This window comes from Vombatus ursinus, unplaced genomic scaffold, assembly GCF_900497805.2.
Source record: "Vombatus ursinus unplaced genomic scaffold, bare-nosed wombat genome assembly UNPS02014171.1, whole genome shotgun sequence".
Lineage (NCBI taxonomy): Eukaryota > Metazoa > Chordata > Mammalia > Diprotodontia > Vombatidae > Vombatus > Vombatus ursinus.
Window position 1 is genome coordinate 68117 of NW_020953949.1, and position 72089 is coordinate 140205.

At 38.0% G+C, this 72089-nt stretch overlaps 1 long non-coding RNA gene across 1 annotated transcript; it reads left to right on the forward strand.

Annotated features, from left to right (window-relative positions):
* Positions 1-3772: 3772 nt before the first annotated feature.
* LOC114041307 lies at positions 3773-29827 on the forward strand. The gene is made up of 3 exons (XR_003568904.1): positions 3773-3920; positions 14759-14874; positions 26674-29827. It is a non-coding gene; the product is annotated as an uncharacterized LOC114041307 (long non-coding RNA).
* The last annotated feature ends 42262 nt before the right edge of the window (positions 29828-72089 follow it).

Sequence of the window (72089 nt, forward strand, 5' to 3'; positions counted from 1 at the left end):
TTTCTTTCTTTCTTTCTTTCTTTGTCTTTCTTTCTTTTCTTTCTTTCCTTTTCTCTTCTTTCCTTCCTTCCTTCCATTCTTTCTTCCTTCCTTTCTAATTTCTTTTCTTTTCTTTCTTTCTTTCTTTCTTTCTTTCTTTCTTTCTTTCTTTCTTTCTTTCTTTCTTTTTCATTCCCTCTCTCTTAGTCTCTCCCTTTCTTAATTCAGAATAGAATGTAAGCGAATATAGTGACACAGGTCAATTTTTACATTAGATTCCTTTGCCTTGGGGAAGAAACATTAAGGTGTTGTTCTGTGCTTTATCTATTTCTCTAGTTGTTTCTGTACCAGCAGAGTATTTTCCCCAGTTTTTTTCAAGGATGAATACTCAGGCACCAGCACAAAGCAGCTTAGAGCCCTCGCTGACCCACCAACATTCTCTAACTGAGTTCTGGCCCTAGTTAGTTCAATATAGATTCCACTGTATATCTCTACCACAGTTCACCAATGCCCAGACATTGGAATACAATGATAAAATGGAAAAAGTCCCTGCCCTCAAGGAGCTTACATTCTATCAGGAGAAACAACATGTACACGTGTGTGTGTGTGTGTGTGTGTGTGTGTGTACAAACACACACACATCACATACAAAGTAAATGCAAAGGGATTAGGGGTGAGATACTGGCGGCTGAAGGTGGGAGAGGATGAGGAAGAGCTTTATGTAGGGGGTGGCATTTGGCCTGAGCTTTAAAGGAAAACAGTCAGTCCAAGGTAAGGAGGGAGTACGTTCCAGGCAAGAGGAACAGCCTGTGCAAATGCGTGAAGATGGCAGTAGGAATGTTGCCTCTTAGGAACTCCAGACAGTTAGTTTCAATGGGCTATAGAGGAAATGAAGAGAAACATGTGTAATAATTGTTAAATTATTACAGGAGGGGGGTGAGGAAACTCCCTTTAGCAATTTGTGCTTTCTCTACATTAATAGTCTTAGAGATTAGCTCTACCTAGGACAGAGATGAAGTGACTTGTCCAGAGTCACACAGTCAGTATGTGTCAGAGAAGGGATTTGAATCCAGGTTTTCCTGGATCCAAAGCCACCTCTCTATCAACTATGCCATGCTGACTCTGTAAATTATCATAAGTAACCCAACACAGACACTGTTATAAACCTGAATACTACAGAGATGTCTGGACCTGGGCAAAACCAGGTACTAGGTGGAGCTTGCCTTCAGTGCCCCAGAGGACTGTTGCCTTCTTCACAGGATGCCCTTAGACTGCTCAGGTCTCCATACTTCAGACCTTTTCATATCACCACCACCTACAGGCAATGACTGTGTAGTTCAGTGAAAAAGTGCAATGGATTTAATATCAGGGGATCTGATTTTGAATCCCCAATTTCCTACTTACTGCCTTGTGAACATGAGCAAGTCATTTAAACTTTCTGGGCCTCAGTTTCTTTATCTGTAAGATGAATGAGATGGCCTTTAATGTCACTTCTAATTTTAAATCTATGATCATGGAATACTATGAAAACTAGTAGATGCTATTTTTTCATCTGTTCAGGGCCTTCATCTTTGCCATTCAAGGCAACAAATAACAGAGGTTCCCAAACCTATTTGGTCTACTATCCTCTTTTCAAAAAAATTACTCAGTGCCCCTCTACGGGTTAGGTTAAGTTAACTCTTTATTTTTATTCAATGCCTCCCAATTGCACCTGAGGCTACTACCACCCTCCCCCCCTTTCATTCCAGTGCCGTCCAGTTGGTGGTATCACCCACTTTGGGAACCTAGGATAGAATCTAGTAAACTAATCCTTGCAAATGGATTGTTAATGGGAGGTTCATAGATCCCCGTACTGTCTTTCTTGAACCTTCCTATAGTCAGCCTCATGGGTTGTGGTCTGGGGGCCTAGAGAGAAGCAGCATGGGGTGGGGGGGGTTGGAGACAGAAGCAAAGATGTACATGCATAGCACCATAGGTCAAAATAGTCTGTCACACTCATAGGATCATAGACTTAAGGCTGGGAGAGACCTCAGTGCTCATCTGGTCCAGCTCCTTCATTTTATAGACAGGAAATTCATCTGCCGGTTTGCTCTCTGAAGGAGAAGAGATGCTTGTCCATTAGGTGTAATTTGTCCAGTGAATTGAACCAAAGGTGTCAAAATCAAATAGAAATGGGGCCACCAAACCACACCTGAGAATAGCAGTGGGCATCATATTGTTAGAAAATCACAAATTAACGTTATCAACGTTTTCTTGCTTTTGTTTATTTTGTTAAACATTTCCCAATCACATTTTAATCTCCTTCTGACTACATCGCGCTCAGCAGTGTTGTGGATCATGTATGACCTGTGGACCAAGTGCTTGATAGCTCTGAGCTAGACGATGATGAAGCAAATAATGCTCAGGAAAAGGTGAGGATAAATCAAGATCTTCAAGGAGAAGATGTATAGATCGGAGGATCACAAACAGGGATTACCCCCAAAATTTCAGGCAAGATGTGGGACTCAGTTGGGTAATTCCAGCTGGCGCCTCTGAGCTGTGGATGCAGAACTAATCACAGCTCTCCGTTCTTCTGGATTAGCCTCAGTTGAACTGTTGTAAGCAATGCCACATGTGGTGAACTTGTGGGAATACCTGGATAAGGATTGCACAGAATGGGCGGGCATGGATAGGTTATATCCTGCCACTTAGCACATAACCATAGTAAATGCTTGACAAATACTTGTTTGATTAATTGGTTATATCCATATTGATGAGATATGGATGGATGGATGGAGAGTTGGATATCCATTGGAATATCCATATTGATAAGATCACAGATCCACTGGAGTGTGTTGTAATCATTATGTATATTATTCTGTTTTCTTTGGTCTGAATCAGTTCATACAAGTCTTCCCTTGTTTCTTCAAATTCTTCATATTAATTGTTCCTTATAGTACAACACTCCATTATCGTAATCTGTTCAGTTATTTGCCAATCATTTGGCACATGATTTTTCTTTAGCATTTTGATATTATAAATTGTGCTTCTATGGTTATTTTAGTATTTCTGTAGTGAGATTGCTATATTAAAGAGTATGAACAGTTCACTAACTTTTCTTGCATAATTACATTTATTTTCCAGACTAGTCAGATCGGTTTGCAGTTGATCAATTATAACTTAGAACTTTGTCTTCCCATGACCCATCCAACAGTGACTTTTTCCAACCTTTCCATTTTGATAAATAGGAAATGATACTGAAGTTAAAGTTCATTCTTGGTCACAGCAACTTCTGAGTACAACAGTTAAGAAGGTGAGCTTTGTGAGCATCAAGACAGCATCGACAGTGATGAAACCATAGATCCTAGAATTACTGGTAAGAAGTGGAGGCTTGTGAATGTTATGTACTAGGAGATGATTATAATAATAATTTATGTAACAACTTGTAAAGCACTTACAGTAACTCTAAGAGGTTGGTAGTATAAGTAGAACTATACCCATTTCACAGATGAGGACATGATATTTCATGACATACCCACAGTCAAATGGCTGGCAAACAGAGTTAGGACTCCAACTTGGATCTTCAGATTCCAAGTCTAATGATCTCTCTGTTGCACCATTCTGGCAATGATGATAAGCATAGGGTGTCAGGGCAAGGCATTTAGACAAGGAAAAACCAGTATCAGAACTAGTCACTGTCTAGAATCCTGATCCTCTTACAATGAGGGGAAAGGCTTCAAAGAATGTATTAGCAATTGGTCAGGCTTCTTGCAGTCTGCATTCAAATATGGGTGGGGTCAAGCTACAAAAGATAGACCAGCTGGAAATCCTGGAAGCTGAGTCAGGGAACTGTGCCTAGAGACTGGGAACAGACAAACACAAAACAAGTCAGCCCATCCAGCAGTCCCTGTGGCACAGCCAGGATAGTGAATTGGAATAGGATGCAATCTCTGATGCCAAAAGTAAGTCCAGTGGGGTTATGAGGGGGTAGCGGGGCCATGGGAACACAAGCACAGTGCAAGGAAATGGTATAGGGTAATAGCATAGATTTAAGTTTGAGAACAGAAAATTGTAGGGCTTGTACCTCAAAATATTAAGTCCTCATCTTTCTAAATACCATGAACTGTCTATAGCCAGCATATAAATCCTGCCTTGTGTATATCTTGTAGAGAAGTTCTGGCAGAAACATTAATAAAGTTCTGGGTCAGGAATGCAGGAGCAGTTTGTGAACATTTAACACTGCCTGTAGAAGGACCAGTGAGCTTGTCCTTTCTAAAGGCCTGGAAAAAGAAATCATGTGCTAGGAAATAGAGCCATGATATCAGGTCATTAGAACACATGCTTTTAGATTTGGAAGTATCTCACTGAAAGTAGATTTCTGGGTTTGCAACCATAAAAACATCTATAAGGCTGGTTATGTGGAAATCACTAATTGATAGGCATGGTTCCCATCATGCTATCTCTTGCCTGCATACACACACACACACACACACACACACACACACATACACACACACTCACGTGCACACATATACCCTTATCTAGGACATCTCTGCTGGGAAAGCCTTTTGTTACCAGCTCTGTGGCATTTGCTCATTCATGGCTATGTGCTCTGTTTGTCCTCTGCTTTGCCCACTCCTCTTCCCCCAAGGTCTCCAACCCCTCACTCTCTGTTTGGAAGCTGTCTGTGTGAATTCCAAATTACTGAGAGGTTGCATCTACCTGGATGGGGTATAAACCCCAAAGTGTGTCCATATTCAATCAGGCTGTCATTTCTTAAATGTCTCATTCTATATGTGGAGAATGCTGAAATGAAGTCATTTAAGAAGTGTTCACTCTGCTGTAGATGAAGCCAAAAAGTACTTTACTTTTATAGGGTTAATGCCACAATGTGAAAAGAATCAGGCATTCTTAGTTGAAGGAAATAGTTTTCACAAGCAAGTCCTTGCCCAGGGGACTTTTCAAACTGAAAGCCTGTGAACAGTCTAAAATACGGTTTTTGACAAAGACAAAAAAAATATTTAGAGGATATGAAAATAGCCTATAACTTTATTGCTAGTTTCCTGTAACTTAAAACACTCGCACACACACACACAACAAAAAACAAAAAACAAACCTTGCCTGTATTGTTTGTAATAATGGAGTATGAAAGAATTCAGTTTTACATGCTTACAGAGTCTTTAGTATTCTTAACTCATAATGTAGATAGATGTGTGGGAAATAATTAGTACAAAGAAATATTTCTTTGTGTTATGCCTTTTGTTTGCCAGATCTTACTGTTTCTGCCTTCACAGCAGCTCTCACATTTGAACACTTGTTTCTACTCATTCAATTACCACCTCATTTCGGGCCCTGGTCATCTCTCCCCTAGATTATTGAAATAACTTTTTTTTCCATTTTAACAAAAATCTACTTTATCGCTGTCCCAACTACTTCCCTCCCAACCACTGAAGAATTAAGAAAAACAATACTCTTTGCAGAGACGAACAAAACAAATTCCCGTATTGTTCATGTCAAAAATACTATGTCTCAATCTTCACCCTGAATCCATCACTATCTGTCAGGAGAGAGGTAGCATGTTTCATCCAAAGGCTTCTGGAATCATTGTATGTCATTGTGTTAATAAAGAAGAAGGTGGTGAGAGAGGAGTGTGCTCAGCATCTGTGCTCTAGGTTTGATGCAGTCTGCTACTACCCCTCTGTCGCCTCTTCTCTTTCCCTAGCCCAGAGCTCAATCTCAGGGTCTTATCTTTTCTTTTTTTTTTCCTTTCAAATTCCTCTTGAGTTATAACCTCTGTGGTTAGAGCTTGTTTTGCTTAGGACTAAGCTGTTCTTTAATCTACCCTCCCTCTTATGACCCTCCCTTCCTTCTACTCTTTCCTTCCTGTTTCTCTGTTGAGTGAAATGTATTGCTGTACTCCATGGTGTGTGTGTGTGTGTGTGTGTGTGTGTGTGTGTGTGTGTGTGTGTGTGTATTCTCCCCTTTGACAAATTCAGGTGAAAGCGAGGTTCAAGTGTTGCCTGCTCTCCTCCATCACATTATCTCTCTTTTTTTTTTTTTGGTAGAGTCTTCTGCTTGTACATCCAAATTATGTGTGAGGACTTCCACCACCTTCCTTTCCCTTCCATATCCCCAATGCAGTGTACTCCTTTTTCCCCTTTCTTTCCCTTTCTTTCTCTTTCTTTCTCTTTCTTTCTTCTTTTTCTTTTTTTCTCTCTCTTTCATTCTCCCTTTCCTTCTTTCTTTCTTATTTTTAAGATAATCAAACCACTAAAGACAAAGAAAAAACATACAACACAACATTCTCAGGCCCTTTGTCTTATAAGACTCCCCTATGGTCCCTGATCATACATACACCATACACCAATTCTGATAAAATCTATTCTGGGCAAGAACAAGTATAAGGGAAAATTCTTGAAACCAGCAATAAGTATGGATTTATAAACAATTGATACAAAGGAAATTATGATCAACAGAAACAAAGAACAGCTTATAGTCTCCTGGATCAACACCTTTTGCCAGATAGCTCAACAAAACTTGTCCAGAAAAAGTTTGAAATTGTTTTTGCTCCAGGCCAGGAGATTAATATACAAAAGTAATTTTTAAGGATATCCTGCTCTAAGGACTGGAAGGGAGCCAGCATGCACACACAATGGGCTAGGAATGAGGCTATTATTAGTTTTCATGTGTGCATCAGAGACAGAAACACATAGCATTCTATTGATATTATCTGTTTTTACATCACCTACATTTCCCAATGTGTCCTTGCACTCAGAGAACAACATCCTTTAAGAAAGAGTGAAAGGAGGAAAAAACAATTCAGCAAACTGACGTATTGAAAAGTCTGACATTATGTGCAATGTTTCACACACACAGACACATACACACACACACACACACACATACATAGACACACACATACACACACACACACACACCACACTTCTTTGAGGAAAAGGAGGGAGATGCTTTTTCATGCCTCTTCTTTGGGGTCAAGTTTGGTGATTATAATTTTACATCATTCAGTTCTGAGGGAATGGTTTTAGGGAGGCTGTTGTAATACTGCAAGAACATTGCTCTGGGATTGACCTGAACTCACTGAAGCCAGTACTCTTGGAGTTTAGGGCCCATAATGCAGTAAAATGAGACACTGGTAGATCATTAAACAATTCATAAAATCAGATTTACGTGGCCAAAGGAGGAAAAGGATAGTCCTCAAGGACACTGAGATCGGACTCAACTGAGCAAAAATTTCCACCTGAACTGGCCATTGTGTTCTGTCAGCCAAACCTAAGAGGGAATCTGGAGCTCCTCCTGGTTGTTTGCACTCTGGTGACGAGGAAGTATATCAAAGGCCTGAGCCTATAGTCTCTTGAGTCAATTAGTTCTTGAGAATCTCAATATATTTTATATCAACAGCATTTATTAAGGGATAACTATGTGCCAGGCACTATATCAAGCACTGGAATGTGGACTATATTTATTGTAATTTCCTATGTATGTGTTCTCATATCTTAGGATTTTCAATACTGATTCCAAAGGGAATTCAAGACCTACATTTTTGTTAAGAGATTTGAGGATCCTTCACCCCAGAAAGACTCCACCCAGTCCAACAAGTTTTGGTAACATGGGAAAATAAATTAGAAACAAGCTTGTACTATTAGCAGGAATAATAGCAAACATAGCTAGCTTGTAATTATGGAAAAATAAATTAATTTTAAACTCTTTTCTGTTACTGGACAGTTTTATAAGTTACTTAGAAGCTCTGGGAAGGGGTTGATTCAATTCTTTTAATAGGTTCAATGAGTCATCTTTAGAACTTTAGTCTATGCTAACAAGGAAAGTTGGAGAGTGGCAATGTGGCTTAATGGAAAGAGGATTGTACTAAGGATTAATAGACCTGAGCTATTGAACAGCCCTGCCAATGCCTCCTTGTGTGACCTTGGACAAAACAACTTGAGTTGGAACTAGATGATCTCAGAGATCTCTTCCAGCCATAATAATCTATGATTCTTAGTGTGTTTAGATAGCATAGAGCACTGGCCTTGGAATCAGGAAGTCTTGGGTTCAAATTCAACCTCAGACACTTAGTTGTGTGACTTTGGGCAAATCACTTAACCTCAATTTCTTCATCTGTAAAATGAATGTGTTGGACAGTAGCCTCTAAGCTGATTTTCAATTCTAAATCTATCATCTTGTAAACCTATACACAAGGCAGAAACACTCTCCCAATCATTCAATCACTAAGTCAACAGATATTTATTGAGTAATTACTGCATAATTACTCAGACACTGTGTTAAGTGGTGAGAAAACAAATATAAGTAGAAAGCAGTCCCTGGCCTCAAGAAACTTACATTCTAATAGAGGAAGACAATATAAGAAGGGAAGTTGAAAGAGGGGGAGGTACCCAGTTTGGGGGCATGGTAGAAAAAAGTTCTGAGTGTAGCTTAGAGAGGAATGACCCTTGTTTCCCCAGTTTTACACTATGTTGGGAAGGGAAATAGAAGAGCATTAAGTTGAGAGATATACTTTCCAAACATGTTTGTCAATTCGTGGAGTATGTCTTGTGCAGAAAAGAAATAGAAGAGGATTTCCTATAGATGGAGAGATTCTCTGAGTACTTCTAATTAGAGGTGACATAATACCAATTGCTTCAAGTATCTGAATACCACAGAGCTAACTAAGGACATTCATAGTTATGAAAAGGGTGTTGATTTAGCAATTTACACAGCAAAGACTGAATTGATGAAGATTACTTCTTGCCTAGACTATGTCATGCAGTTGGGTGGACAGTTCATTGAGTTAGACCTTTAGCACTAATGTCTTGGACAAGCAATAAAGATAGAGAATGATCATGGTCCAAGAAAATTATTTTTGTCTTTGAATCTTTAGGGCCTAGCACTATTCTTTCAACATAACAGATGCTCAGTGGGTCCTTCTGGTATTGATTTGAAATGAATTGCATTTCATATCCCCAGAACTTTAGAAAAATGCTACTGAGTGTTCACTATCTTCTTACTCTTGCATGATTGAAATAAAAAATCTTGGATTTGGGGTTAAAGGATCTAGTTTTGAGTGCTCAATCTCCTACTTACTACTTGTTTGATCCTGGCCTTTCTGAGACCCAGTTTCCTCATCTGTAATGAAAAGAGATTGGATTAAACCTCTAATTTCCCATCTGCTCTAAAATGACAATGCTTTGATTTTATGAATGTGAGGGAGACATTAGGCTGGATTTTAAGTTGAAAATTGTAAAGTCCTTTCAAATATCCCAAGCTGCTCCCTGAAACAAAATTCCATGTTTTAAATACCCATTTTGTCTCAGTATGCTAACTATAAATTAGGGAACACCAAAGTTTCCAAGGAATCAAAATTTCAAGTAAACAAATAGCAGGTACATGGTGGACATGAATAGGGAGTCCATTAACAAGGCTATTTTGTACATAAAATATGAAAATTTAATAATCTAGCAATTATATACTCAGAAAAGGATGTAGGCCAGTCAAATAAGTTGAGTGGGGTTAGATGCTTTCTATGTGTGATCAATATGTGATCACTATCCAGGTCCACTCTTCCACTGAGAAAGGATTAAGAGAGAGTATGTCTCAGGTTGTAGGAAAGAAATGGTCTACTATTACTCTTATTACTATGTCCTATTTTATTAAATGGCTTTGCTTTGAACTGATTGGGTCCTCTGACTGACTAGTAGAGGTAAACAGAAGGAAGGACACTTTCACTTTGCCTAGATCCTCTATTTAGGATTTATGGGAAGACACAGACAAGAATTACACAAAATGAGATGCAGATTGTTTGTAATTGGTACCTTCCACACCAATAAATTAATGAATCCACTTAAGCAGATTCATAACTAGGGTGGGACAACTTAGATTTTGACTTGTGTACTGGAATGCTTAGTTGTGGCTCTTTACTAAAGTATTAAAGTAAACTTTCTCTGATTGTATAGAAAATGGGTGGGCCCTCTGGAAGGAAAGATAACTTTTGTTGTCAAGAGATGTTAAACATTCAATAAATATTTATTAAATATCTTATCTGTACAGAGCACTGTGATAGATGTTAGAAGCTGTGATGAAAAGATAGATGGTCATTTCTGTTATGGAACTTATAATCGTAAGCACACCAGCAAAAGGAGGGGAAAGTCAGAAACATTTGTTATTCAATATAATGACAGATTAAGATTCCCCTACAACCCTGCCCTGGTATTAGATTGTGCAGATTCTCAAGTTGGAAAGCAAATAGTACTAGTAAGAATAATGATAACAAGAAAAGTAATAAGAAGTGTATTTATATGGCACCTTAAGGTTTACAAAAAGTTTTACTAATATCTCACTCTATTCTCACAATAACCCTGAAAAATGAATGCTCTTGTTACCCCATTTTACAGATGAGGAAACTAAAGAAGCTAAGTCATTTGAAGAGGGTCATGCAAGTGAAAGTGACTTGAGGTCAGGTATGAACTCAGGTCTTTTTGTTTCTAGGCCCAGGGCTCTAGCCATTGTACCCCCTAGCCACCAATTAGATGCCTAGCTCCCCTAGTTAAAGGATGAAAGTGTCAATATGTGACATTTGAGGAAGGATTTTTAAAAACCCACATATTTAGAGGGGGGTAGTCAAGATAGGGAAGGCTCTCAAATTCTTACCCTCCTGACTCCACTCTCTGCGCATCTTCCAGCTTGTCAATATCAAGTCAGGTCAAGAAACACGAGTACTTATTTTGTGCCAGGTGCTGTGTCTTTCCTAAAATGAAACACCTAGAATTGAACATAATACTCCAAACATGGTCTGTCCTGTAGGGATCAGTGGCACCATCAACTCCTTTCTGTTGGAAATTATATTTCCATTAATTCAGCTTAACTTCATCTCATCTCTTTTAACTTCTGGGTCAAATGGTAGTTCAAATTGAACTTTTCTCCATGTCACTAAAATCCCTAAAACTAACTCTTAGGGAAATTACAGTCTGTCAAGAGTTATCTCACCCTTCCAGTGTTAGAAATTCCTTTAGAGGTCCTGGCTAAACATGGTTTCCTCCAGGGCTCAGGCCTCAATAATACTCAGAACTTGGATATTCAATTACTTCTCTCCTTCATCTATTAATTCCCCAGGGGAATATGACTAACAAGAAACACATGGATTTTCTGTGGCTTGCGGGTGGCTGGCCCTTAAGTCAAAGCATAAAACCCTAACTATTGGAAATTCAAGTTATCCATCTTTGTATTGGCTAATGGAAAAAACTTGTGTCTCTACACAGCTTCTGTGCTTGATACCATACAGAGACAACAACATGTAGAAGGAAGGAGATTTCTTTCTGTGGTTCACCTCATGGTGCTTTCCATATGGGAACTAAGTGAGCCACACATCTGCCCCTTTCCTGATGTGCCTCTTTTACTTTAAGTTTCACAATCATCCATTTTGTAGTAACTTGCAAAATAGCAATTGGTGCAACTCCATAAACATACGAACTCTTCTATGTTTAACTTTGAAGTGCCTGGACTTTGGTCTTCTCAGGTCTTGCTTCCTTCTGTTTGACTATAAATCTAATTACTCATGGCCATCAAAAGGCTCTGACACCACTTCCCTCTAATCTCATGCCAACTTTCAGATTTAGGGTTAATTGTCCTGGCTGTTTTCTTCTGTCTTTCCCTCTCTTGTGGCCTGTTTCTGTTCTAGCTCACAAAGCCTTGAGACCTATCTGGATTCTCTTCATAACCCCTTATCTCTATCATCCTTTGTCATCTTCCCCATTCTTTTATATAGTGACAAGTCTAGAAGCTATTTCATCCCTTCCCAATCACAATAGGACCAATTACCTGGAAGTCAGCTATGTTCAGCCAATATTGTCCTGCACTCACAGTATGCCTCTACAATATCACATGATGGACCTTTGTGATCATTTAATTCTAGCCCTCTATTTTGATGGGGCCAATGTAGGCAATCAATTGATCAATAATCATCGGTTAAGTGCCCACTATGTATCAAGTGTTAAGAGAAGTGTTTGAGGTATGACAAAAATGAAACAGTTCTTTCCCTCAGTGATTCAATTTTGATTCAGTTCAATGAACATTTATTAATGCTTACTATGTGTGAGACACTGCTCTAGGCTTTGGGGATACAAAAGTTCTGAGAATACAAACAGAAGCAACAGACAGTCCTTGCCATCAGGGAGCTTACACTCTAATGGAGGAGAGAACATGCAAACAAATATATACAAAACAAGCAATATATGGGATAAATAGGAAATAATTAAAAGAGAGATAACATTGGAGTTAAGAAGGATTGGGTAATGCTTCCTGTAAAAGGTGGAATTTTAGTTGGGACTTAAAGGAAGCCAAGGATGTTTATGGTTGGAGTTGGGAAAGGAGAACATTCCACACATGGGGGACAGCCAGAGAAAATGCTCAGTGCTGAGAGTTGGAGCATATTGTTCATGGGACAGCCAGGAGGCTGGTGTCACTGGATCAAAAGCTCATGGAGGGAGTAAAGTTTAAAAAGACTGGAAAGATAGGAGGGGATAAAGTTATGAAGGACTCTGAATGCCAAATAGAGCGTTTGGTATTTGATCTTGAAGGTGATAGGGAGCCCCTGGAATTTATTGAGTAGAGTTGTGGCATGGTTGAATCTGTACTTTAGAAAAATCATTTTGGTGGTTTAATGGAGGATGGATTAGAGTGAGGAGAGACTGGAGGCAGGTGGATGCACCAGTAGTATTTTGCAATAATCAAGGCATGAAGTGATGAGAGCCTGAACCAGAGGGGCGATAGTGTCAGAGGAGAAAAGGGGTCGTATTTGAGAGATGTTGCCAATGTGAAATCCAGAGGTCTTGGCCACTGTTTCAATATCGGAGATGAGAGACAGAGAGGAATCCAGAATGACTCCCAGATTTGCAAGCCTGAGGGACTGGGAAGATGGTGTTACCTTCTACAGTAATAGGGAGGGTAGGGAAGAGAAGGTTTAGGGAGAAAGATAATGAATTCTGCTTTGGACATATTGTGTTTAAGCTGTCTACTAGATATCCAGTTTGAGATGTCTGAAAGGCAGTTGGAGATATGAGATTTGAGATCTGCAGAAAGATTGAGGCAGTAAAGAGATAGATTTGAGAAGCATCAGCATAAAGCTGGTAATTAAATCCATGGGAGCTGATAAAATCACCAAGTGAAACTTATAGTCTATTGTTGAAGTAACAAACACACATATGAATATATACAGATGAATAAACATGTGCACATTGTTGGTTAAAGAGACAACAAGCTAAGTAATAAGCATATTCATATTCCTTTATTCCCTTAAGTTAGCACATGTACATGGAGTCAGATCTTTAACTCTGATTGACTCAAGAAATTTTAGGAGGACATTTAAACCCTGACTCAGGATGTCTGTGTTACTCAAAAAAAAATACAACCTCCACATGTTTTTTTTTTTTTAACATATAACATGGGAAATGAAGTTTCTTAGTTGAATAGGTTGTAAATACAATAAAATAGGAGAATGTCAAAGTGTCAATTCAAATTATATATCCAGGATATCTGTGTTTCCCCTACATAACGTATGTCCATTGGATACCAAGATAAGAAAAGTCCCACTATTCAAGAGAGTGTGTGGTCCCAGGGATCCTGTGCATAGTGATCACAAACAGGAAGAATGCTAGTCAGCTCTATCTGGTCCTGTAGCTGATAACACAGGAAGAAGCATTTTTAGTTCACTCAGAAAGATTAATTCAGGTATTTGGCCCTTATTGGGGCTCAGTTGATCTTAAATGATTATCAACATATAAATGTATGTATGTATAGAATAAACACGAAGTGATTTTTGTGAGTGAAGCACTAGCATCCAGCAGGGTAGCCAGTGGGGGAGGGAGGACCAAAAAAGTGACTTACCCAAATCATATTAACAAGCAATCTAAAGCTCAATGAAGGTCTTCTAATTTCCAGCCCAATGCTCTTTCCCAAAAAGGGTCAAAAATGATGTGCCCCAACACTGAGAAAAGTAAATCATATTACCCTGGTAGCAAAAGGATTGAATTCATGGCATTGTGTTTTGTAAACTTTATATTGTTTGATGTCATCGCTTGATATTATATAAATGGTAGTACTCCAATATGGAGGAGTGACTAAGTCTAAAGTGGTCCTAATACCCATAGAAACATAGGCAAAACAGACAGTTTGTACCTTTCCACTGTTAACTCTGTGTCAAATGGATAAGATTTGCAACTTCTTGATGGAATGAATTCTTGACTTGCTCCAGGGGCCTTAAGTCGATCTCCTACTGTTGCCTTAGTTAAAATTTGATCCTCCTACCAGTTTATGGTCCCAATAAAGAAACTTCTCCTACCCAACCTTCACTCAAACTTGATATCAATAAGTGACCCAAAGAACTTTTCTACTACATCTGAGACTCCTCCTCCTGCATCAGGTACCAGTCACCAATTCTCGATCAAGTCCATTCTTAGGGTGTATAATCTTGCCATCTAAACCACACCTTGGACTGTTTCCTTCCCAGCATTTCTTCCTCACTCTCAGGCTGGGGAAAGTTTCTTGCATGTGAGGATTAGTCTCTATTGATTTATATTGATATTGTATTTTTGTTTTGTTTTGTTTTACCTGCTTACTGTGTTGCAAAACAAAAAAAGCTTGAGATTATATCATCTTCCTGAGTAACAGTTTTCTAGAAATCACGAATCCAGGAATTTGATTTAACCAGAGCCATGAGGCCAAACATTGACAAGCTGTTGATAAAGCACTATACCCAATTTGAATGTGCTGTGATAATTCTGATGTCTTCTTTCAGATGACACTTTTACCCTGCTGAATGAGGCTGGTCTCAGTTTTCATGAAGCTCTTCTGGAATTTTTGGACATAGACAACAGAGATGGAGCAGCAGTGAGCTGTGGGTCTTGGAAAAAGGTAAACCACTGACCAATAAGAGAATACACACTGTGAAGAAAGAGAAAAGAGCCTTTCCATTAATTAACCAGCTGGACTGGAGAATGAGGCAAGAAGGCTATTGAGATCACACTGATCCCAAGCAATCCTGGACTTCAGAGACCATGGAAACCATGGTGGTGGGGGTGATCCTGACTTTATTTGCTATTATATTGGTGACTTTTTGTATCCTCTGCTGGTCCAGCTACAACAAATCCCCCTGGAATCAGCACCAAGATAGTATCCCAAACTTTACTTTGGTCACTTTCCACAGGGAAGCTTCATTTGTAAGACCTACTGGTCAGCATGCTAATGCCCATTCATCCCCCAACCAAAGGAATTTATTTTCCTTTATGTGAAGTCTTATCCAGGGTTATTCAGAACTCATCTCTATCCTTTCTGATATCTATGGAGGAGCCAATTGTCATAAAGGAGGAGACCCTGGGGCTGAAAGCATAGTCCCTTCTTTGGAGGACATTATGGAATTATCAGATGGATAGTGCTCAGCTAGACCTCTCCATTAACAACAACAATGTCCTATATGTTGTTGAAGTTTCCAACACTGACACTTCTTCCCTATTAATTCAAGATTAAGTGATAATGGAAGCCAAATAAGAACATTTACCTACTCTCCAGAAAGAGATGAATACAACTCAATACAATTCTACATTTATTAAATGTTTATTCACCTGTGGAAAAACTCCAGTGGATCATACCTTCCTTTAAAATATAGCAAGAAGACAAAAGATTCTGACTTTTTAAAATCAAAGCAGTTCCTAGGGAGTGTGTTCTGAAAACCAAACAAACGGGGCCACCTCAGCTTTGTAACATGACAGAATCACCAGGCTAGCAGGAGCTTTATGGCCCCTCCCTGTCCTTTGAAAGAAATTATGATAGAGGAAATGCATTCCAGACTTGGGGGAAAAAACTTATGCAAATACATGGAGTCAGGAGATGTACTGTTGTATGGAGGAAAGAGTTAGCAGGCCAGTTTGAGGGGAATGGAGACTGTATCACAAGTGACTGGGAAGGTGGGGGAAAGGCAGATGGAGGAAGGGTTTAAACACCAAGTTTGGGATTTCACATTTTTTCCTAGAGTCAATAGAGAGTCACTGAAGGATTTTGATTCTGGGCCATGACATGGTTAGATTAGTGTTTAACATTCAGCAGCTGTATGATGGAGAGGAGTATGGAGCAGGAGTTCTTAACTTGAGCACCATAAGCTTGTTTTTAAAAACATTTTTATAACTTCACTTCAATGCAGTTGGGAATGTTTTTGCTTTAAATATGATTAATTTATTTTCCTTATGTTGAAACATTCTTGCATTCCTGGAATAAATCCAACTTTGAATGATGGATAGTCTTTTAAAAATATTTCTGTACTTTTATTAAGATTTTATTTAAATATTTTTTCATCAAAATTCATTAGTTTAGTTCTCTTTTTTCTGTTTTATATTCTTCTGGCTAAAATATCAATTTCTAGTGGTCTTCTACTAGGGGCTTGGTATACTGTTTTCCTTCTCAAATTTTGAGAATAGTATCTGTAGCATTGATATTATTTGCTCTTTAAACATTTGATAGGTTTCACCTACAAATGCGTCATACCAAATTTTTTTTTCCTCTTTCATACCCTTGTGGGTCATTTATTCTTATTTTCTTTGATTGTATTGTTTCCCATTCAGATGATCTGAATATTTTATGGGAAATTTTCCATTTCTTTGAAACCCACAGGTTTGTTAAATAAATTTAATGTATTTTGCAAACCTTAAAATTATATATGCTAATTATTATTATTAATTATTGTTGGACAACTCAGGCCCATTAATCCATTAACATATAAATGTTTACATAAAGAGGAAGAAACTTTGGAAAACCAAAGAGCAAGAACTAGGGAGCAGCTAGGTGGAGCAGTGGATAGAGAACTGGCCCTGGAGTCCAGAGTGACTGAGTTCAAATCTGGCCTCAGACACTTACTTGCTATGTGACCTTGGGCAAGTCTCTTAACCCCAATTGCCTCACTAAACAAACAAACAGAAAAACCCCTAATAACTAGAAGAGGAAGTATAATAAGAATTAAGGCAGAAAAGTGGCTGCAGGTTACTTCTTCTTTTGCTATTAACCCAGGTAATTTTCCTGGGCAGCTGAGGCCCCCAGAGAGGAAGACACATTTCTATGTACTATGACCCTGCTACCTTGCTTACCCTGATATCAACATTGCCCTCACAATAACACATTCTCTGCCAAAGGCCAGCAGAAATGCCTGTTGCATCCTCCTCAGAGGCAGAGCCAACAGTGGTGGAGGAGTGAGAGAGGAGCAGGAAGAATGAGAGGGGCAAGGAAGATATAGGCCAAGTAATTTCTCATAGAGGCAGCTAGGAGGCTGCCTGATTAGATATTAGCACACTCCTCATTGCTTGCCCTCTTTCCTATTCCAAAAGGAGAGGCCTCCCCTCTTCTGGGACTTTATTGATAATTTTCAATTCTTTCATCTTCACAGGAAGGAAGGAAATAAAAAAAAGAGACGGGGTGATTCAAGTATGAACAAGACATTATTTTAATGCCCATCCTCCCAGCCTTTTCTCTGTCCAACCTACAGAATGCTAATAGAAGCAGTTCCAGACAAAGTAGGACTGCGGAAGGCTGGCTAGCACTTGGAGAGGGATTACATTGTTCTTAAACCCTAGAAAATAAATATGGTCTCCCTTCATTCCACCAAATATGAGTCGCTATTTCAGGGAACTTCGGTGTTCCCCAACGCCCTACTCCATCAAGGAATTCTGCTTTCTTCAGTACAATAGAAGTTAGAAGACAGCACATTCCTTCCGGGAGGAAATAGATCATCTGGCAACTCTGGCAGAAACAGGCAGTTTGATAGAAATCTGGGAAGGAGGGAGTCTGTGGGTTACTGTTGGTTTCATTAGGATTGGCACTAGGCTGTGATTTCATACCTGTAGGGAATTGACAAATGAGGAAACTTCTTCCACCCACAGGTATCAATAGCTTGTCTGAAATTTAGAGTCTTAGAGTTTCCTTGAACACTGAGAAGTGATTGGCTTGCGGGTGACAAGCCAGTGCATGTTAGAGGCTGGATTTAAATCCTCCTTTTCAGGCTGCAAAGCCAGCAGATCTCTTCCTGGGTTGTAGGAGGAGAAAAAAGGAAGGGTGAAATTTCCAAATCAAAAATGGGAGGTGCCCTGAATTCTCAGAAGGGGTGGGACAAAAGCTGCCTCAGGGCCTCTACTAAAACTGTTCAAAAAAATCTCTCATATGTGGCTGAAGTTATAACACAGCTATCTATCAGCCAAAGGAAGGCACTCTGGAACCAGGGGTGCATCCTAGTACCTCTTAACCTTGCTTTTTCCAAGCCATCTGTTGCTGTTGGCCAGACTCTGAGAGGCCAGTGGCTACTGAAGTGCCCAGTGTCTGACTACCTTTCATCGAGATCCAGCCCCTCTCTCTGACTAGGGGTGCTGCTGCTGGTAGCCTGCAGAAAACGGAAGAGCGAAAAGCAGGCTGGAGACGCATGGAACAGGACCCTTCTCAGCTCAGAGTCAACCAAAGTGAGCCAACAGAACCTAGCGGGGATGGCTGCTGGGAATAAAGAATGTCTTTACCTAGCAATGATTCTGTTCCCATTTGTGGGATGCAAGGACTTATAGATTCACAATTTGAGAGTTGAGAGGGATCTTAGAGATCATATAATCCAATTCCTGAGTCTTACAAATAAGAAAACTAGGGCCTGGGTAGGAGAATATGTTTTCTCTTTTCTTTTTCAATTAGTTAAAAGGGTTTTACTGTATCTGTGTGAGAATATTTGCCATCTGTATAAAATGACAGCAAGATTAGAGAAGAAAATGCTTGAGGCTTGGTTAGAAGAAACAAAGTCCTGTAGGCTGTTTATCCCCCATGTTGGGCCTCAAGTGTGGCCCCAGTGAAAGCATATGTGAGGTGTGTTGTAGTTTTTTTTAAGCTAAAAATATGAAGCCATTTCCTCCCTGGTTAATCTTAGCTCTCCAGATGCCCAAGAGGAAAATGAAACTTGTGTCACTTATGGCACAAATGGACATTTGTGGAACACATGAACATTTTAAGTAATGTTCCAGGTAACTAATAATTCCCAGCTCAACTTAGTCACAGAAATTCACTGATTTATTTAAAAAGAATCAAACTGGTTTAATGCAAAGATCCCTGGCTTTGAAGTCAGAGAATCTGCTTAGCCACTTATTAGCTGTATGGTCTTGGGCAAGTAGTTCACTTCCACTTTTCGGGACTCAGTTTCTTCATCTATAATGTGAGTGAATTGGGACTGCATGGCCTCTGGGGTTCTTTACAACTGCAACCCCAATGTTTTTATATTAAGTTGAAGTCAACCTTCCTTTAGTTACTGCTCAGCATTCTCAGAATTCTAGTTCCATGTTCTAGAGCTGAGTAAAGCAAGACCACTCCTTTTTCCATGACATTTCTTTACACATTTGAAGGCATCATCAACTATGCCCATCTCTTCTCTTCTTCACACTAACTACCCCTGGTTCCTACATCATATCTCCATATGACACCGTCTTGAGTTTCTATATCCTCTTTGTTACCATTCTCAGCACCTCATCCAAGAAGAAGGCAGTTGGTGGCTCAGTGGGCCTGAAGTCAGGAGGACCAAAGTTTAAATATGTCCTCAGACACTAACAGTGTGACCCTGGGCAATTCACTTAATTTCTGGCCTAACTTAAAATATGGCCTCAGACACTTAGTACCAGTGTGACCCTTGGCAATTCACTTAATTTCTATTTGCTTCAGTTTCCTCTTCAGTAAAATGAGGACAATAATAATACCTTCTTATGAGACTTGTTATGAAGATCAAATGAGATACCATTGTTAAAAAGAAAAAGTACTTAGTTCAGGGCCTATGCTTAATTCTTTTCCCTACCTTTGTCTATGTTCTTTCTACAATATGGCACCCAGAACTGGAAACAGTACTCAAAATGTGGTCTGATCAGGGGAAACTACAGTTTCTCCATGTCCCATTACTTACTCTATACTCTGAACTATGATTGCAGCCTGAAGTTATCTTGAGTATTTTTAGCTACCACCCCTGTAACGACTATGATTTCTTCTGTTTATGTTTTTTGGTTTTTACTTTTAATCATAATCTGTTTTTTAAATGTTTCTCATGCTTTAGTTAGCATTTTTAAAACATAAAAGGCAATTATTTACAATAGTCAATCAAGCACTCAACAAACAAATATCGAGGGCCTAGTATTTGTCAGGCACCTTGGTGGGTGCTAGGGATAAATAGGAAAAGAATGAAATAACTCCTACATGAAAGAAGTTTCATTCTAAGAAGGAAGAAAACAGTATGTATATAAGTATATACCATATCACTATAAAAAGAGTAGGTACAATCAAGAGTACCAGCAGTCCGGGAAATCAGGAAAGGCTTCATGTAGAAGGTGGTGTTAGAACTCCACCTTCAAGGAAGAGAAGGATTCTATGAGGTGAAAGTGAGGAGATAATGCAATACAGGCATTAGGGATGGCCAGCTTAAAGAACGGAGATAGGAAGTGGAGAGTCACAGGTGAATGATAAAAAGAAAGAAAAATTTTGAACAGATGCCAAAGTGTAGGAGTAGAAGTAATATGCAACAAGTCTGGAAAGATAGATGGGGTCAGTTGGAAAAGGGTGTTAAAAACTAAACAGAGGAGTTCATGTTTTATTCTAGGGGCTATAGGAACCACTGGTTTATTGAGTAGGGAAGTGACATGTGAGATCTGTGCTTAAGGAAATCACTTTACTCTCTGTGTGAAGGACAGACTAGAGTAGGGAAAGACTTGAGGCAAGGAGGCCAGTTAGGAGGATATTGCAATAATATAAAGGAAAGGTGATGTTGGTCTGAATTTCCCCCATCCCATGAAGATGATGACTCAATCTCATGGGAGCTGATGAGGTTACTGAGAGAGGGAGCATAAAGAAAGAAAAAGGAAAACAAGAGAAATTCCAAAATAGATCTTTTGGGAACACCTAGAATTAGAGATAATGAAAAGAATGATAAACCAACATAAGTGATTGAGAAAGACTGGCCAGACAGTTAGGAATAGAATCAGGACGGCATGGTATCACCAAACCCCGGAGAGATGTGAGTATCTAAAAGGACAACACAGTCAACCGTGTCAAAAGGAGCAGAGATGTCAAAAAGGATGAGGATGAAGAGAACACCATATGATGTAGCAATTTTAAAATCACTGGTAATTTTGGAGAGAGACGCTTCAGTTGAGTGAAGTTAGAAGCCAGCCTGTGAGTTAGAGGAAGAAGAGTGGAGTGAGGAGCAAGGAGTTGATATGGCTCTGTTTAGCAGTTTTACTGTGAAAGAGAGGAGATGTTTGGGTTGCTGTTAGGGTATAATGAAGGGTTTTTTTTTTATGGTTGAAGGAAATTTGAGTATGTTTAAAGGCAATAGTTAAGGAACCATTTGGTAAGGAGAGGATGAAGATGAACAAGGTAATAACGAAGGTGATTGCATGAAGTAAGGAATCAAACTGTAAGTAAGGAAGGAGCAATAAAATGGTTAAAAGTCACAGAGTTGTTTTGAGGAAGGGAAGGGTATCAGTATTTATTAAATGCCTGCTATGTACACAATCCTGAACCTTATAACAGCTCTGGGAGATAGGTGTTAGGTGCTATTATTATCTCACCAGTTCTATAGTTGAGGAAAGTTAGGTGAACAAAGGCTCAGGGGGACACAGGTTGTAAGTGCCTTGGGTGAGATTTGAATTCAGGTGTTCCTGACTCCAGGCCCAGAACTCAATCCACTGAACCACATGATTTCCTCATACAAGGGAAAATCTGCCAAAGGAGACAGAAGATAATGAAATCATGAAATTAAAAAGGGCACCTCATTATCAGAGACTGGGGAAAAGAAAGAGGGGAGGGTGGATATAAGTATAGGGTTTCCAAATGAAGAGAAGAGAAGAAGATGGCAGTTACCTCAAATTTGTCATTAAATTAATAAGTGAGGTCCTCAGCTCAGAGAGTGGATGGAAGAAGAAATGTGGGACAGGAAGAGAGAAGAGGAAGCTCGACTTAATTTTTTTTGTCTGGGCAATGGGGTTAAGTGACTTGCCCAGGGTTACACAGCTAGTAAGTGTCAAGTGTCTGAGGCCAGATTTGAACTCAGGTCCTTCTGACTCCAGAGCCGGTGCTCTATTTACTGTGCCTCCTCATTGCTCCTTTACCTAATTTCTTTGAGGCCTCTGGTAGGGCATCAGTTAAGGAAAAGCAAAGGGTTTGCAGTACAGTGACTTCCTTCAGGTCCCTTCAGCAGTACATGATAAGGAGCAGAGGAGGTAAATGATGGGAGTAATTCAGCGCTAGGTTTTGGCAAGGGATAGGCAATTTTAGGTCAATAGGTGAAGAGATCTGAGAGTTGCTGAGACTATGGAATTGAATTGGTTAATTATAGGGTTTAAATAGGGAAGAAAAGAAAGTGAAGTGAGAGCAGGGCTAATGGCCTAAGACAATACTGAAGGATGGAGGGATTGGAGATCTGGATGAAAACAAACAAAATTTTTAGGACTGATGATCAGAGGTATGATTAGAGAGGAATGTCAGGATATTAGATGAAAGAACTGGCTACCCAAAGTAAGAGTGAAATCCTGATTTTGACCATCCTTTACTGTGGCTATGGTGGAGGCAAGGAATAATCTTCATCAGTCTTAAGGAAATTGAGAAATTAGAAGGTTAGAGTTGGAGGGAGTATTGACATGGATGTTAAAGTCCTCTAGTATATGAGTAGGGGTGGAAAGGGGTCATGTGTTTAACTCCACACTGATTTACAATAGCCACCATGATTTGAATAGGGAAAAAAATTTTAATCAAGTAAACTTCAAGAGGGAGAGAATGCTGATGATGCCAAGAGGAGAGTTTGGAAGTAGAATTAGAGAGCAAAAGCATTCAGACTCCCCCTCCAGGACCAATGTGTCAAGTGTGTTAATGAAATAGCTGGAGAGGAAGCTAACAATGCAGTCTTGTCTTGAGAAGCCAAGTCTCAGAGAAAGCAGGTAAATGATGGAGTTTTTTCATTAAAAAACAAGAATTCTGAGGGCACAGGAAGAATTGGATTGGGTGGTGGGTGAGATGGGGGGGGAGTTAAAGATGATGGGTATAAAAGGATTAGAGACAGTGAGTCAAAACTTTGGATAATTTGTTGCTAGGTACCTGATAATTGAGTAGTAAGAGTAATAGGTGAGTGAATTCTTGGAATATGGTATAGTAGGTCAGAAAATTCCAGGCTTTCCAAATTTTTTCCACAAAGTTTCAGAACTTTGCCTCAAAAAGAGAGTGGCAAAAATAAATAAAAGTTGGGATAAAAAGTAGTTGTCCTCCTAAAACAACCTGAGGGGACCTCAGGAAAGACAAGACCTCCAGAGATTGAGGTTTAGCTAAGAGTGAAACATAAACACCTCCAGGCTGAGTTTTGGAGGCTGAGTAGAGGAAGATGTAAGGACCCTCTGCTGTGTCCAGATGCCAGGTCTAGCAGTGCTAACTAGACATGGTCTTGGACTGTGGCTGTGGTTGAGGAGGAGTGAGCTCACACACAGTGAGTGTGGTACTGAAGAGAGCAAGTACTGTTTTGGGGATGGTGTGACTGGGGCCCTAGCTTTGGCTTAGAGAAGGTGAGAAGTGCTTAAGGTTTAACCCTTGGACAGAATTCAGAAAATGAAAGTAAGAAGCACCTGGGGCCTGAGGCATCATTACCCACAACTCAGGACTAGACTCTGATTACAATAATAAACTGCTAAAAATGAAATAAAACAAAATAAAAATGAGTAAGCAAAGGAGAAGGAACCTAACCATAGTAGCTACTATGGGGTAAGAGATCTGAGTTTTTATGCAGAGGAAGATACTGAAATAAAAAAAGTCACTCCTACCCCAAAGAGCAACGTCAAATGGTGACAAGCCCAGAAAGAGCTCTTGGAAGAACTTAAAAAGGATTTTAAAAAATCAAATAGGAGAGATGGAGAAAAAATTAGGAAAAAAAGAGCAATCCGGGAGAATCAAGAAAATTATGAAAAGAAAGTCAACCAATTAGAAAAAGAGCTCAAAAATATTCAGGAAGAAAATAATGCCTAGAAAACTAGAATTGGGAAAGGGGAAGCTAATGATGTTAGTAGACACCAAGAAATGATAAAACAAAATCAAAAGAATGAAAAAATGGAAAAGAACGTGCAACATCTCAGTAGAAAAACAATTGATCTAGAGAATAGATCACAGTGAGACAATATAAGTTATGATAATAAAAGTTATGATAAGTTATGATAAAAAATAATCTTGATACAATATTATAAGAAATTATTAAGGAAAATCACCCTGAAGTTCTAGAATGAGAGGGTTAAGTAAAAATAGGAAAAATCTACTGATCATCACCTGAAAGAAATACCAAGATGAAAACTTAGAGGAATATCATAGCTAAGTTTCAATGCTCCCTGGTTAAAAAGAAAATATTACAAGCAATAAGAGAAAAACCAATTTAAATACTGTGGAGGTATAATCAGGATTACACAAGACCTAGCAGCTTCTACACTAAAAGACTATGGATCTTGGAACATTAAATTTCAAAGAGAAAAAGAGCTGGTGTTGTGACCAAAAATAACTTACTTAGCAAAGTTCAGCATAATCCAAAATGAAAAAATGTATGTTTAATGAATTGAAAGACTTTCAGGCATTTGTGACAAAAAGATCAGAACTCAATGAAAAATTTTATATATAAGATCCAAAAGAAATATATGGAAAACATTAAAGACTAATTATAAGGGACTCAATTAGACCAAACTGTTTACTTCCTATACGTTAAAATATTATCAGTATTCTTAAGACTGTCATCATTACTTGAGTAACTTGAAAGAAAAATTAGAGCTGAGCTGAGCATGATGGGGTGATTCTAAAAAACAAAACTGGGGTAGAAAAAGGTAAAAAAGGAGCAATTATCTCATACAAATGAAGTGTGAAAAGAAGAACCAATGCAAAGAAAGCAGGTGGAGGTGGAGAACTCATGGTGTTGGAACCTTACTCTCATTGGATCTGGGTTAAAGAGGAAACAACATAGATGTCTAAAAGGGTATAAAAGTCATCTTAACTCATCAATAAATAAGTGGACCAGGGGACTGGATAAGGGAAGGATATTTAGAAGGATGTTTATATCAAGATTTAGAAGGGTAGGGAGAGAGAATAAGGAACAGACTCTTAGAGGGGTGGGTAGGAAAGATAAGGAACAAGAAGGTAAGGGAAAAGGATAAGGAAGGGATTCTTTGAAAGGGTGTAGATTAGAGAGGTAGTGGTTAGAACTAAACTAGATGTGTGAGGAGAGATAGGATAAAAAGAGAAGCTGAAAGGGACAATAGTGAGAAAAAATAGGATGGAGGTAAATACTCAAATAGTAATTATAACTTTGAATGCAAATTGGATAAATTTATTCATAAAATGAAAATGGACAGCAAAATGGATTAAAAATCAGAGTCCAACAATATGTTCTTTACATGAAACACATTTAAAAATGAGAGATACACACAGAGTTAAAATAAAGGACTGAAGTAGAATTTATTATGCTTCACCTGATGCAGAAAAAGCAGATGTAGTTATCATTATCTCAGCAAAGTTAAAGTTAAAATAGTTTTCATTAAAATAAATAAAAAGGTAATTCAACTATGTCATGATAAAAGGTTCCATAGATAATAAAGCAATATCAATACTAAACTTATATGTACCAAATACTATAGCATCTAAATTTTTAAAAGAAAAGTTAATTGAATTAGAGGTGGAAATAGATAGTACAACTATAATAGTGGGAGACTTCAATTTTCCTCTCTCAATGAGATAAATCTAATCAAAAAGTAAGTCAAGAAAATGAATAGAACTTTAGATAAGCTAGAAGTGATAGATATCTGGAGAGAATGAATGGGAAAAGAAAGGAATACACCTTTTTCTCTGTGGTACATGATACCTTTATAAATATTAACCATATATTAGGGCATAAAATTTTTATAATTAAAAACAGAAAAGCAGAAATAGTAAGTGCATCCTTTTCAGATCACAATGCAATAAAAATTATATTGAATAAGAGACCATGGAAACACAGAATAAAAACTAATTGGAGACTAAACAACCTAATCTTACAGAATGAGCAGGTTAAAGAATAAATCATAGAAATAATCAATTTCATTAGAGAGAATGATAACAATGAGACATATTTCCAATTCTTTGCCACCACAAAAAGATCTGCTATACATATTTGTGTACATGTGGGTCCCTTTTCCATTCTTACAATCTCTTTGGGACACAGACCTAGAAGTGCTATTGCTGTTTCAAAGGGTATGCACATTTTTATAGCCCTTTGGACGTAGTTCCAAATTGCTCTCCAGAATGGTTGGATCAGTTCACAACTCCACCAACAATGCATTGGTGTTCCAATTTTCCTACATCTTCTCCAGCATTTATCATTTTCTTGTTTTGTCATGTTAGCCAATCTGATAGGTGTGATGTGATACCTCAGAGTTGTTTTGATTTGCATTTCTCTAATCAATAGTGATTTAGAGGATTTTTTCATATTACTATAGATACTTTTAATTTCTTCCTCTGAAAAGTGCCTCTTCATATACTTTGACCATTTATCAATTGGGAAATGACTTGTTAAAAAATAACTTTTGCAGACATTTATGATTATAGATGCTCAGAAAACCCAATGTGTCTTTGATAAAGCTGTTTCTCTCCAAATCTAATTTCCCTATTATTTCTGAGGTTTTGTTTTTCAGATGCTTCTATCAAAGGCAAGAATCTCTGAATAATGTGAAATGGGGGAATTTTAAGAAATGGAAACATATTGGTTATGAAGAATGAAGCCCAGGGACAAGTGACTATGTGGTCTTTGAGAAACAGTAGCAGCAGGAAAGAAGAAAAAGTCTGGCAGCTAATTGGATAAGAGGGCAAGACTATAATCATCCTTATTGTTGCTGCTTTGAAGTTGAAAGTGCTTACATTCTGAAGAATATGGATTCTATTTTTATTATAATGATTATTGCTATTCCTTCTATATTTGTTTTTTGTATTTTATTGCGTTGTTTTTTATGCCCTAAGACTCAAGGTAACACTCGTCAAGAGTGCAATTCACCAGGAATTTATGGTTTCCAGGAAGGAGGTGTTTCCTGGAGAAGAGGTGATGTTTTTGGAGGAGATGGTTCCTGGGGAGGAGGTGATGCTTGTAAAGGAGGTGATACTTTTGCAGTAGTTGATTCCTATGGAGGAGGTGATTCCTTTGGAGGAGACAATGCTTGTGGAAGAGGTGATTCCTTTGGAGGAGGTGATGTTTGTGGAGGAGTTGATTCTTGGGGAGGAGGTGATGCTTGTGGAGGAGGCGATTCTTGTGGAGGAGGTGATACTTGGGGAGGAGGTGATTCCTGGGGAGGAGGTGATGCTTGTGGAGGAGGTGATTAGTGAGCAAAAGAGACCCAGAAAGAAGATAATTATTGTGGTTGACTGACTTGAACAAAGTGTTAACCTCTGTCCACCAGTGGCACTCCTTATTACCTGATACACTTAGGTCCTTGTTTTCCTCTGGAGTAAGTATCCAGTACTAAGTCAAAAGAGTCCATTAGATCAGGAGAAATTAATTTTTACAAAAAGATGGGATGTTTTGCCCAAGTCAGAAGAAAAGAGAAGCTCCTAAACTATGGCAGTTACAAGTAAACAAATCATGGATCAAAAAGTATTGGAGGAAACTTTGAATGAGACCAAGATGTCAATAATTAATATATTCTTTAAGCAAAGCATAGATAGAAAGCTTTGTGAAAGAACAACAAATAAAAAAGTTCACACATCAGGAACACAATGATTTATTTGCTTCAGTTTTTCTGAGGTGATATTGGGGAGATATGGAATTTACTTTTATATTGACTTTCTGCTTCTCTATCCAACATTGCGTTAAGTGCTAAATCTACAAATGTCTTTTCCAAAATATTTTCTGAAGGAGAGGTCAAAGGGCCTCCATCAGATTGTGATAAACACATGATATTCTAGTTGGCAAAGTAGGTGTAAAGAGAGCCCCAGAATCACAAACTATCTACCCAAGATTTTTGAAGGACTTTGAAGATTTTTTTCCGTCTGAAAAATATAATGGCAAATGACAATCATGCTAGTTTCATAAAGAAAAAAAAATAGTTTCTGAATGAATCCTAGTAACTACAAACTTCATGTAGGTTCAACTAGCAAGATTGATCACAGGGAGAGCTATATGAGATGCCTTACTTCTTTCAAAACACAGTTCAAGTGTCACCTCCTCCATGAAGCCTTTCTGATTTTTCCAACTGAATGAGATCTGTTCCTGCTCAAATTGTATTAGAACAATTTGGAGAGACTCTCTTTTCCCCTTATTTTATGCATGCTTGTATTATGTGCAATTCTACCTTGTGTTATACTTATTTGAATCTCTGTATCACAGTGTTAAACAATGAATTTTTTAACATAATGAAGCACATTTCATCACATTGATCTTACAACTATTAATATTTTAGTGAGAACAAAAATGTTTAGTACCACTAATAAATATAATAAAGTCAAATAATTTTTCAATATTTTTCATTCCAGGTTTGCATCTGACTCTTTAAATATTGTATTTCTGTATATGTTTATAATGTTCATTGGGTATTAGTAATACATGTACATATATAATGTAGTACACATACAGCTTAAAGTTTTAATGCCTAAAATTACTCTTGAACTTTTGGGATGCCTTCTATAACATATGTAATGAAATCATAACTAAATATAAATACATTGGGCAAGCAGGTTTGACAATTTTTTTTAACTGAAAGGCCTACACAATAAGCAAAGTTCAGAGACCACAAGGTGGCTAACAAGGAAAATAAATGTCCAGAAGTGGATTCATAAAAGAAGAGAAGTTTTCTAGCATATCTTTCATACCTCCACATTCAGGCAAAAGTTGTCAACAAACCTTACATAACAATTTAATTTTGTTGTGACTATGATCATCATATTCACTTGTTTAATGGGGGTTAAAGCATCCACCAGGAATTCCCTGGGTCTTAGCCAGCAGAAAGCCAGCTTTACAACCATGACACTTGCCTCTAGAGTGAAGACCATTAAAGAAATTTCTTTGTTTAGCCCTCTCTTTTGCCCTTATCACAGTCCTTGCCTTCACCACAGCTTGTATTATATGTACATCATGCTCCACACTTAATAGGAGATTGTAAGCTCTTTGAGGAGAAGAAGACTATCATGGTCCATCTTTGAGACCACCATTATATCTAATAGATGCTTAATTTTATTTTAATTGTTAAGTTTAAACACTTAGCATTTAAGTAAGAAGAACTGAATTAGGTCAAGAGATTGTTCAGGTCTATCTGGGAAAACACATCAATAGGCCTGAAATTTGTTGGAGGAAGGAGAGGAGCAATCATAGGGATTTTTTTTTTTATTTTACCTGTCACACTAATAGAAGGACCTGCACTTGGAGAAGAGAGACTAGAAGAGGACATACTGTGTCTGTTTTTCTTTCTTCCTCCTGTCAAGTGATTTCTTTCCCATTCTGGTTAGAAAAGGAAAGGCTAGAAAGAGAAATAATGAGATTCCTGAGATACTATTATTTGGTCATGAAAAATATGAGATTATGAGAAGAGATTGGTACATCTATCAACTCAGAAGATAGGCTTGAGTTATTTCATATTCATGTTTATGCCTCAGTGCCTTGTAGTAGCTTTGTAAGGAATCTGATCCTAAGATGAGATTTCAAGTGGAATTGAGAAAAGAACTTTCTCACCATGTGTGGGAATAACACACATGATTGGGGTAAATAGCAATGATTCTGTGATATATTCAATATCTTTAAGTATAATATGTAATAAAATTTAAATTTATTAAATTACTTTTTCAAATAAAAGCCTGTGTTTTCTTAATCTCAGAAAAACCCATTCCTATGAGATTATACACACGCACACACACACACACACACACACACACATGCACACACATACATATTTAAAGTGCATGTGCTCTTAATCTTTAAGCAGATTAAGGCCTTGATATGAGTTTGCTAGGCAAGGATTCTTAGGGGCTTCCACATAAAAAGAAACTACAGTATTGTGAGTTCCATTTAGAAAGCCAAAGGCAAAGGGGTTAAAGCAAAGAACACTATACAGGGAGACCCAATTCTTCCACAGACAAGCAATGTGACATTGAAGAATAAATTAATCTTCTTGGGTCTTAATTTCTTGACCTATAAAAATGGAAAATAGACCAGATGATCTTTAAGGGTTCTACTGTCTCTGATCCAGTTGTGGAAGTTTAGGGGTATTGGGACCCCAAAATTCAAGGGCAAGCGATGCAGGTCCTGCCTCAGATGAGGCCTTCATTCAGCCAAAAGACAAGGTTTACTAAAACCCTAGTTGTGGTGAGCAAGATTTCTAGTGAGTGTGTGCTATTGGTCAGATTTTAAGAATCTGAGCATTTGTGATGCTTGTATTGACAAGCCGGCTGGCTTGAATATGAGCGCTTTAATGGAGACAAGATGGATCTTTTACACACAAGACTGTGGGAACAGAGGAGGAGTCTAGAAGGAATTAAGAGTGGAAAGTGGCTGTTATATATAACAGACAATGAAGGACTGGGCCAGGTTAGAAGTAACAGAGAATTGGAGGTTGAATGTAGGCCACAATGAAAGTTCTGTTGAAAGGATTACTGGGATGGGGCGATGGCTTAGGCAAATGCCAGAGAGTTGGCCATATGGAAAAGTTCAAGTATGTTTGGGGGAGGGGGAGGGAGGAAGGGCTTCTAGGGCCTATACCCCATCACAGTTACCTAAGGGAAGATTTCTGTCACAGATGGAGCTGCCCCAATAATGTTGTTGCCATTCATATTGTGCAGAGAACTCTTGCTCTCAGATTCAGACTTGTAGGTTCACCCATGGGATCCAGAGTGGGAAGCAATCTAAAGTGTCATTTATAATTGTGCCGGCCGCGCCATGCACTCTCCTCCTATAAGGACCAGGCTGCCAGGGTCATACTACTTAGCAGTCTTCAGAGCCTACCCAGATAAACACACAGAGACGAGCCGATCAGGAGGTGCCAACACTGGAGCTTTATTCAGAGGCCATCACAGCAAGGCCAAGCAGGAAGGCCAGAGCAAGAGAGCAGGAGCAAAAGAGAGAGAGGGAGCTCCGACCACAACCGTTCCTTAAGTACCTACTTAGCCCCTCCTCCTCAGCCCGCCTACTAGTCATTGATTGTAGGATCAGATACCGGAAGGGGATGTCTGGGTTTAGTGCACCAAGGGAGAGGAAGTGACTCAGGAGGCTAGGACCGGATACAGGAAGGAGGCATCTGGGATTAGTGCATAGACAAAGGTAGAGTACGTGACCTAGGAAGTCAGGCCCAGATACCGGGAGGAGGCGTCTGGGGTCAGTGCTACACAAAGGGAAAGTACGTGACCCAGGAAGTCAGAAAGGACACAGGAAGGAGGTGTCTGGGGTTGACGTTGCACTTAGGGAGGAGACTAAGCAAAGGGAACTCATCCTCTGCCGTCCCACTCCCACATGGCACAGCCCCCTGCCTCAGGAGCACGTGCTCAGGCTACTTCTTTGTATTCTGTTCCTTCCCCAGCTATCACAGCTCCACATAGCACTGCCCACTGCCTCGGGAGCATGAGCTCTGGTTACTTCCTAATATCTTGTTCTTACCCCATCTTGCCACAACCTTCACTTGGCAGTAGCTAACATCAGACAGTCCCTCACACATAATAATACTGTTGTTTTCTTTAAAGCCATTTACCTGATACCAAGAAATAATTTCTATGAATAATGGAGCAATATACAACCCTATGACCTGCAAGAAGTTTCTTTTCTTAATATTTTATTCATGTATCTAATCATTCACTCCTTAATTAAATCCTTCAATTTAAAATTATTTAAAATATTTTTTGATTTCCTAATTCTTTCTCTCCCTCTAGCTCCTCAATCGCCCATTTAGATGGTAAAGAATATAATATCAATTATATATGTGATATCATACAAAACATTTCCATATTAGTTCAGTTGTAAAGATAAAAAGCAAGGAAAATAAAGTAAACAAAAGGAGTATACTTAAGTCTGCACTTAAAATTTCATCAATAATCTCTCTGGTGATGGATAGCATTTTTCATCATTTATCCTTTGGAATTGTCTTGGATAATTGTCTTGATCAGAGTGGCTAAGTCTTTCACAGTTGACCATTATCATAATGTTGTTATTACTCTGTAGAATGTTCTCCTGGGTCTGCTCATTTCACTTTGTTTACTTTTTTTCAAATCTTAATAGTATTTTATTTTTTCCAATTACATGTAACTTGGTTTTCAACATTCATTTTTTTAAATTTTGAGTTCCAAATTATTCTCCCTCCCCAAGACATTAAGCAATCTGATATAGTTATATATGTACAATCATGTTAAACATATTTCCACATTCGTCATGTTGTGAAAGAAGAATTAGAACAAAAGGAAAAACCATGAGAAAGAAAAAACAAAAAAAGTGAAAATAGTATGCTTCAATCTGCATTCAGAATCCATAGTTCTTTCTTTAGATGTGGTTAGCATTTTCCATCATGAGTCTTTCAGCTTTTTCTTAGATCCTTGCATTGCTGAGAAGAGCTAAGTCTGTCATAGTTAACCATCCCACAATGTTGCTGTTACTGTGTACAATGTTGCTGTTACTGTGTATAATGTTCTCCTGCTTTTGCTCCCTTCACTCAGCATCAGTTCATGTAAGTCTTTCCAGGTATTTCTGAAATCAGTCTCCTCATCATTTCTTATAGCACAATAGTATTCCATTACATTTATATACCACAACTTGTTCAATCATTCCCCAATTGATGGGAATCCTTTCAATTTCCAATTCTATGCTGCCACAAAAAGAGCTACTAAAATATTTTTGAACTTGTAAGTCCTTTTCCCTTTTTTATAATCTCTTTGGAATACAGACCTAGTACTGCTCACTTCACTTTGTATCAGTTCATGTAAGACTTCCCAGGTTTTTCTGAAACCATCCTATTCATTATTTCTTAAAGAACAATAACATTTCATCAAAATCTCATACTGCAACTTGTTCAGCCATTTCTCAGTTGATGGGCATCCCCTCAATGTCCAATTCTTTGTTACTACAGAAAGAGCTAACATAAATGTTTTGTAATATGGATCCTTTTCCTTTTCTTTTGATCTCTTTTGAATACATAACTAGTAGTGATACTACTGGGCCAAAACATAAGCATGATTTTATAGCCCTTAGAATGTAGTTCCAAATAGTTCTCCACAATGGTTGGACCAGTTCACAATTTCTCCAATTGTACATCCCATTGGATGTCCCAATTTTTCTACATCTTCTCCAGCATTTGTTCTTTTCCTTATCTGTCCTTTTAGACAATTTGGTAGGTGTGAGGTGATATCTGAGAGCTGTTTTAAATTGAGTTTCTCTAATCAATAGTGACTTTGAACACTTTTAAAATGTACCTAGCTTAATGTAATGTATTTGGATGTATTATAATTAGTTCTTATTTTTATAAATTTGACTCAGTTATATATTTGACAAACGAAACCTTTATCAGAAAAAAATCATTATAAGTTTTTTTTTTTTTTTTACAGATGCCAGCTTTGCTTCTGATTTTAGCTGCATTGGTTTTGTTTGTGCAAAACCTTTTTTATTTTATGCAATCAAAATTATCCATTTTACTTCCTCTGATCCCTTCTATCTCTTCTTGGGACACAAATATTTTCATTATCCATTGATCTCTCAGGTAAAACCTTTCATGCTTCATTAGTTTGCTTATGATACTACCCTTTAGCTCTCTATCAGGTACCCATTTTTACCTTATCTGGGTACATTTTGTGAAATATTGGTCTATGCCTTGTTTTTGCCAAACTTCTTTCCAGTTTTCCTAGAAATTTGTATCCAATAGTGAGTTTTTTCCCTAAAATCTTGGATAGTTGATTTGACCAAACACTAGGCTACTATGGTCATTTAGTATTTTACATTGTGTACCTAATCTATTCTGCTGATCCACCACTTTATTTCTTAGCCAATACCAGATTGTTCTGATGATTACTGCTCTGTAGTATAGTTTGAAATCTGCTAGTTCTGGGATGCCTTTCTTCACATTGTAAAAATTTGATTCTCAACCCACATGTACAAAGATATTTATAGCAACTCTTTTTGTGGTGGCAAAGAATTGGAAATTGATGGGGATGTCCATCAATTGGGGAGTGGCTGAACAAGTTATGGTACGTGAATATATTACCATATGGTATATGGTAATGGAATACTATTGCGCTATGAGAAATGATGAGCAGGCAGATTTCAGAAAAACCTGGAAAGACTTACATGAATCGATGCTGAGCGAAGTGAGTAGAACCAGGAGAACAGTGTACACAGGGACAGTCACATTGTGTGATGACTAACTTTCATAGACTTGGCTCTCCTCAGCAATGCAAGGATCTAAGACAACTCCAAAAGACTGATGATGGAATATGCTATCCACATTCAGAGAAAGAACTATGGAGTCTGAATGCAGATCAAAGCACACCATTGCTCTCTTCTTCTGTTGTTTTGTGTCTTCTTTCTCATGGTTCCTCCCATTGGTTCTAATTCTTTTTTACAATGTGACTAATGTGGAAATATGTTTCATATGAATGTATATGTAGAGCTTATATCAGATTGCATGCTATCTTAGGGAGGGGGAGGGGAAGAAAAGAGGGTGAGAAAATTTATAACTCAAAAGTTTGTGAAAGTGAATGTTGAAAACTAAAAATAAATGAATTAATTAAGAATAGGAAAAAAAGAAAAAAATTAATTCCCTTGATATCCTTAACTTTTTGTTAACTATCTAAAATGTTTTTTCATTGATTATAGAGGACATTAAAATAACCTACAATTTTATTGTGAGTTTCTTGTGATTAAAAAAATACTGTTTGCAATAATAATATAAAAGTATTCATTGTCACTGGTTTATGATCTTTTATTATCCTTCCTGCATATTTTAGGTGGATCTGGAAAAAATGAATAGAAAGAAATATTTCAATAAATGTTTTGCCTTTTGTTTGCCATGTATTATTGCTTCTACTTTCACAACGGCCCCCACATTTGAACCCTTCTCTCATGTAACTACCACCTCATCCCAGCCCCTGACCACCTCTACCACAGATTATTGAAATACCCTTTTTTAAATCTTAATTTTATTTATTATTTATTTATTTATTTTATTTATTTTTTATTTATTTTTTCATTTAACAGAAATCTACTTTATCACTGTTCCAACTCCTTTTCTCCCAACCAATGAAGAATTTGGAAAAAGCAAAACCCTTTGCATAGCCAAGCAAAACAAATTCCCACATTGTCCATATCCAAAATAATACATCTTACTTTTCACTCTTTGTCCATTGCTATCTCTCAGGAGGTGGGTAAGCAGGCTTCATCCCAATGCTTCTGGAATCATTGTAAGTCATTATGTTAATCAGTTTCCTGGTCCTTTTCTTTTTTCCAGCAATTGGGATTAGGTGACTTGTCCAGGATCAAACAGCTAGTAAGTGTCAAGTGTTTGGTCTGAGGCTGGACTTGAACTCAGTACTTCCTGACTTCAGGGCCCGTGCTCTGTCCACTGCCTCACCTAGTTGCTCCCTGGTCCTTCTAAGTAGAAGGTTGTGAGAGAAAAGGAGTGTGCTCAGCATCAGTTTGATGATGCTTCTACTCCTCCTCCCTTCTCTTTCCCTTGCCCAGAGTGCAATCTCCGGGTCTTATCTTTTCATTTTTATCCTTTAAAACTCCTCTGTGAGTTGCATCCTCTGTGGTTATAATTTGTTTTGCTTAGGACTAATCTGTTCTTTAATCTACCCTCCCTCTCATTACCCTCTCTTCCTTCTCCCCTTTCCTTGCTGTTTCCCTGTTGAGTGAAATTTATTTCTGCATCCCATGGTGTGTTTGCATGTGTGTGTGTGTGAGTGTATCTGTATGTGTGTATTCTCTCCTTTGAGAAGTTCAAGTGAAAGTAAGTTTCAAGTATTTTCTGCTCCACTCCATGCCTTTCTCCCCTTTTTTTTGTAGCCTTCTGCTTGTGTATGGAAATTATGTGAGATAATTTCCACCATTTTCCTTTACCTTCCACATCCCCACTGCAGCATATTCCTTTCTTTTTCAAAAATATGTTTAAGATAATCAAAATACCAAGAACAATGAAAAACCATGCAACACTCAACATTCCCAGGCCCTTTCTCTTATAAGACTCCCTCCATGATCCCTAATCATACATACACCAATTCTGACAAAATCGACTTTGATGAGAACAAGTATAAGAGAAAATTCTTGAGCCTACCAATATATTTGGATTAACAAACAATTCACACAAAGGAAATTATGGTCATCAAAAACAAATAATAGCTTATAGCCTTCTAGTGTGACACCTTTTCCCAGATAGTTGAACAAACCTTGTTCAGAAAAAAGTTGAAATTGCTTTTGCTTCAAGGTAAGACATTAAAACACTAAAATAACTTTTAAGGATATCCTGCTCCAAGGACTGGAAGAGAGCCAGCATGCACACACAATGGGCTAGGAATAAGGCTATTATTAGCCTGCATATGTGCAGCAAAATGTGACTATCAACTTCACAGCTTTTCATTCCTGATAGACCAGTAAGTCTCTCAAAGGCAGAGTAAGTCAGAAATTACCCTTCTGTATCCTAATACAATTTGCCAACAATTGGAGAGAACTGGGGAATCGAGAAGTATATAACAAGAGAACTGAAAGACATGCATACCAACTGTCAGGCTATTCCCTAGCCTTAGTACAGGCACAGAGGTAGTAGAGTATGGTAAACCTTCTTGGCCAAGATATTTTTACCTGTTCTAACTTTCCCCTGTAACCTCCATGAAGGAGAGTTCAGGGGCGTAGAGGGAAGGGAATAAGCAAGCCTCAGGGAACCAAAAAGCAACTGCAGTTTTCCCCAATTCTCTAGCACCCAAGGAATTCACAGATACACTTCAAGATAGGGTGTCCATCCTTGTCTTCTATGCTGTGGAAGGTGTACCCAAGTCCATGGCCTTGAACCAACCCAGTGGACTGAGAGCCTAAGAACATCAGGCTAAGTGCAAGACAGCCTCATAACTGTCTGCCCGAAAAGCACCTCCAAGCCTTGGTACTTGGAGAGTGACCCCAACTGCAGAGCAAGAAAGGGAGGGGAGGGAGGAGGCTTACATACCTTCCAGTCTTGGCTGGAGAAGAACTTGGGGTTAGGCAGTATCCCCGTACGGGCCACCAAACTGGTGTGGTTTAGGGGCTCAGAGGTGCTGGGACCCCAAAATCACAACACACGAGTCCTGCCTGAAAGAATTCGACCCAAGCCTTCTTTCAGCCAAAGACAAGGTTTATTAGAACATTGCCATACTGGGCAGACTCTTAAGGAGTCTGAACATGGGTAAACAGTGATTAGATTATAAAAATCTGACCAGTGGCTAGATCTTAAGAATCTCAGCCTTGGCTAGATTCTAAGAATCTGAGTTGTAAACCTTCTTGGAACTAGGTATTCTAATGTGATTGGAGCATAGAATGAATGGAGGTGAGGACCATGAGATTGGAGAAGGTGCTGAAGGTGAAGCAAAGGACTCCATATTTGGTAGGCAATAGGAAGATCCTGAAGGTTTTTAAGTAGGAGAATGACATGACCAGATCTATACAGAAGGAAGATTCCATTGTTAGATATGTGAAGGATTTAGGTCATGTGAAAAAAAAAGAAGATATCAATAGAATGTTACATATTGCTGTCTTCCCATCTTAACTCTTTGTCCTCTCCAAAGAATCCTTCCCATAGCTACCAATGGAATCTTTCATCTGGTGATGGTTCAGGATGCAGTGGATGACCTTGGTGTCTTCAATATCTAACCAAGTTCTAAGTGCTCCACAGCACCTGCTTCAGCCTCCTTCATGGCTGTTGGAACAAATTGTTCTTATCCACCCATTCCAAAGTCTTCACACATCCGGGGTAGACACACCTCCCAACTCACTGAAGGGTTTGAGACCCCTTGGTTACCCTCAACCTTGTTTAGCCTGTCTGCCAAAATGGTTTACCAAGGTGTGGCCACTGCACATGCTACAGCTTCTTGGAGCCACAGGTGAAAGTTGGGTGAATCAGGTGGACAGCAAGGTGGAAAGCAGCCCTGAAAAGGGCTTGGCAACCCTAACACCAGAGTTACTAGCCCTCCCTGAGTATACCTTACTCCCCTCTTACTATGTATTATTTCACTAAGTGGCTTTGCTTTGAACTAGTTGGCTACTCTGACTGACTAATAGAGTTAAATAGGAGGAAGGGCTCTTTCACTTTGCCTAGTTTCTCTATTCAGGGTTTCTGAAAAGACAAGGATGAGAATTGCACAAAATGAGAGGTGGATTGCTTGCAATTGGCAGCTTCTACACCAATAAATTCATGAATCCACTTAAGCAGACCCATAACTAGGGTGGTGCAACTTGGACTTTGACCTGGGTACTGGAATGCCTAATTATGGCTTTGTATTAAAGTCAACCATCTCTGATGGTCCAGAAAATTGGGGGACCTCTGGAGGGCAGGATCACTTTTGTTTCCAAGAGATGTTAAACATTCAACAAATATTTGTTAAGTATCTTCTCTGTATAGAGCAGTGTGATAGATGTTGGGAGCTGTGACAAAAAGATAATCAGAGGGTCATTGCCCTTATGGAACTTAAAGTCATGAGCACACCAGAAAGAGGAGAGGTAAGTCAGAAATATTTGTTACTGCATATAGTGGCAGATGAAAACTTCCCCACCCCCAGTGTTACATTCTGGGGATTCTCAAGTTGAAACACATATAGTAATAATAACAACAATAATAGAAGTAACAATAACTAGAATTTATAGCACTTTAAGGTTTGCAAAAAGTTTTACTAATATCGTCTCACTCTTTTCTCACAACAATCCCGAAAAGTAGATGGTATCGTCACCCCATTTTACAGATGAGGAAATTGAAATCAGAAACTGAAAAAATTACTTCATTTGACCAGGGTCATGCAAGTAACCTGAGGTCAGATTTGAACTCAGGTCTTCTTGATTCTAGGCCGAGGGCTCTATCAATTGTATCATGCAGCCACCATCTAGATGCCTAGCTCACCTGGTTAAGTAAGGAAGTTGTGATATTTGAGGAATGATTTTTTTTAAACCCAGGTATTTAGGTGGGTCAGTAAGGATAGTGAAGGGTTTCAAATTCTTATCCTCTTCACTCCACTCTCTGGGCATCTTCAAGCTTGTCAGTATCAAGTCAGTATAAGTGTTTACTATGTGCCAGACACTGTATCTTTCCTAAAATGCAATGCCCAGAACTGAACACAATATTCTGACATGATCTATCCTGCAGGGACCAGTGGGGCCTCACTTCCCTTCTGTTGAAAACTATATTTCCAATAATTCAGTTTAACATCACTTCATCTCTTTTAACTTTCCTATCAAATACGGATTCAAATTAAACTTTTCTCTATGCCACTAAAACCCCTAAAACTAACTCAGGGAAATTACAGTCTGTCAAGAGTTATCTCACCCTTCCAGTGTTAGAAATTCCCTTAGGGGTCCTGGCTAACCATGGTTTCCTCCAGGGCTCAGGCCTCTTAATACTCAGAATTTGGGTATTCAACTACTCCTTTACTTTATCTAAGAATTCCCCAGGGGAATATCACTAATAAGAAACACATGGATTTTCATGGCTTGAGGGTGGCTGGCCTTTAAGTCAAAGCATAAAACCCTAGCTATTGAAAATTGAAGTTACCTGACTATGTACTGGCTAATGGAAAAAAAAAATACTTATATCTCTACACAGCTTCTATGCTTGATACCACACAGACACAACAACATGTAGAAGGAAGGAGATTTCTTTCTGTGGTTCACCTCATGGTGCTTCCCTTATAGGAACTGATTGAGCCACACATCTGCCCCTTTCCCAATGTGCCTCTTTTAAGTTTCACAATCATCCATTTTGTAGTAACTTGCGAAATAGCAATTGGTGCAACTCCATAAACATATGAACTCTTCTTCTACATTTAACTTTGAAGTGCCTGGACTTTCATCTTCTCAGTTCTTGCTGCCATCTGTTTGACTATAAACCTAATTACTCATGGCCATCAAAAGGCTCCGACACCACTTCCCTCTAATCTCATGCCAACTTTCAGATTTAGGGCTAATTGTCTTGGCTGTTTTCTTCTGTCTTTCCCTCTCTTGTGGCCTGTTTCTGTTCTAGCTCACAAAGCCTTGAGACCTATCTGGATTCTCTTCATAAGCCCTTCTCTCTATCATCCTTTGTCATCTTCCCCATTCTTTTATATAGTGACAAGTCTAGAAGCTATTCCATCCCTTCCCCATCATAATATGTGGGTATTACCAATTACTTGGAAGACAGCTATGTTCAGCCAATATTGTCCTGCACTCATGGTATGCCTCCATGATATCATATCATGGACCTCTGTGATCATTTAGTTCTACCCCTCTATTTTAATGGGGCCAATGTAGACAATCAATGGATTGATTATCATTGGTTAAGTGCCCACTATGTGTCAGGTGTTATGTGAAGTGTTTGAGGTATGACAAAAATGAAACAGTTCTTTCCCTCAGTGATTCAATTTTGATTCAATTCAATAAGCGTGTATTAATGCCTACTATGTGTGAGACACTGCTCTAAGCTTTGGGGATACAAAAGTGCTGGGAATACAAACAGAAGCAACAGACAGTCCTTGCCATCAGGGAGCTTACACTCTAATGGAGGAGAGAATCTACAAATATATATATATGCAAAACAAACAATAGATGTCAGGCCAGAATGGAACTCAGGAGGATGAATCTTTTTGACTCCAGACCCAGAACACTATCCACCATGCCAACTAGCTGCCCTGATATGGACTTCAGGGCTGTCTTTCATTAGATATTAACATATTTGTCATTGCTTACCCTCCCTCTTGCTATTCCAACAAGGGATGCCTCCCCTCTTCTGGGGTTTTAATGATAATTTTTCAATTGTTTCATTTATATATTTATAGGGAAGAAGGAAATAAAAAAGGAGTAAGGGCCATTCAAGTACAAACACACTATTATTTTGATGATCCCTTCCCAAACTTTTTGTCGGTCCATCCTACAAAATGGTAATAGGAGTAGTGCCAAAGTAGGACTGTGGAAGGTTCACTGGCACAGGGAAAGGGATTACATGGTTTTTAAACCCTAGAAAATGGATGCTGTCTCTTTTTCACCAAATATGTGTCATTATTTTGAGAAGTTTTGTGCTCCCCAACACCCTGTTCCATCAAAGTACCTTCAGGGGAATTCTGCTTCCTTCAGTCCAACAGAAGTTAGAATACAGTACACTTCTTCTGGGAGGAAATAAATCTTCAGGTAACTGTCAGAAATAGCCAGTTTTATTGAAATCTGGGAAGGAGGGAGTCTACGGGTTACTGTTGGTTTCGTTAGGATTGGCACCAGACCGTGATTTCATTGGTACAAGGAATTCCCAAAGGAGGAAACTCCTTCCAGCAATGTGTATCAGTACCTTGTCTAAAATTTAGAGTCTTAAAGAGTTTCCTAGAGCACTGAGAAGTGACTCTCTTGGGGATGACAAGCCAGTGTGTGTTAGAGGTAAGACTTAAACCTGCCTTTAAAGGCTACAAGGCCAGCTCTCTATCTTCTACTGCATAGTGCCCTTCATTGCCTCTCATTATGGGTTGCATTGATCAGGAAAAAAAGGATAGAAGTTTGAGCTCAAAATGGGAGGCACCATCCTCAGAAGGGGTGGGACAAAGGCTAACTTGGGCCCTCTAATAAAACTGTCCAAGATACCTGTTATATGTAGATGAAGTTTTTTAAGGCTACACAGTAACAACCAAAGGAAGACACTCAGTAACCAGGGGTGCACCTAGCTCCTCATACACTTTACCTTTCTGAAGCCATCCTTTGCTGTTCACCAGACTCTGAGAGGCCTGTGTCTGCTGCTGCAGGTAAGACAGAGCCCTGCCTACCACTACCTTTCGTCCTGATCCAGACCTCTCTCTCATTGGGTGTACTGCTACCAGTAGCTTCCAGGACACTGACTGGAGAAGAGTGGAACAGGATCTTCCTCAGCTCTGGGTCCACCAAAGTAAGCCAAGGGAGCCCGGCAGGGATGCATGGTAGGGACAAAACATGTCTTTGCCTAAAGATGATTCTGTTACCATTTGTGAGAAGCAAAGACATAGATTCAGAACTTAAGAGTTGAAAGTGACCTTGGGGATCATATAATCCAATTCCTAAGTCTTACAAATAAGGAAACTGGGGCCCAGGGAAAGTAATATATTTTCTTTTCATTTAAATTCTTTCCTTTCCTTTCCTTTTTGTTCCTGTTCTTTTCTTTTCCTTATTTTTCAGTTAGCTAAAAGGGTTTGGGGCAGCTAGGTGTAAGGTGGCTAGAGCACTGGACTTGGAATCAAGAAAACTTATTTTCATAAGTTCAAATCCAGCCTCAGTCACTCACTAGCTGTGTGATCCTGGGCAAGTCAGTTAAGCCTGTTTGCCTCAGTTTCCTCATCCATAAAATAAACTGGAGGAAAAAAATGGCAAACCACTGAAGTATCTTTGCCAAAAGAACCCCAAAATGGGGTCATGAAGAGTCATGTTACTGATCAACAACAACAATAACAGTAAAAAAAAAAAACTGGATCTCTGTGAGAATATTTGCCATTTGTATAAAATGAAAGTCAAATTAGAGGAGAAAATGCTTGAGCCTGAATTAGAATAACTGATGTTCCACGGGCTATTTATCCTCCACTTTTGGCATCAAGTGTGGCCCTTGTAAAAGAATACATGAATTGTTTCATTTTTTTTTTAGACAAAACTATGAAGACATTTCCTCCCTGGTTAATCTCAGCTCAGATGCCCATGAGGATAACGAAACTTACACCACTAACTACAATTTTTTTTTTTTTGGTGAGAAATAAATGCTCAATTTTAAGTGAAGTTCCAGGTAACTAATAATTTCCAGCTGTACTTAATCACAGAAATTTATTGATTTATTCAAAAGGAAACAAACTGGTTTAGTGCAAAGATCCCTGTCTTTGAAGTCAGAGAATCTGGCTTTGAATTAACGTTCAGCCACTTATTAGCTGTATGATATTCAGCAGGTCACTTTTACTCTTTGGTACTCAATTTCCTCATCTGTGATATGATTGAACTGGGGTAGATGGCTTCTGAGGTTCTTTGCAACTGCAAGTCCAGTGTTGCTTATATTGAGCTGAAGTCAACCTTCCTTTAGCTACTACTCAGCCATTCTATTTCCATATTCTAGAGCTGAGTAAAATAAGTACACTCCCTCTTCTATGGCATCTTTGTACATCTGAAGGCAGCATCAATTATCTCCATCTCTTCTCTTCTTCACATCAAATACCTCTAGTTCCTATAAGAAATCTCCATATGGCATGGTCTTGAGTTTCTATACCATGCTGGTTACCATTCTCAGAACCCAATCCAACTCAAGGCAGTCGGTGGCACAGTGGAAGCTTTGTGCCTGAAATCAGGAGGACCTAAGTTCAAATATGGCCTCAGATGTTTACTAACTGTGTGACCCTGGGTAATTCAGTTAACTTCTGTTTATTTCAGTTTTCTCCTCTGTAAAATGGGGATGGTAATAGCACCTACATCTTGGGCTTGTTTTGAAGATCAAATGAGATAATATTGGTCAAAAAAATAAAGTGCTTAAATCAGGCCTAGCACATTGTAGGTAGTATATAAATGTTTAGTGTCTTGCCTGTATGATTCTTCTTCAATAAGGTTATCAGAACTGTAGACAGTAGTCAAAATGTGATCTTATCAGGGGAAACCATAGTTTCTCCATGTCCCTTACTCAATCTTCATTCTAAATATCTATGAATATAGCCTAAAGTCATGCTGAGTATTTTTTATTTGCCATAGCACACATCTGATTCCCACTACTATAATAATTATTATTTTTTGATGCTTTTTCTGTTTTTATTTTTAATCATGATATATTTTCTGAATGCTCCTCATTTTTAGTTGGAATTTTTAAAACATAAAGGCAATTATTTACCAAAGTCAATCAAAGCAACCAGCAAGCACATATCAAGCACTTAGTATATGTCAGTATCTTGGCAGGTGCCAGGGATACAAAGGAGAAGAATGAAATAATCCCTACTAAAAAGAAGTTTCACTAGTATGTGTATAAGCATATACAAAATAAAGACAACATACAATATAAAGTAATTAGAGAGCAAGAGTACCAGCAGCCAGGGAAATCAGGGAAGGCTTCATGTAGAAGGTGGTATTAGAACTTCACCTTAAAGGAAGAAAAGGATTCTATGAGGTAGAAGTGAGGAGGCAATGTATTACAGGCATTGAGGATGGCCAGTTCAAAGAATAGAGACAGGAAATGGAGAGTCATGGGTGAGTAATAAAAAGAATGAAAATTGAATAGATCATAGAGTATAAGGGAAGAAGTTAAGTGTCACAAGTCTAGAAAGATATATTGGGCCAGGTAGAAAAGGGTATTAAAAATGAAACAGAGGGAGTTCATATTTTATTCTAAAGGCAATAGGGAACCATTGGGTTTATGGAATTGAGAAGTGATGTGTCAGATCTGTGCTTAAGGAAATCACTTTACTCTCTGTGTGAAGGATAGACTGGAGTAGGGAGAGACTTGAGGCAAGGAGAACAGTTAGGAGGATATTGCAATAATATAAAGGAAAGGTGACATTAGCCTGAATGTCCCTCATCCCATGGAGATGATGACTCAATCTCATGGGAGCTGATGAGGTTACTGAAAGAGATAGTACAAAGGGAAAAAAAAGAGAGATTCCAGGACAGATCTTTAGGGAACATCTAGAATTGGAGGTAATGAAAAGGATGATGAGTCAACAAAAATGATTCAGGAGTGTTCAGACAATTAGGAGTAGCACCAGGAGAGGATGGTATGACAAAAACCCAAAGAGACGTGAGTATCTAGAAGGTGAGGGAATTCAAAAGCATCAAAAACAGCTGAGATGTCAAAAAAGGATGAGGATAAAGGAAATACCAAGTAATTTGGCAATTTTAAAATCACTGGTAATTTTGGAGAGAAAAGCTTCAGTTGAGTGAAGTCAGGAGCAAGAGTGTGTTTTGAAGAAGAGGAGTAGAAATTGGAGCACTGAGTGAATATGACTTTTTCTAGGAGTTTTGCTGTGAAAAGGGGTAGAGATATGGGTTGACAATTTGAGTTGACAGGTTGACAGGTAGTAGACTCTAATGAAGGAATATTTAAAGGTTGGGGGAAGCTTCAGCATGTTTGAAGATAAGGAACCACTAAGGAGAGGATGAAGATTAACTAGACAGAGGGGTGACTGAAGAAAGTAAGGAATCAAGCTGAAAGTAAGGAAACAGTGATAAATGGGTACAAAACAAAAAGTTATTTTGAGGAGGGGAAGGGAATAAGCCTTTATTAATTGCCTACTATGTACCAGGCACTGTGCCCAGTGGCTTAAAAGATACCATTCCACTCAATCCTCACAACAACTCTGGGAAGTAGGTGCCATTATTATCTCCTCAGTTCTACAGTTGAGGAAAGTTAGGTAAACAGAGGCCTGGGGTGACACAAGTAAGTGTCTTGGGTGAGATTTGAACTCAGATGTTCCTGACTCCAGGCCCAGAACTCGATCCCACTGTACTACTTGGTTGCCTCACATAAGGGACCACCTGCCAAAGAGGACAGAAAGAAATGAGATGAAGAGCTTATGCAGAGGGACTTGTCTTTACAATGAGAAAGGGCACCTCATGAGAGACTGGGGAAAGAAGGAAGGGAGGGTGGATGTAATTACAGGGTTTCCAAATGAAGAGAAAGGAGCAAGATGGAGTTCACCTCAAATGGCCTCAATCTTGTCATTAAATTAAAAGGTGAGGTCCTCATCTCAGCAAGTAGATGGAAGAAGAAATGTGGGACACTTAAAGAGAAAAGAGGAAGTTTCGCCTAATTTCTTTGAGGCCTCTAATAAGGCCTCAATTAGGGAAAAGTAAAAGGGTTGCCTTACAGTGACTTCCTTCAGCTCTTTTCAGCAGTACATGATAAGGAGTAGAGGAGGTAAATGATGGGAGTAATTCAGGGCTAGGTTTTGGCAGGGAATGAATAGTATTGGTAAGAGATCTGAGAGTTGTTGACAGTATGGAATTGAATTGATTAACTATTAACCAATTTAAATAGTTTTAAATAGGAAAGAGGGGACAATGAAGTGAGAGCAGGGGGAAAATGCTGAAGGAAGGAGGAATTGGAGATCTGGATGACAGCAAAGAAAAGGTTTAGGAGAAATGGTCAGAGGTTATGATTAGAGAGGAACATCAGAATGATAGCTTAAGGAAATGGATACCTATACTAAGAGTGAAATCTTGAGTTTGGCCATCCTTTTCTGTGGCTGTGGTGGAGTCAAAGAATAATCCTCATCAGTCTTAAGGAGATTGAGGATTTAGAAGGTTAGAGTTTGAGGGAGCATTAACATGGACATTGAAGTCAAGGAGAGGAAGACAGTGAGCCATGTGCTTAACTCACACTGATTTACAATAGCCACTATGATTAGAATAAGGAAGAAAATTTTAATCCAGTAAACTTCAAGAGGGAAAGATTGCTGATGGTGCCAAAGGGTGAGTTTTTTTGGGGGGGGATATTTTTTTTATTAATTTATTTTGATTTATCAATAATCACTTCTATATGCTTTTGAGTTTAAAATTTTTCTCCCCCATCCTCCCCACCACCCTCCCCAAGACAGTGCGCAATCTGATATAGGCTATATATTTACATTCATATTAAAAATATTTTCACATTAGTAATGTAAGTAAAAATTAAAACCAGTAGGAGGAACCATCAGAAAGAGGAAACAAAACTCAACAGAAGAGAAAAAAAATAGCAATTTGATTTCCATAGTTCTTTCTTTGGATGTGGATAGCATTTTCCATCACAAGGCCTCTGGAGATGTCTTAGATCCTTGTATTGCCAGGAACGGTCAAGTTTATCAATATTAGTCATCACACAACATGGCTGTTATTGTGTACAACATTCACTTGGTTCTGCTCACATCACTCAGCATCAGACCTTACAAGACTGTCCAGGTCTTCCTGAAGTCAGCCTGTTCATCATTTCTTATAGCACAATAGTATTCCATCACATTCATATACCACAACTTGCTCAGCCATTCTCCAATTGATGGGCATCCTCTCAATTTCCAATTCTTTACCACCACAAAAAGAGCTGCTATGAATATTTTTGTACATGTGGGTCCTTTTTCCCATTTGTGTGATCTCTTTGGGATATAGCCCTAGAAGTGCTATTGCTGGGTCAAAGGGTATGCACATTTTTATAGCCCTTTGTGCATAGTTCCAAATTGTTCTCCAAAATGGTTGGATCATTTCACAACTCCACCAACAATGCATTAGTGTTCCAATTTTCCCATGTTTTCTCCAACATTTATCATTTTCCTGTTTTGTCATGTTGGCCATTCTGATAGGTGTGATGTGGTACCTCAAGAGTTGTTTTGATTTGCATTTCTTTAATCAATAGTGATTTAGAGCATTTTATCATGTGAGTATGTGGCTTTAACTTCTTCATCTGAGAACTGTCTGTTCATATCCTTTGACCATTTATCAATTGGGGAATGGCTTGTATTCTTATAAATTTGACTTAATTCTCTATATATTTTAGAAATGAGGCCCAAAGGGTGAGTTTTTAAGAGGAAGTAGAGAGCAAAGAGCATTCCAACTTCCCCTCCAGGACCAATGTGTCAGGAGTATGAATGAAGATGCTGGAGAGGACGGCCAATAATGCAGTTTTGTCTTGGGAAGCCAAATCTCAGTGAAAGCAGGTAGATGATGGAGTTTGTTCGTTATAGAACAAGTATTTCAGAGGGTACAGGAAGAATTGGATTGGGCTGTGAATGAGATTGGTAGGGTTAAGGGTGATGATGATGAAAGGACTAGACAGTGATTCAAAACTGCGGAAAATTTTTTTTAGGTAACTGATAATTGAGTAAGTTAGGGACAGTAAGAGTAATAGGTAGTAGTATAAGCAATAGGTATTGGTAGCCATAGAGGTAGTAGTAGTGAGTGGATTAATAATAATGTTCACTGTCATGAAAAGGTGCTGTTGCCTGGAAAGGGTCAGGGTATAGGACCTTATTATCCTGTCTATTTCTTTCAGCTTGCTAGGGAGTTCCTGTATGAGTGCTGTTATAGCCTACTCCCCACAGCCAATAGATGGAGTTGTCCCTATAATCAATCTCTCTATTAACTATCATCCAGTTACTTATATTCCATCATTTGATCTTGTTGAGGAATTTAAAAATCACAGTCCTATCCCCATTGTCTTGACTTCAATAGTTAGAATCAAGTGTTTGCTGGAGCCAGCTCTAAATGGCTCTTGAAAGCCAATTGTTAAATTTTCAATGTTAGCATGTACAACATGGATATCAGCAAATGCTACAAAGGGCTAAATTTATTGTTTTGTTAATTATCTAGACTTAAGAAAGTGATGTATAAATCTTAAGTAATGCAGATTAAATTTCAAAGTGTGTTGTTTATACATTTTATCCTCCATAGAGACTGTTTTTAAACATTATCAGCACATTGCTTGTTAGAACACTACCATCTATTTATACTCTACTCATCCAAGTGATTCTAAACCACTAGTTGCTGATACATAATCTCTGTTCCCTCATCCCTAAATGCCCACTTACTCCCATCCCTTTCAATTCTATACCCCAGTGTTCCATTTCAGATCTTCATGTCCCTTCCGCTAAGCTTTGTGGAATTTCTGCTATGTAAGTAACAAACTTGCTTTTATCTTGAAAATGTTCCTTTCTTACTCTCTCTTCTGATAGTTATTGAGACCTGGTTCCCTCCTGATGACATTATATCCCTGCACACTCTTTTCAGTACTGATTTTGCTTTCAGTTGTGCCCTCAGACTAACTGGTAATCATCAGGGCATTCAACAAGTAAATAAGCATTGTCAATTAACAACAAAGGTAAACTGAGGCACATTTTCTCTGAGCAAGATAATATTTTATTAGTAGCATGCACATTTACCAATAGAATGGATCAATGATTTGCCTCTGTTTCTAGCCAAAGAGCCCAAGATGAAGACTTAACTCATTTTCATAAGGTTAGAACAAAGAATAGAACAGGGTAGGTAACATCATGGGGTTGTGGACAACATGACTGATTACATAACTGAGGCATGGGGAACAACATGATTGGTTGAAACTTGGGAATGAGGGTTAGCAACCACCCCTCTGCTTCCCTCCTGTGACTAAGAAGTGTTAAGTTTGTTTGAGTCTACTTGAAAGGTTAAAAGGTAGTGGCAGACTTAGTTGGATAGCAAACCAGACATCCTTGAAGGATAGCTCCATGTTGTAAAGATACAAGACTAGACTCCCTGGTCTCCACTCACATTCCTGAAGGATAGTAGATTTCCTTAAGTCAAGAAAAGAAGACTGATTAGCAAGAGAGCTGGATTTCTAAACTTAACTCATTTTAGGGCAACTGAATCCTGAACTAAGTTCAGAGACAGAGAATCATGATTTAAGCAGCTACAGGACAAAACACACAGAATCAGTTTTAATCTTCTCAGTACTTACTATGTTCTAGGCACAGTGCTAAGCTCTAGAGGCACTAAAAAAGCCAAAGAATAGTAGCTTCTCTCAACGAGCAGATTTAATGGGGGGGAGGGGGGGGACGGAGAGATGACATGAAAATAATGCTCTGGAAACAAGATTTATACAAAATAAATAGAAGATAATAGGGAAGGAACTAGCATTATGTGGGACTGGGAAAGCCTTCTTATAGAAGGTAAGGTTTTAGCTGGATTTGAAGGAAGTCTTAAGAAACTAGGAGGCAGAGATGAGAAGAGAGAGAATTCCAGATGGGAGACAACCAGGTGGAAAATGCCTATAGTTAGGAGATGAAGTATTTACTTTAAGGAATACCAAGAAGGATAGTGTCACTGGATCAAATAGTACCTGGAGGGTAATAAAGTGATGAATGTTTTCAAATACTAATCAGTCCCCATTGCTATTTCCATCTTCTCTACCACTAGCACTTAGCAACCTCTCAGTCTATGAGGATCAAGATATCCACATTTATCATCCAATCCAGATTCTAGTGACCATTATCTGTTGACCCCAGACCATTCTCCTTTCATTACTGAATTCATAGTAAGGACTGCCTGGCTCATAGTCTTTGTCTCTACCACAACTCCTGCCTTCACATGGGAAAACCTTAACATACACATATGTATATGTACTCTCTAAAAAAGCTTCTCTTGCCAGTCCCTCATTTTACTCAGTTCTCATGACCTCCTCTTCCACTCTCCCTCAACTACACATAGATATTGTCATACCCTTGATTTTGTCATCACCCGCAAGTGTTCCACTTCTATGTTCAGCATCTCTGAAATCCCTTTATCTAGTTATAATCTTTTATCTTTACACCTTTGCTTATGCTTTACTACTCTCAACACTATTTTTTGTCCTCCATATGACCTTCAATCTCTCCACTCTTCAGTTCTTTCCTAGGTCATCAACACTGAACTGCTATACTGCTCTCCTCTATCAAGATCCCCTGGTGAATCAGATCTATTACACAGTATTTTCGAAATTTCATTCCTTTCTCCCCTCGTCTGATTGCTGATCACATTTTGTCAAGTCCCAGACTTAATTCACTCCCACCATCTGCCTTTTTCTTCTATTCACATGCTACTGAACACAGCTGGCAAAAATGGAACCAGGCTGATTGGGTCCACTGCAAACCTGTGCTACAAAATCTTAACAGGACCCTCACTGTAACAAAGTAATTCTTTTACACTTCCTATTTGATTTGCTAATCCACTTACCACAGCAGCTATTTCAATCTTTCTCATCCCTCTTCATGCATCTTACAACATGTCCTACCCTACACTGCCTCAACTGAGGACCTCCAGTCATACCTCATGGGAAAAAAATCGAGGCCATTCACCAAGAGCTCTCTTTTCTCCTTTCCTTTTCTCAAATTACTCAGGCATCTTCTCCCACTATCTCCTCGCTTACCCTTGTTTCACATGGGGAGGTAGCCCCTTTCCTGGCCAAGGCAAAACCCTCCACGTGCCTCCTTGATCCCATTTCCTCCCATTTTCTCCAGCAGTTTACTCCCACTATCTCCTCCACTCTCTCACTAATCTTATATCTTTCCCTATCTACTGTCTCTTTCTCTGATGTCTGCTGACATGCTTGTGTATTTTTCATCCTTAAAAAGTCTCACTTCACCAGAACATCTTTGATAGTTATTATCTTATATCTTCCCTCCCCTTCATGGCTGAACTCCTTGAGAGAGATATACACACTTGGTGCCTTTGTTTCCCATTCTCTAATTTACCTTTAGATACTCTAAAGTCTGTTTTCTGATCCCATCATTCAACTGAAACTACTGTCTCCATTGTTATAATTGATCTTTTTGTTGCCAAATATAATGGCCTCTTCTCAATCCTAATTTTTCTTGATGTCTCTACACCACAAAACAGTTGAGCACAGTTTTCCTGGACACTTTTTTCTCTCTGTTTTTTCATGGCACTGATTCCTCTTGGTTCACTTCTCATCTATCAAGCCACTCTTTTTCAATCTACTTTTCTGGATCATCATTCACACACCCTATCTGTGGGTGCACCCCATCCTAGGGCTTCTTCTCTTTCATTGTACATTTTCTGGCTTGGTAACCTCAACAGTCCCATGGATTTAATTGCTCCCAGATTTATATATCTTGCTCTAGTATCTCTTCTGCATTCCAGTCCTATATCACCAACTGCCTATTGGAAACTTTGAACTGGATATCCCATAAGCATCTCAAGCTCAATATGTTTAAAACAGAACTAAATATTTTCCTTACCAAAGCTTCACCTCTTCTAAACTTAGTGATTTCTGTAAAAATTTCACCATTCATCTAGCTCTTCAGATTTGAAACCTCAATGTTAACCTCGACTCCTTATGTGTCATCCCACATATCTAATATGTTGTAATTTCTACCTCTACAACATTTCTCACATATATCTTCTTCTTTCTACTCACACAGAAGCCACTTTTGCTCAGTCCTTCATTACTTCTTGTTTGGACTCTCACAATTGCCTCCTTATTGATCTCTCTTACTCATCCTTCCTGCTCTCCAATCCACCCACCATACCCCAGCCAAAATGACTTTCCTAAAGTGCAGGACTCTCCATGTAATTCCCCTACTCAGTAAAGTCCTGGGACTCCTAATATCTCCAGGATCAAATACAACCTCCTTTGTTATTTTTTCCATTCAATTTTATTTTATTTTCAGTTCCAGATTCTCTTCCTTCTCCATCCCCTTCCACACCCATTGATAAGGCAAGAAATACAAATACGAGCTCATGCAAAATAAATTTCTGCATTAAACATGTTCCAAAAAAGTTAAGAAAGAGAAAGAGAAAAAATACATTTCAATATGTCCTCTGGAACCATTATGAGTTCTTTATCTGGAGGTGACTAGCATTTTTTTTTCATGAGTCCTTTGGAACTATCATGGGACATTGTATTGATTAGAGTTACTAAGCCTTTCATGGTTGATTATTTTTTACAATATTGATGTTACTATGTTAATTGTTCTCCTGGTTCTGCTCACTTCACTTAGCATCAGATCATATATCTTCCCAGCTTTTTCTAAATCTGCTTCCTCCATTATTTCTTATAGCACAATAGTATTCCATTATATTCATAAACCATAACTTGTTGAGCCATTTTCCAATTGATAATCTCTCAGTTTCCAATTCTTTACATCACAAAAAGAGGTGCTATAAATAGTTATGTACATATGGTCCTTTTACTTTTTCTTTTATCTGTTTGGGTTACTATTAGTAGAAGTGGTAGTAGCAGTAGTATTGCTAAACCAAAGGATATAGACCATTTAATAATTTGGGGGTATAGTTCTCAACTGCCCTTCAGATTAGTTGTACTAGTTCATAGATCCACCAAAGATACCTTAGTATATCTATTTCCCACATCCCTTCCAGCATGTTATCATTTCCCTTTTTAATCATCTTAGCTGATCTGATGGGTGTGAGGTAATGTTTTTTGTTGTTTTAATTCACATTTCTCTAATCATTAGTGATCTAGAGCATTTTTATATGATTCTTGACAGTTTTAACTTCTTTCTCTGAAAACTGCCTCCTCATATCCCTTGACCGTTAATCAATTGGGAAATGGCTACCATAAATTTGCCTCATTTACCTGTATATTTGAGAAATTAAACCTTTGTCAGAAAAATTCACTGCCAAGAATTTTCCCCCAGTTCTTGCCTTGCCTCAAATTTTAGTTGCATTGTTTAGTTAAAAAGTCTTCTTAATTTTAAGCAATCAAAATTATCTAATTTAGTTGTCATGAATCTCTCTTTCTATGCTTAGGTCATGAATTCTTTCTCTATTCATGGATCTGACAGGTAATTTCTTCCATGCTCCAGTAATTTGCTTATATCACCCTTTATATTCTAAATAATGTACCAATTTTGATATATGTGTACCAATCTTGGTATATATGTGAAAGGTTGATCTATGCCCAGTTTCTGCCAGAATACTCTTAAGTTTTCCCAGCAGTTTTTTTTTTGTCAATTAATGAATTCTTGCCCAAGTAGCCGGAATCTTTGGGTTTCTCAAATACTAGGTTATGGTGCTCATTTTCTTCTATGTATTGTGTACCTAATCTGTTCCATTGATTAACCTCTCTGTTTCTTATCCTGGACAAAATTGTATTGATGATTACTATATTTTAGTGTAATTTGAAATCTGGTACTGCTATGCCTCCTTCCTTCCCATTTTTTTTTTTGCATTGATTCCCTTAGTATTCTTGATTTTTTTTCTTCCTCCAGATGAAATTTTTTATTATTTCTTGCTCCATAAAGTAATTCTTTGGTAGTTTGATTGTTAGGGTACTGAATAAGGAAATTAATTTGGATAGTATTATCATTTTTAATTACCTCTTCATGAGCACTTAATATTTCTCTATTCAATTAGATCTATATTTGTTTGAAGAGTGCTTTTTAATAGTGTTCATGTAGTTCTTTTGTGTATCATAGCAGGTAGACTCTCAAGTATTTTCTATTGTCAGTAATTATTTTAAATGGAATTTCTCTATCACTTCATGGTGGGTTTTATTGGCAGTATATAGAAATGTTGATGATTTGTGTGGGTTTATTTGATATCCTGCAACTTCATTGAAGTTTTTTTTTAGGTAGTTTTTTGGTTGACTCTCTAGATATCTCTAAATGAATCATCATATCATCTGCAAAAAGGGACAGTTTTGGTTCTTTGCCTATATTTTTCCCTTTGATTTCTTTTTCTTGTCTTATTCCTATAGCTAACTTTTTTAATACAATATTTAATAATAATAATGATAATGGACATCCATTCTTCACTCTTGATCTTATTGGAAAGGCTTCTAGTTTATCCCCACTGCTCTTGGTTTTAGATAAATATTGATTTCCATTTTAAGTAAAGCTCCATTTGTTCTTATGCTTTCTATTTGTGTGTATGTGTGTGTGTGTTTTAAGGAATGGGGGTTGTATTTTGTCAAAAGCATTTTCTGCATCTATTAATATAATCATATGATTTTTGTTGGTCGTCTTCTTGATATGGTCAATTATGCTTATAGTTTTCCTAATATTGAACCATTCTTGAATTCCTAGTAAAAATCTAGCCTGGTCATAGTGAATGATCTTTATAATAAATAATTGTAATCCTCCTGATAATATTTTATTTAAAATTTTTGCATCAATATTCATTAGGGAAATTGGTCATGTATTAGAGTGTAAAAGCCTCACAAACAAATACAGAAATATAGAAATCCTAAATGCATCTTTTTTCTGACAATTATTCAATAAAATTATATTCAATAAAAGCCATTGAAATATACATTAAAATACGTTCATTGCACTCACCATGTATATGTGTTCAGCCTGGTGCATGTACTTTATAGGTTATTGTGTAGAAGAATGGGAAAGAACTAAAGCAAATTGCCTATTACTCCTTCATCTTGACCCCATTTATACTCACTGTGAGTATAAATAGCAATTGTTTCTGTTTTGGCCAGAAACCCTGAAGGTCTTCCTTTCTCAGACTGGTTTTGTTTTGTTTTTTGACTAGAGGCCATTTTTTGCCTCATTTCTTACCTAGCCTTAATCAATGAATGGGCATTGCCTCAGGCAACTTGTGAAAGACCTTAGCTTAAAAAGACCAAGATATCCCACTGCATCCAGTGTCACCTTTAGTTGTCCAGATCTATATCTTGCCACTGAACCTAGATGGCTCTGGAGGAGAGAGTGAGACTGATGACTTTTTACAGCCCTGCCTCACTTAAATCCAATTCACTTGCAAATCATGGCATCACCTTCCTGGTGTCATGGTCTTCTTTGAGAGCAAAGGACAAACAACATATTGACATCTCTTCATCCTTTGATATTTAAAGTTCTTCACAACTTGGCCCCAGCCCACTGGTCCAGGTTATTACTCATTAATATCCTCTATGCACTCTGCAATCCAGCAATATTGGCCTTCTTGCTATTTTTCACACTTGACATTCCATCTCCCATTTCTGTGGCCTTCTACTAGTTGTCTCCAATTCCTGGAATGGATGGAACAGCTAGGTGGTGCAGTGGATAAAACTCCAGCCTTGGAGTTAGGAGGACCTGAGCTCAAATCTGACCTCAGACACATGACACTTACTAACTGTGTGACCCTGGGCAAGTCACTTAACCCCAATTGACAAAACAAAAAAAACACACAAAACAATTCCTGAAATGGATTCTTTTCTCATCTTCTTGTCTTGGAATTGCTGGTTTGCCTTTTAAGTCTTAGATCAAATGCCATCTTCTGCTTGAAAACTTGAAAATTTTTCTTCTTCCCCAACCACAACACTGCCCACGCACAACACTGCCCACCCACCAGACCCTCAGCTTCTACTGCCTTCCTCTATAATAACTTTGCATCTAATTTATTTGTATTTTGTCTCTACTTCAATATTTATGCATGTTTTCTTCTGATGGACAGGTACCGAATTTCCTTTTTCTTTGTATATCGAGCACTTAGGGCAGTGTTGGATGCAGAAGTGGAAAGAAAATGTTGCTTCCTTCCTTGCTTGAAAAATTAATTTTTGAAGAAAGTTATGAATGTAGATACTCAGACAGCCTATATGTCTTTGATAAAACTTTTCCTTTCCAAATCTACTTACCCTATGATTTCTGAAATTTTGTTTTTCCAGATGCTTCTATTAAAGAAGAGTGTTTGTGTATAATCTGACATGGATGAATTCATACGAAATGGAAAATATTGGTATGAACAAAGAATTCCAGGGACAAGTGACTATATGAGCTTTGAGAAACAGCACAACTGAAAGGAAGAAAAAGTTTGGGACCGAATTGAAGAAGTGGGCAAGACTTTGCTATCCTTATTGATCCTGTTTTGATGTTGAATGGACTTACATCCCGAAGAACATGGATACTGTTTTTATAATATTGATTCCTATTGTTTTTGTTGTTTTGTTTTTTTGTTTAACATTTTGTTTGATATGGTGTATTGCTTTCCGAGGTGGCAGAAATAGGAATTCTTCGTACTGGCATAGTGTTCACCATTTACCCTATTCAGTGTCAGCTCATAGCTATCCTTATTTTCCTGGAAACTATGGGAATAACCTTCCGTCAGATACTTCCACCGATGGAATATTCCACATTACCCTGGCACCCTAGCGGGTATTTGTGGAGAGAGCAATTATGGCGGAGCTGGTGGTCCTTGGGGAGAAGATTGTCCCTCGGGAAGGAATGATCACTGTGGTGGAGATAGTCCCTGGGGAGGAGGTGATCACTGTGTGGGAGATAATTCCATAGGAGGAGATGGTACTTGAAAAGGAGATGTTTAATGGGGAGAAATTCTCCAGGAGGAGGAGATGATTGTTGTGGCTGTATGACTTGAACAATATCTTAGCCCCTGTCCATGAGTGGCACATATCTATTACCAGATGAGCTTAGGTCCCTGTGTTCTTCTGAAGTGAGTATCTAGTACTGAGTCAAAAGAGCCCATTTGAGCAGGAGAAATTAATTTTTACAAAATGATAAGATACATTGCCTAAGTCAAAAGAAATGAGAAGCTCTTAAGGTATGGCATATTAAGATATGTAAACAAATAATCAGATGGGCCAAAAAAAATAGAGAACTTTAAAAGTAAGAAGGATTTCAATAATTAACATATTCTTTAAGCAAAGCACAGATCGAAAGCTTTACTTTTGTGGAACAACAACAAAAAATAAAAAGTTCACTCACGAAGGACAAAATGAATGATTTGTCTCAGTTTTTCAGAGGAGATCTTGGGGAGATGCTCTTTCCCAAAATATTTCTGAAACAGATAGGTCAAAGGGTCATCATCAGATTGTGATAAACATTTGATATTCTAGACCTAGTTGGCAAACTAAGTGTAAAGAGAACACCAGAATCATAAGATATTTACCCAAGATTTTTGAAGGACTTTGATGATATTTTTTCCTCTGTTACCTAAGATATGCAACTTGTTATGGCAAATTTCAATCATGCTAGATCCGCAAAGAAAAAAAGAATTTCTGAGTGAATCCTAGCAACTACAAACCTCATTTCAGGTCAATGAGTAGGACTGATCCCAAGGGGAGCTTATTGAGAGCCTTCTCTTCCTTCAAGACCCAGCCCAATGGACTTCAGAAAAACCTGGAAAGACTTATGTGAACTTATGATGAGTGAAATGAGCAGAACCAGGAGAACATTGTACACAGTAACAACCACATTGTGTGATGACTGACTTTGATAGACTTAGCCCTTCTCAGCAATGCAAGGATCTAAGACAACTCCAAAAGACTCATGATGGAAAATGCTATCCACATCCAGAGAAAGAACTTTGTAATCTGAAGGTAGATGGAAGCATACTATTTGCTCTCCTTTTCTTTTCTTGTTTTGTTTTGTTTCTTCTTTCTTGCCGTTCCTCCCATTAGCTCTAATTCTTCTTTACATCATGACTAATGTGAAAATATGTTTAATATGAATGCATAAGTAGAGCTTATATCGGATTGGATGCCGTCTTTGGGAGGGGGGAGAAGAGGGAGGAAGAGAAAATGAAAAGCTCAAAATCTTATGGAAGTGAATGTTGAAAGCTAAAAATTAATTAATTATTAAAAAAAAGACCCAGCCCAAGTGTTACTTCATCTGTGAAGTCTTTCTATTGATCTCAACTGAAGGAGATATATTTCTGCTCAGATTGTATTAGCACATTTTGTAGACACTCTCTCTTGCCCTTATTTTATATATACTTGTACTATATACAATTCAACCTTGTGTTATACTTATTTAAATCTCTGTATTACAAAGTGTTAAACAATGATTTTTTAAAATAATGAAGCACATTTAATCAAATTGATCTTACTGCCGTTAATATTTCAGTGAAAGCAAAAATATTTGGCACCATTAGGAATATAATAAAGACAAATAATTTAAAATTTTCTTCATTCTATCTTTATCTTTATTAAATTTGTATTTCTGTATATGTTTATAATGTTCATTATGTGTTAGTAGTACATGTACGTGTTTAATGTAACACACATAGGGCTTAAAGTCATTAAAATCTAAAACTGAAATAGGCCTTTTTTTTTTTTTACTATAACATATATAATGAAACAATAACTAAATATAAATGCATTGGGCAAGCAGTTCTGACAATTTTTTTTTTTACTGATAGGGCAATCAGCAAAGTTCAGAGGCCACTAGCTTAGACAAAAGGTCTAACAAGGAAAATAAATGTCCAGATGCAAATTCATAAAAGAAAAGAAAGGTGTCTCTTTTAAACTTTTCACACCTTTATATTCAGATGAAGGTTGTCAGCAAACCTTTTGTTGTGACTCTGATCATCATACTCACTTGTTTAATGGAGGTTAAAGCATCTACCAGCAGAAAGCCAGCTTTACAACCATGACACTTGCCTCTGGAGTGAAGACCATAAAATAAATTTCTTTGTCTAGCCCTCTATTTTGCCCTTATCACAGTCCTTGCCCTTACCAACCCTTGTATTATAATTATCTATACATCACACTCCACACCTCAACAGAGATTGTAAGTTCTTTGAGGATAAGTAGACTGTCATGGTCCATCTTTGAGACCACCAGTACATTGTATCTAACAGATACCTAATTTTATTTTAATTTTTAAATTTAATCACTTTTAAAAAAATTTTTTTTCAGACAATTGGGGTTAAGTGACTTGCACAGGGTCACATAACTAGTAAGTGATAAGTGCTTGGTCTGAGGCTGGATTTGAACTCAGGTCCTCCTGACTTCATGGTCAATGCTCTATCCACTGCACCACCTACCTGAATTACTTTTAAGAAGAACTAAATTAGGTCAAGACATTGTTCAGGTCTATTTGGCAAAGCACATCTATAGGACTAAAGTCATTGTAGGGAAGAGAGCAGCAATCATAAGGATTTCTTTTTTTTTTCCACCTGACACACCAGTAGAAGGACCTGCACTTGGAGAAGAGAGAGTAGAAGAAAACATATTATCTCTCTTTTTTTTCTCTTCCTCCTGACAAGTGATTTCTTTCCCATTTTGGTTGGAAAAGCAAGGGCTAGAAAGAAAATTAATGAGAATCCTGAGACACTATTATTTGGCCATGAAAATATATGAGATTATGAGAGTAGATTGGTAAATCCAGCAGCTCAAAGAAAGGTTAGCATGATTCTGTATTCACACTGGTGCCTCAGTGCCTAGTAATAGCTTCATAAGGGATCTGATCCAAAGATGAGATTTCAAATGGAGCTGAGAAAAGAATTTTCTCACCATGTGTGGGAATAACACACATGAGTGGATGAAACAGCAATGATTCTGTTACATATTAAATATCTTTGAATATAATATGTAATAAATTTTAAATTTTAAAAATAAAAATGCTTTCTTAATCTCAGAAAAACTATTCCCATGAGATTATATATTATACATATACATATATAAATATGTGTATGTGTATATATGCATACATAAAATTATATATATATATAATATTACTTAAACAGTATGTGCTTTTAATCTTTAGAGAGATTATGGTCTTGACATGAGTCTGCTGGGCAAGGATTCCTAGGGGCTTCCATACAAAGAGAGACTACAATATTGTGACTTCCATTTAGAAAGCCAAAGGCAAAGAGAATAAAGCAAAAACTCTGTTCAGGGAAATCTAGTTCTTCCACAGATGAGCTATGTGACATTTGCAAATAAATTAATCTTGGGTCTTAATTTCTTACCTGTAAAATGGGAGAGAGGCTGAGTGATCTTTAAGGGTTCTACTGTCTCTCATTAGGTTATCTAATGTAGGTTTCTGTCATGGATTAAGCTGTCTTAATAATGTTGTTGTCATTTACACTGTGCAGAGAACTCTTGCTCTCAGATTCAGACTTATAGGTTGAACCGTGGGATTTATATCAATGCCATTGTTTTCTTTATCATTTATCAGACATGAAGAAATAACGTGTATGAATAATGGAGCAGCACAAAAGTCTGTGTCCTGATTTTCCTTTTTTAATATTTTATTCATGTATCTATACCATCCTAAATTCCTTTATTTTAAAATTCTTTTTAAAAATTTTGAGTATCAAATTATTTTTCTCCATCTATGCCCTCCCTCACCCATTGAGAAGGCAAACAATATGATATTATACAACACGCATATTAACTAAGTTGTTTTTTTTTTAAATCAAGGAAAATAAAATAAATTAACAGTATATTTCAACCTACATTCAGAGTTCATCAGTGATCTCTCTGGTATGGATAGCATTTTTCATCTTGAATCCTTTAGAACTGTCTTGGATCATTGTCTTGATAAGAGTAGCTAAGTCTTTCACAGTTGATCATCATTGCAACGTTATTGTTACATGTACAATGTTCTCCTGACTGCTCATTTCACTTTGCATCAGTTTATGTAAGTCTTCCACAATTTTTCTGAAACTATGCTACTCATCATTTCTTACGGCACAATAGTATTCCATCACCATTATAAACCACAACCTGTTCAGCCATTCTTCATTTGATGGGCATCCCTTCAATTTCCAATTCTTTGCCACCACAAAAAGAGCTAATATAAACATTTTTGTACATATGGGTCCTTTTCCTTTGATCTCTCTTGGATACAGAACTATTTGTGATACTGCTGGGTCAAAGTGTAAGCACAATTTGGGCATAGTTCCAAATCATTCTCCAGAGTGCTTGGATCAGATCACAATACCTCCAACAGTGCATCTGTGTCTCAATTTTTCCACATCCTCTTCAGCATTTGTCCTTTTTCTTTTCTGTCATGTTATGCAATTTGATAGATGTGAGGTGATATCTAAAAATTATTTTAAATTGCATTTTTCTAATCAGTGATTTAGAGCACTGTAAAATTTTTTCCACAGCTTTCTGCTTTGCTTCTAATTTTCGTTGCATTGGTTTTATTTGTGCAAAACCTTTTTGCTTTTATGCAACTAAAATTATCCATTTTACTCCCTCTGATCCTTTCTGTCTCTTTTTGGGACCCAAACATTTTCATTATCTATTGATCTGTTAGGTAAAATCTTCTATGCTTTCTCAATTTGTTTATGATATCATCCTTTGTGTCTAAATCATGTATCCATTTTCACCTTCTTTTGGTATATTGCATAAGATGGTGGTCTGTACCTTGTTTCTGCCAAACTGCTTTCCAGTTTTCCTAGAAATTTTTATCCAATAATAAGTTTTTTCCTTAAAATCTTGAATGGCTGATTTGATTAAACACTAAATTACTATGGTCATTTAGTATTTTATGCTGTGTACCTAATCTATTCTACTGATCCACTACTTTACTTCTTAGCCAATACCAGATTATTTTAATGGTTATTACTCTATAATATAGATTGAAATCTGGTAGTTCTAGGCTGCCTTCCTTCACACTTTAAAATTTTGATTCCCTTGATATTCTTGACCTTTTCTTAATTAGCTAAAATGTGATTTTTGTCATTGACTTTTAGAGAACATGAAAATAGCCTACAATTTTATTGTGAGTTTTCTGTGACCTAAAAAACCCATATTGTTTTCAATAATATAGTACCATAGAATTCATTGTCACTTGTTTACTGATCCTTTATTATTCTTACCACATATTGTAGGTAGGAAATGTAGGTAGGAACAAAAGAATAAAAAGAAAAGTTTATTCGTAGTCCCCTTCATCAAGAAAAAGTTATGCCTTTTGTTTGCCAAATCTTGCTGTTCCTGCCTTCAAAATAGCTTTCACATTTGAACCTTTTTCTCTATTCATGCAACTACCGCTTTATTTCAGGCCCTGGCCACCTCTCACTTAGAATATTGAAATAGCCTTTTTTAACTTAGTTTTTTAACTTAATTTTATCACTGTTTCACCTCCTTCCCTCTCAACCACTGAAGAATTAAGAAAAACAAAACCCTTTGCACAGCCAAGCAAAACAAATTCCTACATTGTCCATGTCCAAAATAGTATGTCTTAATCTTCACTTTTTGTCCAACGATGTTTCTCAGGAGATGAATAACAGGTTTCATCTCAAAGCTTCTGGAATCATTGTAAGTCATTGTGTTAATCAGTTTCCCGTTTCTTCTTCATAAAGAAGAAGGTGGTGAGAGAGGAGTGAGCTCAGCATCACTTACTTGCAATCTGCTTCTACTCATCTTCTCTTCTTCCCAGAGTGCAATCTCAGGGTCTTATCTTTTCATTTTTTTTCCCTTTAAAACTCCTCTTTAAGTAACAAACTCTGTGGTTAGGTTTTCTTTTGCCTAAGAGTAATCTCTTTTAAAATTTAATTTACCTCGCATTACCCTCTGTTAATTTTCTTCTTTCCTTCTTGTTTCTCTATTAAGTGAAATTTATTTCTGCAACCCAACATGTGTGTCTGTGTGTTCTCTCTTTTGGGCAGATCAGGTGAAAGTGGGGTTCAATTATTGTCTCCTCCCCTCCATCACATCCTCCTTCTTTGTGGAGTCTTCTGCTTGTACACCCAAATTATGTGAGATAATTTCCATCACCTTCCTTTTCTTTCCACATCCCCACTGCAGTGTATTCCTTTCCCCTTTCTTTTTTTTTTCTTATTTTTATGTTAATAAAACACTAAAAACAACAACAATAACAACAACAAAAAGGAAAACCATACAACCCTCAACATTCCCAGGTACTTTATCTTATGAGACTTCTTCTATGATGCCTGATCATGCATACATTAATTCCAACAAACTCTGCTCAGACAAGAACAAGTATAATGGAAAATTCTTGAAAGCAACTATACATATGGATTCACAAACAAACCATACAATGGAAATTATGATCACCAGAAACAAAGAACAGCGTATAGCCTCCAAGATCAAGATCTTTTCCCAGACAACTCAACACGACTTGTTCAGAAAGAAGTTGAAGTTGTTTTTGTTTCAAGGCAGGAGATTAAAACACAAAAATAATTTTTAAGAATATTCTGTTCCAAGGACTGGAAGAGGGCAAACATGCACACACAAAGGACTAGAAATATGACCATTATTACCCTAAATGTACACACCAGACTGACTATCAACTTCAGTTTTATATTTCTGGTAGACCAGTAAGTCTCTCAAAGGCAGAATCCAGAGAAAGGTTAGGTTGGAAGTTACCCTTCCGGGTGATTGAAAATATACATTACAAGAACTGAAAGATATGCAATGACAACATATATTAAGTGCCAACTGTCAGGCTATTCTCTAGCCTGAGTACAGGCACAAAAGTATTAGAGCGTGGTACATGTTCTTGCAACAGGACAACCCAATGTGATTGGAGCATAGAATAAGTAGAGGAAACTAATATGAGATCGGGGAAGATGTTGAATACTGAGCAAAGGACTCTATATTTGGTAGGCAATAGGAAGCTCCAAAAGATTTGCAAGTAGGAGAGCGATGTGACCAGATCTATTTAGAAGAAAGATTCCACTGGTAGCTATGTGAAGGATTCTTTGGAAGGGATAAAAAGTTAAGATGGGAATACAGCAACACATAACATTTTATTGACATCTTCTGTTTTTACATGACCTAAATTTCCCAATGTGTCCTTGCACTCAGAGAAAAATATCTTATAACTAGAAACAAAAGGGGGAAAAAACAGTTCAGCAAAACTGACATATTGAAAAGTTTGACATTATATGCAATGTTACACACACACACACACACACACACCTTTAAGGAAATGGAGGGAGATGCTTTTTCACGCCTCTTTTTTGGGGCCAAGTTTGGTGATTGTAATTTTGCAGTATTCAGTTTTGAGGGGATGGTTTTAGGGAGGGTATTGTAATACTGCATGAATTTTGTTTTGGGCTCAACCTGACTCAAGCCCCTACTCTGGGAGTTTAGGTTCAATAATGCAATAAAATGAGACACTGGTAGAACAAAAATAGTTAATAAAATCAGATTTACATGGCCATAGGAAGGAAAGGATGTTCAAAAAGCATGTTCATATTCACTCATACTGAGAGTGGTCTCAACTGTATAAAGATTTCCTACTTGTGTTACTTACTATGGTCTGTTAGCCAAACCTCAGAGGGAGTCTGGAGTTCTTCCTCGTTTACACTCTGGTGACCAGGCCTGAACCTTTAGTCCTTTGAGCCAGTTAATTCTTGAGAATCTTGATATCTTTTACATTAAGAACATTTATTAAATGCCAACTATATATCAGATACTATGTAAGCACTGGAATATGGAATATATTTATTGGAATTTCCTGTGTACAAGTTCTCATATCTTAGGATTTTCAGTACTGATTCAAAAGAGAGTTCAATATCTATGTTTTCATTAAGAAATTTAAGGAATCCTCCCCCCCAATCCCCTCCTCCCCCAGACTATCAAGTCTTGGTCACATGGGAAAATAAGTTAGTAACAACTTTTTACTGTAAGCAAGAATAATAGCAAAAATGGCCAGCTAGTAATTATGGAAAAACCAATTGATTTTAAACTTTCTTCTCTGTTACTGGGAAGTCTTGTAAGCAACTTAGAAACTCTGGGGAGGGGTTAGATTCAACTCATTGAATAGGTTCAATGAGTAATCTTTAGAATATCAGACTACATCAACAGGGAAATTTAGAGGAGAGTGGGGATAGAGTATAATGGAAAGAGTACTGTACTGCATTTTCCTGAGCTACTGACCAGCCCTACCAATGAATCTTTGTGTGACCTTGGGCAAAACACTTAACCTATGTCTTATTGATTTTCTATAGATTTGATAGATTGAACTAGATGACCTCAGAGATCCCTTCCAGCTATAATAATCCATGATTCTGAGTCTGATTAGATGGTATAGGGTTTTGGGCTTAGAATCAGGAAGACCTGGGTTCAAATTCACCCTTGGACACTTACTATCTGTGTAACTTTGTGGGTAAATCACTTAACCTCAATTTCCTCATCTATAAAATGAGGGTGTTAGACTCATGGGCCTTTAAATTAATTTTCAACTCTAAATCTATGATCCTATGTACAAGGCAGAAACATCGACCCAATCAATCAGTAAATCAATAAGCATTTATTGAGAGCTTACTGTGTGCCAAGCACTTTGCTAAGTGGTGAGAAAACAAATATAAGTAGAAAGACAGTCCCTGGCCTCAAGTGGATTACATTCTAATGTTAATTTTTTGTTCAGTCATGTCCAACTGTTCATGACCCCATTTTGGAGTTTTTTTCCATTTCCTTCTCAGGTCATTTTACAGATGAGGATACTGAGGCATACAGAGTTAAGTGACTTGCCCAGGGCTCAGAGCTAATAAGTTTCTGAGGCCAGATTTGAACTCAGGTTGATGAGTCTTCCTGAATCTGTGCCTGGCACTGTATCCACTGTATCACTGATGCGGTTTTGGTTGCTGGGAACCCCAAAATGTCAGGTAGAGGGCGGAACCCCAAAATGTCAGGTAGAGGGCGGTGTCCACCTGGAATGTATTCATGCACTCAAACTTTCTTATTGTAATGCCAATAGAAGTGGGCAGGGTTATTAGTGTAACACCATTGATGAGGATGAAGGACAGTGAAAGGATGTGGATAGGATTAAGGAGTGGTAAGTAGTCTGGGGTGGACCAGTTTCAATTGTGAAAGAAATATCAAATAGACTAATTAGGTGATCTAGGTAGGATTGAGGAGTGGTCAGTATATGTAAATAGTCTGGGGTGGGCCAAGTGCTATAGAGAAAGGAATATCAAGTAATGCTAATTAGGTGAATCAAGTAGTCTGGTGATTCAGTGATCTGGGCAACTGAAATATATGGGAAATTCAGAGACTGGGTTGCTTTCGAACACTTTTCCCTTACCTTGGTCTTTTCCTTTTATGATTCTAGATTACCATCACCCTGTCACCACCTAGCTGCCCCTACATTCTAGTGGAGGAAGACAGTACATAAAATGAAGTTGAAAAAGAGGGAGATACCTAGCTTGGGGGTATGGTAGAAGAAGTCCTGAGCATAGCCTAGAGAGAAATGAGCTTTGTTTTCTCAGTTTTACACCACATGGGAAGGGGGAAAGAAGTGTCCACCCTTCAGGCACCATCTATGATGCTGCTCCACTGTGGCATTGCATGGAAGTACCAACAGACTTGTAGTTTATATTTGGTGGAGGGCATTGTGGAATTGTCAGATGGAGAGTACTTGGCCAAATTTCTACACCAACCACAACAATGCCTATATGTTGCTGAGGCTTCAATCACTGACATTTCTTCCCTATTATTACAGGATTAAATGACAATGGAAGTCAAACAACAAGAAAGCATACTTACTTTCCAGAAAGAGATGAATTCAACTCAATCTAATTCTACATTTATGAAATGTTTATTCATCTGTGAAAGACTCTCATGATTGTACCTTCTTTCGATATAACAAGAAGGCAAGAGATTCTGACCTTTTAAAATCAAAGGAGTTCCACAGGAGTATGTTCTGAAAACCAGGCCAATTGGGGCACCTCACCTTTTTTTGTGAAGCAATCGAGGTTAAGTGACTTGCCCAGTCACACAACTAGTAAGCATCAAATGTCTGAGGCTAGATTTGAACTCAGCTCCTCCTGACTCCGAGGCCAGAGCTCCATCCACTGAACCACCTAGCTGCCCTCCACTTTACCTTTTTAAAGTGTCACCAGGCTAGAAGGAACTTTATGGCCCCTCCTTGTCCTTTGAAAGAAGTTAGAGGTTCTATGATAGAGAAAGTGCATTATAGACTTGGGAGAAAAAACATGCAAAGACATGGAGGTAGGAGACGTATTGTTGTATGCAGGAAAGAGCTCACTGGCCAGTTTGAGGGGAATGGAGAGATTGTGTCACTGGGGATAATATGAAGTGATTGAGAAGGTAGGTGGAAGGCAGATGATGGAAGGGTTTAAACACCCAGTTGACAAGAGTAAATACAGAATCACTGAAGGATTTTGAGTTTGGGACATGACATGTTTAGATTGGTGTTTAATATTTGGCAGCTGTATGATAGAAGGGATGAAGAAAAAAGAATAAAGGGGTTCTTAAAATGGAGACCATGAGCTTGTTTTTTAAAAAAAAATTTTTTTATAATTTCATTTCCATGTAGTTTGGAGTGTTTTTGCTTTAAATATGATTATGTTAATTTATTTTCCTTACATTGAACATTCTTGCATTACGGGAATAAATCCAAATCTGAATAATGAATAGTCTTTTAAGAGTATTACTCTAGGGGCAGCTAGGCGGCACCAGAGAATAGAGCACTGGCCCTGGAGTCATGAGGATCTAAGTTCAAATCGGTCTCAGACCAGATACTTGACACTTACTAGCTTGTGACCCTGGGCAAGTCACTTAACCTTAATAGCCTTGCAAAAAAAAAAAGTATTATTGTAGTTTTTTTATTAGGTTTTTATTTAAATATATATGTTATGTATATATAAATTCATTAGCAGTATTAGCCTTTAGTTCTTTTTTTATGTTTTATATTTTTCTGGCTAAATATTAATACTTTAGAAGTCTCCTAATAGAGACTTGGTATACTGTTTTCCTTCTCAATTTTTGAGAATAATATGTGTAGCATTGATATTATTTGCTCTTTAAACATTTGATAAGTTTCACCTATAAACATGCCATACCAATTTTTTTTCCTTTTTCATACCTTTGTGGCTCATTTATTCTTATTTTCTTTGATTGTGTTGTTTCATGTTCAGTTAATCTGAATATTTTATATTTCATGAACAATTTTCCATTTCTTTCAAATATGCAGGTTTGCTGTCATATAACATTTAATATGCTTTGCAAAACTTGAAACAGTATATAAATGTTAGTTATTGTTATTAATCATTATTGTTGGGTGAGTGAAGCTCATTAACTCATTAGTGTTTAAATGTTTATTCAAAGAGGAAGAAATGTTAGAAGACTATAGAGTGAAAACAAGAACTGGAAGAGAAAGTATACTAAAAAATAAAGGCAAAAAAGTAACCACCTGTTACTTCTTCCCTTTGCTAGTACTAGAACTTGGGTAATTCCTCTGGGCCGCTGAGGCCCCAAGAGAGGAGGATGACATTTCTGTGTCCTATGTATGACCTTGCTACTTTCCCTACCCTGACACCAACATTGCCCTCGCATCACACAGTCTCTACCAAAGGTCAGAAGAAAGGGCTAAGAGTGGTGGGAGGAGTGAGAGAGGAGCAGGAAGAGTAATTTCTCTTAGAGTAGACTGAGTAATTTCTCATAGAGATAGCTAGGAAGCATAGGGGATTGAGTGTCAGAAAGTGAGACTGGTGACTTTGCACAACCCTCCCTCACTTAAGTCCAATTCAGTTGCATGTCATGGCATCGTCTCCCTGATGTAATGGTCCTCTTTGAGAATGAAGGACAAACAGTGACAAGGAGGCACAGGAGACAGAGTACTGGGCCTAGAGTCAGGAAGATCTGAGTTCAAATTTACCCTTAGTCCCTTATTAATTGTGTAATCCTGTTCATGTCCCTTAAGCTCTGACTACTTCAGTTTCCTCATCTGTAAAACAGAGATAATAACAGCACCTATGGTCCAGGGTCAAAGTGAGGATAAAGTGAGATAATGTTTGTGAAACACTTTGCAAATCTTAAAGCATCAAATTTATTATTTCTTATCTTCCCCGCCACACTCTAAACTCCTGGAACGAAGAGGCCTTGTGTTATACGTCTTTTTATCACTGCAATGTCAAGCACATTGCCTTAGGAATAATCAATATGTAGTAAATATTTATGGAAATGGATGGATGGATGGATGAATAACATAGACTTTAGGGCTGTCCTTCATTAGATATTAGCATACTCCTCATTGTTTACTCCCCATCCTATTCTAGTACAAGAGGCCCCCCCTCTTCTGGGACATTAATGATAGTTTTCAGTTGTTTCATTTTATACATTTATAGGGAAGAAGGAAATAAAAAAGGAGTAGGGGTGACTCAAGTGCAAACTCGCTATTATTTATCTTTTCTCCCTCCATCCTACAGAATGCTAATAGGAGCAGTGCCAGACAAAGCAGGGCTGTGGAAGGCTCACTGGCATTGGAAGATGGATTGCATGGTTTTGAACCCTAGAAAATGAATACTGTCTTTCTCCTTTTTGTCAAGTTTGTGTTGCTTTTTGGGGGAACTTTTGTGTACCCCAACACTCTACTCCATCAAAGTACCTTTAATGGGTTCTGCTTCTTTCACTCCAATAAATGTTAAAAGATAGTATACTTCTTATGGGAGGAAATAAATCATCAGGCAAATCTGCCTCACTTAAATCCAAGTCACGAATGAATTAAGACATCACACCGTGATGACATTGATCCTCTTTGAAAATGAAGGGCAAACAATAACAACACCAACAGATCATGAGGTAACTTTGGCAGAAACATCCAGTTTTATTTAAATCTGGGAAGGAGGGAGTCTGTGGGTTACTGTTGGTTTCATTAGGATTGGCACCAGACTATGATTTCATTGGTACAGGGAACTCCCAAAGGAGGAAACGTCCTCCACCAATGTGTGTCAACATCTTGTCAGAAATTTAGGCATAAAGAGTTTCTTAGAGCACTGAGAAGTGACTTGTGTGGGGATAAGAAGTCAGGGTATGTTAGAGGCAAGACTTAAACCTGCCATTTCAGGCTCCAAGGCCAGCTCTCTATCTCCTATTTCATAATGCCCTTAATTGCATCTCATTGTGGGTTGTATGATTAGAAAAAAAAAAAAAGAGGGTTGAACTTTCAGCTTGAAATGGAAGCCACCTTCCTCAGAAGGGGTGGGACAAAGACTCACTCAGGTCTCTACTAAAATTGTCCATATTCTCTCTTATATGTAACTAAAGTTTTTTTAGCTGCTGTGTAGCAGCCAAAGATATGCAGGGACCAGGGATGCCCCCTAGCTCCTCATACACCTTGCTTTTCTGAAGCCATCCCAGACTCTGATAGATCAGTGTCTGCTGCTGCAGGTAAGACGGTGCCCTTCCTCCCACTGCCTTTCATCTTAATCTAGCCTTCTCTCTCATTGGTGTGCTGCTGCCTGTATCTGGAAGGACACTGACAAGCAAAAAACAGGCTGGAGACTTATGGAACAGGAGTCTCCTCAGCTCATGGTCAACCAAAGTGAACCAAGAGAACCCAATAAGGATGACTGGTGGGGATAAGGTATGTCATTGCCTAGGTATGATTCTGTTTCCATTTCTAAGAGGCAAGGACTCATAGATTAGAATTTGAGATTTGAAAGATACCTTAGAGATCATATAATCCAATTCCTGAGCCTTACAAATAAGGAAATAGGGCCTGGGCAGAAGACTATGTTCTTTTTTTCTTTTTCTTTTTCTTGATTTTTACTATATCTGTGTGAGGATATTTATTATCTATACAATATTAAAGCCAAATTAGAGGAGAAAATGATTGAGGCTGGACTAGAAGAACCAAAGTCCTACAGTCAGTTTATCCCCCATGTTAGGCATTAAATGTGGCCCAAATAAAGCAAATATGAGGCATACTCTGTGTTTTTAAAAGTAAAAATATGAAGACATTTCTTCCCCAGTTAATCTCAGTTTTCCAGGTACTCATGAGGGTAATGAAACTTACACCATTTACTTTCTTTTTTTTTTTTTGGTGGGGACCAAGTAAACAATTTTAAGTAAGTTTCTAGGTAACTAATAATTCCCAGCTCTACTTAGTCACAGAAATTCATTGATTTCTTCAAAAAAGATATAAGCTGGTTTAATGCAAAGATCCCTGGCTTTGAAGTCAGAGAATCTGGCTTTGAATCAAGGGTCAGCCATTTAGTAGCTATATGATCTTCAGCGGGTGACTTTTGCTCTTTTAGACAAAATTTCCTCAACTGTAATATGAGTGAATTGGGCCAGATGGCCTGTGAGGTTCCCTCAAACTCTAAGTCCAATATTCATTATACAGAGCTGAAGTCTACCTTCTTTAGCTACTACTTATTAATTCTAGTTTCTTATTCTAGAGCTAAGTAAAATAAGTGCACTCCCTCTTCTATGGCATCTTTGTACATTTGAAGGCAGCATCAATTATCCCCATCTCTTCTCTTCTTCACATCAAATACCCCTAGTTCCTACAAGAAATCCCCGTATGTCATGGTCTTGAGTTTCTATACCACCCTGGTTACCATTCTCAGAACCCAAGCCAACTCAAGGCAGTTGGTAGCTCAGTGTGAGCTTTGGGCCTGAAGTCAGGAGGATGTAAGTTCAAATATGGCCTCAGACACTAACTGTGTGACCCTGGGTCATTCAGTTAACTTTTGTTTATTTCACTTTCCTCAGAGGCCCAGAGTGGCACAGATAGTAAATGTCTTGAGTGAGGTTTAAACTCTGAGGTTCCTGATTCCAGGCCCAGAAGATGTTTTGTAATGGTATTGAAAATGTAAATGTAGGTAATGACACCTACATCTTGGGCTTGTTGTGAAAAGCAAATGAGATAATATTGGTTAAAAAAAAAAAGAATGTTTAGTTCAAGGCTTGTACTTAGGCTTTTCTTTTCCCCTGTTTATGTCCTGTCTACAATATGGTGCCTAGAACTGGAGACAGTACTCAAAGTGTGGTCTGATCAGGGGAAACTATAGTTTCTCCTTTTCCCATTACTCACCCTGTACTCTAAACTTCTATGAA